At 49.4% G+C, this 55,131-nt stretch overlaps 3 protein-coding genes across 15 annotated transcripts; 1 reads left to right on the forward strand and 2 right to left on the reverse strand.

The window, feature by feature from the left end:
* Positions 1-221: 221 nt before the first annotated feature.
* Positions 222-18,748, reverse strand: WDR31 (WD repeat domain 31). Of its 9 annotated transcripts, none has more exons than XM_077912979.1 (12): positions 18,617-18,702; positions 17,084-17,271; positions 14,895-14,999; positions 10,964-11,107; positions 10,505-10,637; positions 8,476-8,550; positions 7,553-7,697; positions 7,138-7,238; positions 5,675-5,742; positions 4,522-4,663; positions 1,969-2,131; positions 222-421 (listed from the first exon to the last, which is right to left on the reverse strand). In XM_077912979.1, the coding sequence occupies exons 4-12, from the start codon at positions 11,074-11,076 to the stop codon at positions 261-263; spliced, it is 1,101 nt and encodes a 366-aa protein (XP_077769105.1). In that variant the 5' UTR covers positions 11,077-11,107; positions 14,895-14,999; positions 17,084-17,271; positions 18,617-18,702; the 3' UTR covers positions 222-260. The 9 variants fall into 9 exon arrangements, with proteins under 9 accessions (XP_077769105.1, XP_077769102.1, XP_077769110.1 ...); XM_077912976.1 differs by having other exon boundaries at positions 10,964-11,104; positions 18,617-18,701; XM_077912984.1 differs by lacking the exon at positions 17,084-17,271 and having other exon boundaries at positions 10,505-10,634; positions 10,964-11,104; positions 18,617-18,748.
* Positions 18,749-28,881: 10,133 nt separating this feature from the next.
* On the forward strand, positions 28,882-46,202 carry BSPRY (B-box and SPRY domain containing). Of its 2 annotated transcripts, none has more exons than XM_077912991.1 (6): positions 28,882-29,067; positions 33,021-33,119; positions 38,746-38,976; positions 40,116-40,141; positions 43,682-43,806; positions 45,018-46,202. In XM_077912991.1, the coding sequence occupies exons 1-6, from the start codon at positions 28,897-28,899 to the stop codon at positions 45,542-45,544; spliced, it is 1,179 nt and encodes a 392-aa protein (XP_077769117.1). In that variant the 5' UTR covers positions 28,882-28,896; the 3' UTR covers positions 45,545-46,202. The 2 variants fall into 2 exon arrangements, with proteins under 2 accessions (XP_077769117.1, XP_077769118.1); XM_077912992.1 differs by having other exon boundaries at positions 40,119-40,141.
* A 2,311-nt stretch (positions 46,203-48,513) lies between these two features.
* HDHD3 (haloacid dehalogenase like hydrolase domain containing 3) lies at positions 48,514-51,140 on the reverse strand. 4 transcript variants are annotated; one of them, XM_077912993.1, is made up of 2 exons: positions 50,870-51,140; positions 48,514-49,539 (listed from the first exon to the last, which is right to left on the reverse strand). In XM_077912993.1, exon 2 carries the CDS (start codon positions 49,408-49,410, stop codon positions 48,655-48,657), a length of 756 nt encoding a protein of 251 aa, XP_077769119.1. In that variant the 5' UTR covers positions 49,411-49,539; positions 50,870-51,140; the 3' UTR covers positions 48,514-48,654. The 4 variants fall into 4 exon arrangements, with proteins under 4 accessions (XP_077769119.1, XP_077769123.1, XP_077769122.1 ...); XM_077912997.1 differs by lacking the exon at positions 50,870-51,140 and adding an exon at positions 49,896-49,914; XM_077912996.1 differs by lacking the exon at positions 50,870-51,140 and adding an exon at positions 49,631-49,649.
* Between the last annotated feature and the right edge of the window lie 3,991 nt (positions 51,141-55,131).

A 55,131-nucleotide genomic window follows, 5' to 3' on the forward strand; every position in this document is an offset into this window, starting at 1 on the left:
CGTTTGGAGCCACGAACTTTGTAAAGAGCGGTCCCAAAGGTTCCTGCAAACTGCTTGTGGTTTGCACCGAGATGGGGAACCTTACGCTTGGCCCACGTTTCTCAACTGCACCTGGCCTTCAAGCCCTGATGCACCTGCCAAGTGAACCTATGCAGAGGATCCAGGACCCACGTCGCCCTCCCCGCAAGATCACGGGGAAAAACAAAGCCACACAGAGGAAGGACGGGCCACGGTTTGCTATTGACCAGTGTCTCTGGGCCTCAGAAGGCCGCCACTTCCCGCAGTTGCAGCCCGGGGTCCCGCTCCACTCGGAGTAGGTGAATTCCTCTGCTGAAACTTGCACACAGCAAGGAGACGGTGTCGCCAACAGCCAGGGAGGTCAGAGGTCCTGATCCATCCAGGGACAGGGTGAACAGGCAGGCTGGGGGAGGAAGAGAGAACCGGCGGCTCAGGCCGAGCACGCGGCGTCGGGGCGTCGGGGCGCGCGAGGTCTCTGTGAGGAACCGCGTCAGTAAAGCGTGCCCTCCGCCTCGAACCCCGGCAGGAGCAGCACCCGTGCTCCAGAGGGCTGCGCACCGGGGGAAGGCAGACGTGGGCCAGCCGCAAGGCTTCAACTCCAGAGAACAGCACGTGGCCCAAACCAGGTGTGTATCACTGAGAGGCACATCCAGTCGGGGCCTGGCCTGGCGCCCTCCCTGACCGCCCGCCCAGAGTACAGAGCAGGGGCTGGGGCGGAGCAAACAGACAGGGGTGCTGTTCTCCAGCTGCTGGGGCCTTGCTCCCTTCAACACAGAGGAAACTGGGACCTGCAGGGCAGTCTGGGGGCCTCCAGCTGTCCCAGTGTCCCCTCTGCCCCCGTCTCGGAAGCTGCTCTTCTAAGATCTACAGGTGCACACCTGGTGGGCCGGGCAGCACTCTCAGACCTTGCTGTCCCTGGTCTCAGGTTTAGGAGCGTGGACTCTTGGGACAGGCGCTCTCCACCTCCCACCACTCTTGTGCCGGGCAGCTGGAGAGGTGGGGGATACAGCAGGGCTGTGCTCCCTACGGAAGTTCGGCTCGTGTGCCCCTGGACATGATCTCACGTCTTTTCCCTGAGAAAAGATAGGGCTACCCTATCCTCCCCTGCTGGGAGCTAAGTTTCTGGAAAGTAACCGTGGGAGGGATTTGCCATGCGATTCTCTAAGTTCACACTATTCCTGTGTCTGTCAGAACTCAGGGTCCAGGACAAAATAGCTTGGAGCCAGTGGAGTGCTGGTAAGGAAGCTTTCTGGAAGAAAAAAACCAACCACCTTTACTCATAGCACTCGCACCCTTTGTGGTGTAAATACTCCCACTATGACCTTATAAAAAATTCCTGAATATTTCACCATCAGCCGGTAGGAGTGGCTCTGGCATTCCACTTCACTGAGGGCTCCGCGGAGCTGTGTTCCCCAAGGCGTCTTTCTCTGGTGCTTTGACGTATCATGACCTTACTGTGATCTCAAACCTTAGCTGCAGCGTCAAACCGGGCAGTCTTGCAGAGACCATCCTTACACTACCTCACCCCCGCCACGAGCTGAGACTCTCATTTTATTTATTTATTTATTTTATTTTTTTGAGACTCTCATTTTAGACCTTAAAAATGAATTTGAAAATGGCAATCCTTCTACTCTTTGTCAGACGTTTTTGAGCATCACACATTTAAACCTGAGGAAGAACTTCAGATAGAAAGACTACCAAGAGCTAAATGTATTTGAGCTCTCCAGAACCAGTCTGAACAGCATGGCACCAGGGCTCCCGCAGTGATGGCTTATAGCCAGACGGTCAGCAGAATCCCGATATCATACTGTCATCATTTAACCACTACGGGCCTGGAGAGTGGCAGGACATGGGTGGCTTTGTACTTGCTGAGCAATGGAAAGAAAGAGTTTCAAGGAAGCTTTTAGGACTCCATGTAACTTTGAGAAGCACCACCAGCAGGCTGCTTACCTCCAGTATCTTGGTTCCAAATCTTCACTTTGCAGTCATGTGACGAGGTAGCAATTACAGGCATCAAGGCCAGTGCTCTTGGTAGAAAGACACAGGATGCGACAGTCTGGAAATGGCCCTTATATTCACATATTCTGTTCCGTGTCTGCCGTAGGTCCCACAACTGTAGAGTAATGACACCGGCTGGCTCAAACGTACCTACTCTCTAGCTTTATACATGCTACCCTCACTGACTTCCACCTCCCCGCCTTCTCATGACCCACCTCTTCCCTCCAGTTACCCACTTATGTAGCTACCCCTCATCTTCATCCATCCACCCACATACCGAATCATCAATCCAATGATTATTTTTTTGTTTTTTAAATTTATTTATTTGTTTTTAAAGATTTTACTTATTTATTCCTGATAGAGAGAGAGTGAGAGAGAGGCAGAGACACAGACAGAGGGAGAAGTAGGCTCCCAACAAAGAGCCCAAAGTGGGACTCAATCCCGACCCTAGGATCACGTCCTGAGCCAAAGGCAGACACTCAACCGCTGAGCCACCCAGGTGTCCCTGTTTTTCTAATTTAAATTCAATTAGCCAACATAAAGTCCTGACTTAGTTTCAGATGCAGTGTTCAATGATTTATCAGTTGTGTGTAACACCCAGTGCTCCTCCCATCATGTGCCCTCAATGCCCATCACCAAACTACCCCATCCTCCCTAATGATTATTTTAAACATCGACTATCTTAAACAACCCTGGTTAAGGATGTACTGGGAGGGTCGCTGCCTCCCTCATTAATGTCATGGTTAGGGAAATGAAAGCTCCAAGTCCTACAGGATGATGGGACAGTATGAGGTTGGCTACTTTTTTTTTTTTTTTTTTTAAGTTTTTCATTCAAGTAATCTTTACACCCAGGTGGGGCTCAAACTCATGACCCCAAGATCAAGAATCACATGCTTGGGGATCCCTGGGTGGCTCCGCGGTTTAGCACTTGCCTTCAGCCCAGGGTGTGATCCTGTAGACCTGGGATCGAGTTCCACATCAGGCTCCCTGCGTGGAGCCTGCTTCTCCCTCTGCCTGTGTTTCTGCCTCTCGTTCTCTCTGTGTCTCTCATGAGTAAATAAATAAAATCTTAAAAAAAAAAAAAAAAAAAGGAGAAAGAATCACATGTTCCTCTGACTGAGCTACCCAGGTGCCCCGAGGTCGCCTTTCTACACAACAGCTCAAGAGCTGCCTGACATTCAGCCTCCTCGCCTCTGTGGATCCTTGGAGACCCCACAGTTGGGAACACCTTCTCACAAGTACACAGAGGCACAGCCTTTCTAATTTCTTACCTACATGCTAAAACTTGGTAAATGATGATGAGACTCTCCAACAAAGGAGGTGAAAGTTCTACCCATCCCACTCTTGTTGATATGATCAGACCACCGCTAGAGAATGTTCCAGGAGGAAAGCAAACTGAATTGTGTCCAAAAAATAATGAAGTCCCTGGATACCATGTAATTCAAAAGAACAATGTTCAGAGAGGAGAGCGGTCCGGAAAATAAGGAAATCACAGGACACTGTCGGTTGTAGTTGCTAGAAATGCTTAGCTTGGTAAAGAGATGCTACATCAATAGCCTGGGATTCAACACCCCAACCTACCACTTATCAGAGGTGTGGTCTTGTGCAAGAGATTTCACTTGCCATGCCTCTATTTGCTCAGCTGTAAAATGGCAATTATAATAGAACCTAACGGACAAGGCTGTTGTAAGGATTTTTTTTTTTTTTTTTTTTTTTTTTTTTTTTATGATAGTCACAGAGAGAGAGAGAGAGAGAGGCAGAGACATAGGCAGAGGGAGAAGCAGGCTCCATGCACCGGGAGCCCGACGTGGGATTTGATCCCAGGTCTCCAGGATCGCGCCCTGGGCCAAAGGCAAGCGCCAAACCACTGCGCCACCCAGGGATCCCTGTTGTAAGGATTAAATGAGATACTCCATGTCATGTGCTCAGGCCAGCACCTAGTGTGTAAGGTTTGATACAATGGGAGCCGTAATTGTTCTATTTGGACTAGATGCCCTTTTTAACCTATATTCTACAATGAGGAATCCAAGGTACTTTGAAGGAGCCAATGCAATCTAACCCAAAATTAACTGTGAGGAAAGGTATACGGGTAAGGGTTGGGGTGGGCCATCGGCCAACACTGGCACTTCAAACTTCCCGGAAGAGCTTGAGCCTCCTTTACTGTGACCACATGTACAATGGAAATAATGTGGCTCTTCAAATAGTCCCTCCCCTTTCTCAGCTCTGCTGGGAGTAGGGATGTTAGCAAACTGGTTCTGTGTTTAGCACCTTCCTATCTTGACTCTCATCCCATCCCTCTTTTCCACTACCAATTCAGAAAGCCCCAAGGCTCATAGAAGTTACCTGAGAGATGCATCTGGAATGCAAAGAATCACGTACAGTATGCACTTGAAACAGGCCTGAGCCATTAGTAGGGCTTGCCTATGTAGCCCAGTATGGAGGTGAGGTCAGAGTAAATAATTTGCTCATCAGCCATCAGACCCCCAGACGTCCACAATCTCTTACCGTGGCTTCACAGCCTTCCCCTCCAAAGCCGTTGCTGCAGGAGATACACTTGTGTCCATCCTCACTGACCTCGCAATAGGTCTGAATATGCTGCTTTGCGGGAAATACATGAGCTACCTGCAGCCCCCGGCTGTCCCATAATCTGCAAGACATGACTGCAGGAAATGAGCCTGTGGTAAATGTGTCCGAAATACCCACTAACATAAGCCTCAGCTCTTTGCTGCTTCGGCTGGTCAGAGAGAATGTCATGATTTATCTAAAAACAGGAGTATGAACCAGATCAACCTTGGAGACTCAAAAGCTGCCAGGAAATAACCAAACTGAATGACGTCTGAGTTCCTTCTATTTTGAGATCCAGTTAATAAGAATTTAGACCAAGCATCCTAACTGTACAAGTTAATTTGTTAATTTGGCCCTTTGGGATACTGCTTTCGATGGACAAGAGGATATTTCTGTGCCTGTGACTTAAATTTTTTTTTTTTAAAAAGATAGTTATTATGATCCAGAGCAGAAGTCGCCATTCCAGAATCAGATACAAAAGACTTGCAGGCCTTGGCCTACCTGGGTCATGGGGTCCATGGGGGAATGTTTTGTTCAGCCTCTTGTCTCATTTTCATCTCTTACCTCATTCCCACTATTTCCTAAGTAGAATGAATGTCTTCTGAGATCCAGAGTTTCTCATTGTGCTTTCTACTCGAGAACGATTTACTTCATGACTCTCCTAATGGGGATTCCAACCCCATTTCCCCAGATAAGGCTTCATCTGAGGGCTGGGTGATTGAGAACACCTGGAGCCGAGCAGGGGCAGTAAGTGGAGCCAGGCAGCCCGAAGGGTGGGACAAGCCAGTGACAGGTCCTGAGGTTAATCTGAACATATTCACACAGGGGGTGAATATGGGGGTCAGACATCAGCTGCTTCAAAACCATTCAGGACAAGGGCTTTTTCCTGGCCTGACCCCCTGGCATTCGACTTCTACCCAGGTGGTCCAAGGGGCCAGGTCAGAGAGACCCCAGTCTCAGTGAGGGGCAAAAGGGCAGAAGGCCCTGGGAAGGCACAGCAGGGAGGAGAAGCAGAGGAGGGAAGGGAGTCATGTAAGCACGGGAACCACAAACCTTCACCAGAAACACCTTGACTGCTGCTCAGTAAGCCCACCTGATGGTTTTATCTTCAGAAGTCTGTAGTATATATGGTTCTTGAGGGACCCAGCACATGTGAGTGACCTGGAAAGAGCAAAATTTTCAAAACTTCTCCACACCAAGTCATTCTTCTGCTGTAATTCCTGTAGACTGTGCTAAATAGCATCTCTCCACCACTTCCCAAGGATGCTGACTAGCACATTTGACTTGGAGGGAGTCGGTGTTTTGTAGATACCCAGCAGTCGTGCTCTACTGACATCCCCTGGATCGGCAGCAGCAATGGTAGCAGGTGCCCATACGTGTGCTGCTGAGAGCTGCTGGCGAGTAGCAGCTAAGGGGAGCAGCCCCCTGTTCTGTGGTGGGACCACTGAAACCCTGCTCTAAGGCCTCACAGGGTTCAGAAGTGTTCTTTCTCCCCATCCCTGTAGCCCCCTGCTGGACAGGCATGAAACAGTTTTCAAAACAACCCGACGTGACAGGATTTTCTTCCAACAACCTCCACAAATACCGGGGGCACAGAGCAAGCGCACCTTGCCATGGAGGGTTGTCTTCAAAACTGGAGAAGAGGGATCCCTGGGTGGCTCAGCGGTTTAGCACCTGCCTTTGGCCCAGGGCGTGATCCTGGAAACCCGGGATCGAGTCCCACATCGGGCTCCCTGCATGGAGCCTGCTTCTCCCTCTGCCCGTGTCTCTGCCTCTCTGTGTCTCTCATGAATAAATAAATAAACTCTTTAAAAAATAAATAAAAATTAAAAAAAAAACTGGAGAAGATAACCATGCGTGATATTTAATGACCACTAAAGGAACATCTACCAATGTCAGGTCATAGGATTCCCCCCACTTTATAAATGAAGACACTGACAGTCTAAGTGCCTTTCTTGGAGTAACACAGCTAAAAAGTGACAGACCTTGGGGTGACTGGCGGCTCAGTCAGTAGAGCATGTAACTCTTGATCTCAGGGTTGTGAGATCAAGCCCCACAGTAGGGTAGAGATTACTTAAAAGTGATGGATCCATAGTTTGAACCCAGGTATGACTGACCTCAAAGGCTGTGAGGCTATATACCAGCCTGCTACCAGAAAACACTGGTCTTCATAAAGCAAATTATACTTAGAGCAAAAAGGTCATGCTTGTTTCTTTGCCCAGAAGCTGTGAGCTCTGGTGGACTGTGTCCTGGGCCGCTAACCCTGCTCCTGGCACAGCAGATATGGAATAGCTGCATTTTGAGGGAACAAATGAGGACACCACTTAAAATTCCAATGTGAACTAGTGGAGGTGTTCTCTGGAGCAGAAGACCTCAAAAGATCATCCAATCTGGAAACCCTGAAAGGCCAGGGTCTGACAGAGAGCTCAGGGTGAGCAGTAGCAAGGCCCCCAGCCTCTCCTGCCCGGAAGGTCTCCTCATCTCTCCCCCAGGCTGCGTGCCTCGCCCCCTGCTCCCTCCTGCTGTCCCACTCTCTACTGCGTGTGAGTTACTAACCAGGTTCCTGGAGACAGAAGCTCTCTCCGCACACTGTCCGGTCCCAACATCCCACAGAAGCAGAGTATTGTCCCGAGAGCCAGTGCACAGCTGTGATGAGTCTGGGGAAACAAGGGAAACATGGTCCATGAGACGGGCCTGGCACAGAGCTTTTCAGAAAGTATAACAGGGGACACCAGGGTGGCTCAGTTAGTTGCGTGTCTGACCCTTGGTTTCCACTCAGGTCATGATCTGAGGGTCATGAGATCGAGCCCTGTGTCAGGCTCCATGCTCAGTGGGAGCCTGCTTCTCTCTCTGCCTCTGCTCTTCCCCCTGCTTACACCCACTCAGTTTCTCTCTCTCAAAATAAATAAATAGGTCTTAAAAAAAAAAAAAAAAGTACGACAGCATTAGGAAGAGATCTGTTTGACTTTACCTGGACTCACAGCCAATCCAGTGACCACCATGGCGTGGCCAGAGAACTGCTGCCTTGGTTGTGAGGGGTCATGCAAGTCCCACATCATGACCATCCTGTCACGAGAGGCGCTGAAGAACTGGCTGGATTTGTGAATACAGGCTATCTGCTCAAGAGAAAAAAAAAGTTCCGGTGTGCTTGTTTGATTGGACTTTAAAATGGGCAACAGACCTGGGGCTGCAGGTGTCAGAGCCTGAGGCTCTCTCTACGTCGCCGTGGGAATGCACTGCATCTGGTGTGTCGCTACCACACTTTGCACCATGAGTTGTGGCTGTTGCCTGGTTTCACTATGACAGAGTCTGCAACTCAATTCTGCTTTTCAGTTCATTTAGGGTGATTTCAGGGAGGGGAGTTGTAGAGACTGGCATTCTCTATCCTTTTTGCTAGAGCTCAGTCTACCCTGCAATGCTTTTTTAATAAATTAATTTTTATTTAGCTGTTGTTGGCTTTTTAAAAATTTCCCCAAGAGGGGTTCCTGAGTATAGAGATTTTATCATTTATTTACTTATAATTTATTTATAATATATTTAAAATATAAAGAAATTGTATCATTTATTATTTTTCTACCTACAGTAAACACACAGGCAGCCTCCAAACATGTCCCTGTTGAATTAGGATAAGCAGGGAGAGTTGTTCTCTATTTACCACCTGAACTATTAAGGGCTTAGTGACCAAATAAAAATCATGTCTAATATGCCTGTAACAATAGAATAGCTAAGGGAATGGTTTGCTCTGCTTTTCCTCGAATAGGGCCTCATGGCATCAAATGAGGCCCTTGCGTTATTTTTAAGACTGAATATCCAATCACTCCTACATCTAGAGCCATTAATCCTCCTTTATTCAGTTCCAAGTTCCCTCCCTGATAATGATCATTTGATAATTACCTTAGTGATTTCTCGCTCATGTCCTTTGAACCTTTTCACCACATTTCCAGTCTTCCAGTTATAGGCCACAACTGTCTGCGGAGAGTCATTAGAGTCATTAGCATCTCTGTAATATTTTCAGTGAAGTGAATCTCTGAATATTTTAAGTAAATATTTTATTTAATTGAAACAAGCCTTTATTTCATTCTCTACCTAATTTCTCCCTCTCTGTCAAGGGACTTGTGTCAAGCGTTAGGGCTTTATTGTTGTATCCCTAGTCTTGTCTCCCTATGTGGACTTTCTTTTCTTTCCTCCTGACGGGTGCTCTGTCTCTCTGCAAGGCAATGGGCCACTGCTCTGAGCCTTGCTGATGGGTTCAGGAGGACACTCCTCAAAGGGAACTGACAGCCTGAGATTCTGGTCATGGATGCTGAATTAGAATTCTACGTGGGATAAGAGTTTTCCCCCTGCACTTTCTCTTTAATAAATGAGTCTTTAAAAAGAAAATTTACCATCTTAATCATTTTAAGGTGTACAGTTCAGTAGTGTTATGTATACTCACACGATTGTAAAACACATCACACTTTTTTCTAATTAAAAAAAAAATCCATAATCCCATCTGCCAGAGAGAATCATCATTAAAACTTTTTTTCTGTCCTTTTTCTAGGTATATACTTTAATATATTTTTTTAATATTTTATTTATTTATTCATGAGAGACACAGAGAGAGGCAGAGACACAGGCAGAGGGAGAAGCAGGTTCCATGCAAGGAGCCCGACGTGGGACTCAATCCCCAGTCCCCAGGATCAGACCCTGGGCTGAAGGCGGTGCTAAACCTCTAAGCCACCCGGGCGGCCCTATACTTTAACATTTTGTCATAAATCTCCTGAACAGGAGACTCCCTGTTTAGCATCCTCTGGCCCAGTCTCTGTAATTCGTTGCTAGAGAGAAAGGAGCATGTTAGCACTTAACCTGGTTAAATGCCAGTTTCTTAATCTGTAAAACAGAGAGGATAATCCTTCCCGACCTACCCCTCACAGGTGAAGATCATATAAATAAAATTCATACATCTAAGATGATATTAACTTTAAGACAAACTGCTGCCAATTAAATTATATCCATGCTTTATCAACAGTTTTTATTTTTATTTTAAAATTTATTTTAAGTAGGCTCCACACCAAATGTGGGGCTTGAACTCACAACCCTGAGATGGAGTCATACATTCTACTGACTGAGCCAGCCAGGTGCCCCTATCATTCAATTTTTAGATGCATACTAACTTCGGAGGTGCTCAAGTATCAAAACATGAACCTCTTTGAATCTGGGAAATACAGGGGTGTCTGGATGGCTCAGCTGGTTGAACTTTTCTGACTCTTGGTTTCCGCTCAGGTCATGATCTCATAGCTTGTGGGATTGAGCACCATGCTTAGCAGGGAGTCTGCTTGAAGATTCTCTTCCTCTGCCCCTCCCCCTGCGCTCTCTCTCTCTCTCTCAAATAAGTAAAATAAATGTATAAATTTTTAAAAATCCATGAAATATGAAAATGAGAGGTATTAAAAGAATCAACATTTTTGCTACCACCATCCTAGCTGTGAGTCCTGTGATGGAAGCAAACGTGACGGGAAGAAGCAATCAGATTCAGTGTCAGTGGGAGGAAAGACAGGAACACAGAAGGGCAGAATTATGATGCATGCCAGTTAGAGATTTGGGCAAAAGAGCAGGATAAAAGAGACTGGACTTTCTTTTTTTTTTTAATTTAATATTTATTTGAGAGAGAGAGAGAGAGAGAGCGCACAAGCAGTAGGGAGGACAGCAGGGGAGGGGGAAAGAATCTCAAGCAGGCTCCAAGTCCCCACTGATGCAGGGCTTGGTCTTATCACCCTGAGTTCACGACCTGAGCCAAAATCAAGAGTCGGACGCTCAACCGACAGAGCCTATGGTTTCACGCTACTCGACGCTGCTGCTAGAACCAGAGAATCAGCGCTTCCTTCTCAAATACCTTCCCTTGGCCACAGTAAGCTGGTTCCCTGGAAAGCACCACAAACCCCACCTTATCTCTTCCTCCAGAGACACACAGGTCTGAGTTCAGGGCAGCAACGACCGAAACCGTATCCACGTGGGCTGGGCTATACTCCAGACAGGCTTTAGTTTGAGTTCTCTCTTCTATAATTTCGTCGGGCCTGCTAAAGAGAGGATGGCAAATGAGAGGCCCACTGGTACAGAGTACGGGGGCGGGGGGGGCAAGGGGAAGATGAGATGGCCCACAGGAGAGGCCAGCCTGAGGAGAAATCTGGAAAAGAAGTGCAGAAGGGAGACCCACGGCCATTGCCAGAAATGGGATTATTAATGCCGAGTCTGCTCGGAATGCCTGAAGGATTGGAATCCAATAAAGGGGAAAACTGCCTGTTCGGGGAAGGTCATCAATAATCGCTCTGGGCCTTCTCTTTCTTTAGTGGAGAATTTTAATGCAACATGACAAAATTGGGATCCCAATGCAGGATTGCCATACCTGTATTTATAAGTGCTGTGTTTGAGTTTGCTTTGCAGCTTCCCCATCCCTGCACAGAAGCTACACAAAACCTTGTGAGGAGCTCGTTTCAGATGGCACCCGAGCAGCAGCATCCCTTGTAGCTACTGGAAGCTGTGTTCCCTGCTTAGTAAAAAGAATACATACTGTTCATTTTGTTAGTGTGGTTATGTAAAATGAAGCCTTATTTTTTTAAAAGACTAATTTATTGTACTTGTTTGCTTTTCCTCTTTCCCCTGCCTCCTCTTATGCCCTGGGAATGCACAACCCCCCTCCACCCATAAAGCATAATCAGATCAGGAAAAACAAAGACAAAACGAATTTTAAAAATACAAAGAGGTTTCTCAACAAGTTAAATGTGGAATTACCATATGTTCAAGAATTCCACTCCTGAGAAGACACCCAGAAGAATTGAAAGCAGGTGTTTGCACAAAAAAATTATACATGAATGTTTGTGGCTGCACTCTTCACAATTGCCAAGAGGGGGAAACACCCTAAATGGCCATCAGTGGATGAGTGGAAAAACAAAATGTGGTATGTCTATACAATGAATATTAGCCATAAAAATAAATAACATAATGAAGCATACTATAAGATGGATGAACCCCGAAAACATCAAACTAAGCAAAAGAAGCTAGACACAAAACGCCACGTATTCTATGAGACCATTGGTATGAAATACTCCCAGTCAGAATCTATATGGACAGAGAGCAGATTAGTGCTTGCCAAGGGCTGGGGTGATGAGGGAACAGAGTTTCCTTTTTGGATCATGAAAATGTTTTGTTGCTTTTTAAAAAATATTTTATTTATGTATTCATGAGAGACACAGAGAGAAGCGGAGACACAGGCAGAGGGAGAAGCAGGCTCCCTGCGGGGAGCCCGATGCAGGACTCGATCAGAGGACCCCAGGATCACGCCCTAGGATGAAGGCAGGCGCTAAACCATTGAGCCACCCAGGGATCCCCCTGGATCATGTAAATATTCTGGAACTAGACAGTGGTGATCGTTGTGTAACACTGTCCCTGTACTAAATAACAATACATTTTATACTATACGTAATTGTGCCACAATAAATACTAGGAATGTGTATTTGAAAATAAAAGATAATTTTCACCAGTGATGCTTCTTGAAAAGAACCTAAGTTATTCTAAAAGGTCATAGCTTGCTGGTTTGTTTTTAAATGATTTCATGTGACACTTCTTTAAACCAGTGTGCCAGGTTATTCTGTAGTAAGAATGAGATATGAGGGGCACCTGGCTGGCTCAGTCGGGAGAGTATGCAACTCTTGATCTCAGGGTCATGAGTTCAAACCCCAAGTTGGGCATGGAGCCTACTTTAAAAAGAAAAAAAAAAAGAATGAGATGTGAGAGTTGATGACACAACATGAGACAACACAGGTAATGACCTAGACTGGTCTGAGGGCCGGTGGGGATTCCTGAGGCCCTTTCAAGGAGTCCGTATGGTCCTCCTTCCTCCAACTACAACTCTGTGTGAGGTCTGATTTTCTTCTTACACTACAACCCCAACAACATATTGCCAATAGGCTGAATGCAGAAGCTGACATGAGAATCCAACTGCCTGGAATCCCTGGGTGGCTCAGTGGTTTAGTACCTGCCTTAGGCCCAGGGCGTGATCCTGGAGTCCCAGGATCGAGTCCCACATCAGGCTCCCTGCGTGGAGCCTGCTTCTCCCTCTGCCTGTGTCTCTGCCTTTCTCTCTGTCTTTCATGAATAAATAAATAAAATCTTTAAAAAGAGAGAATCCAACTGCCTTATGTTGAAACCAAATATGAACAAGAACTGCAAAAATGTAAAACAATACCAGTCTCTCCAACCAAATTTTTTGTGCATTTTGGAAAACACATTTTTCATAAAATTATTTTATGCTAACCTATATAATAAGTCTATTATTATTAACATGAATAAGTAAATATTTTTTAAATATCTGTGGGGTTTTTTTTTTTAAGATTTTATTTATTTATTCACGAGAGACAGAGAGAGAGAGGCAGAGACACAGGCAGAGTGAGAAGCAGGCTACATGCAGGGAGCCGGACGTGGGACTCGATCCTAGCTCTCCAGGATCAGGCCCCGGGCCAAGGCGGCGCCAAACTGCTGAGCCACCCAGGCTGCTCCCATAAAAATCTGTGTTAAATGTCAATAGGTGGCAGAGTAGAACCCAATCTATGACCTACATAAACAAAAGCTCTTTAAGATCCCCAATAATTTTTCTCAAAAGATTTATTTATTTTTAGAGAGAGACAGAGAGAGAGAGAGAGCAGGGGAGAGGCAGAGGGAGAAGATCTTTCAAGCAAACTCCCTACTGAGCATGGAGCCTGACACAGCGGCGCTGGATCCCACAGCTCATGAGATCATGACCTGAGCTGAAACCAAGAGTCGGAGGCTTGACTCACTGAGTCACCCAGGCACCCCCTCCCCAGTAAAAGGAAGTCTTGAGACCAAAAAGTTTATGAACCACTGGCCTAGAACTTAAATAATGCCAACAATGGATGACATATTACAAGAAATAGAATTACTAAGTGTTTTTTAGATGTACTTGCATTGTCCTCAACAACTGGCAAGGCTAGAACTAAGAGAGAATGAATTAGACATTCAAAGATGCTAATCCATATGTTCAGTCAGAAAACACCTCCTAAGCACCTGATTTGTGCAGCTCCTATTCTGGTGGCTGGTGAAATACGAAGAAAGTGACAGGAAGACATGGCCAGGAGGATATCTGCTGGGACTGAACGTATCTGACGAGGTAGGGGCTAATCTCAGCTACTCTGGGTCACTCATGTCCTCTGCAACTAGCTATTCTGAGAAGCCAGAGGATAGAGAGAAGTAAAGGGAGGGTGGGAGTACCGAGTTCCCATCTTTTGGAGACTCTGCTTAAAGTCTAGGAGTTGAGTATCTAAATTATTACGTGGGTGGGGGGGCACGCAGAGGGAGAGGGAGAGAGAGACCCCTAAGTAGGCTCCACACCCAGCATGGGGCCAGATGCTGCCATTGTGACCTGAGCCCAAATCAAGAGTCTGATGCTCAACCGACTGAGCCACCCGGGTGCCCATAAGAGATGAGTTTCTTTTTCTTTTTTCTTTTTTTTTTTTTAAGAGATGAGTTTCTTACAGGCATGACCAGCCCAGCTCTTGGAAGAATGGTCTACAGGAAGAACAGCAAGTTAAAATTCACCAAGTATTCTCGATCGTAACCATTAAAAAACCGTGTTCCAGAACTGCAGCCTACACTTTGAGAAGCTGCCAGAGTTGACCTCCGGACAAGATAGGTGACTGCAAGGAAGCACAGTGCGGTGGAAAGAACACCGTGTGTGGCACCAGGAGCCCTGGGCACCAGCCCCAAGGCTGCCTCATCCCGCTGTGTGTCCTTGGGCTCCTCCGTCCCCTGCTCTGCACCTCAGCTGCCCCATCTATAAACGAGGACAGCACATTAGATCATTTTTAGTAGACTGTGCTCCACAAGAGGAAGGACTTGGTCATGTTCATCGCTGTTCCTCTAGTGGCTCACACACTCTGGCAACATCATTTCTTGCTAAGAAGTGGGAACCAAAGGTCCCTTCCTGTTCAGACAGTCTAGGATTCTCTATACTAAGCACACGATATGCTGACAGAAAATACGCCAGGATAATTTTTAAAAATCTTGCGATGGTGTATCGCTTGTAGACAGGGAGAGGGTGAGGGGCTTCCCATCTGCCAGCATAGCCCATTTCAACCTTACCATCAATTTAAGGATAGAGGCTGTCCACAGATCTAGGTCACCAAACAGAGCAGGTGCTATAAACGGATTGGCCTTGCTTCAAACTGATGGGACTCTTAGCTCTACTGCAGGGAGCCGTATTTTCCATGTGAAGAGCACTCACAGGACATTCTAAGCAAAAGATAACTTTTAGAATTACTTACCCCCAAACCAATAGGATTTTCTTGGTGAGCTGCCGTGTTCAGTGCTTTGTAATGTTTATCCTTTGGGAAACAGTTCAGGCAGCCACTTCCTAATCTCTGTAATTACTGAAAAGATGCTTAAATTAATCTCTCTCTAAGCATATGCTTGCACTGAAAGGAGATTCACAAGGTAAATAAAGACCTTGTTTAATTAAAGAGATTGTTGAGTATAGCTTTCCCTCACAAAGAGATACGTTCCAAAATTCCAATATCTTATAACTGGCATATTTCCAACAATTAGGGAAGTGTACCATAATGTTAATTATACAACTATTTTTTATAATTTTTTAAAAGATTTTATTTATTTATTCGCAAGAGACACAGAGAGAGAGGAAGAGACACAGGCAGAGGGAGAAGCAGGCTCCATGCAGGGAGCCCGATGTGGGATTCGATCCTGGATCCCAGGATCATGCCCTGAGTGAAACGCAGACGTTCAACCTCTGAGCCACTCAGGCATCCCTATACAACTATTTTTAATTTGCATTTATTTAAGTAAACTCTACACCCAACGTGGGGCTTGAATTTACAACCCTGAGGTCAAGAGTCTTATGCTCTACTGACTGAGCCAGACAGGCACCCCCAAAGAAGGAGATATTTAAATATTTAAGTACATCATTAAACACTTATTTTTCTTATAGTACTTCTGTTCAAAAATTTCCAGAGCTGACTGCCACTGTTGCCATGAGAAAGGCAGTTTCTCCTGTTTAAAATAATACTTTAGTAAGAATGAATCATAGAATTTGAGATGGAAGAGCTTTTCAAAATCATCACAATATAAACCCTTTATCTAAAGATCTAAAGAATCAGGGCAGGAACATTATCTGCTCAAAACTCTAACTAGATAGCTCTCTTGACGTGGGGTTTTATTGCATTTTAACAGCTCTATTTTAAGAACTCGAATAAATAAACCCTACCAATTAACAGTGTAGCTTATTCTAAAAATGCAGAGCAACACAGAAGAGTCCGAGATAACATTTGATTCAGGGCATCAGCACGGGAATTGGACAGACTCAGATCTGACTTACAGTTCCCTGCGGTCTTGGGCAAACTGCTGAGCCTCTTGGAATCTGTTTCCTATATGTAAGATGGAATATCTTCACTGGGTTTCTGTAAAGATCAAAGATGGTAGGCGCCTGGGTGGCTCAGTTAGTTAAGCGTCTGCCTTCAGCTCAGGTCATGATCCTGGGGTCCTGGGATTGAACCCCACGTCAGGCTCTCTGCTAAAAAGGGAGTCTGCTGCTCCTGCTACCCTTCCCCCCACCCCATGATCTCTCTCTCAAATTAATTAATTAATTAAATCATAAAACAAACAAACAAAAAGATTAAAGACAGCACTATGATGTGCCAAGGACTATTTTAAATGCTTTATATTCTTTAACTCTTCTGATGTATTCCACAAGCCTCTGAGCTAGATGCTGTTACTATCTTCTTTTGAAGATGAGAAAAGTGGGGTGCAGAGATGTTAGACAACCTGCAACTTTACAGACAAGTTGCAAATAAGTGGCAGAGCTGAAACCTGAATGCAGGCAGTCTGACTCCAGAGCTCTTGTGCTGGGTCAGCACATTACACTGCATCTCTATAAAAGCTAGTGCGTAGAAAGCCCCCTCTTGATCCTGGCTACTGGCATGATGTGAACCTGGCTACTGGCATGATGGCTAGATTAACAAGAACAGCAACTGAAAGGAGCAATTTCTGCCAACTTACACCATTAATGCTACTGTTAATACACACATGTTAAACATATGTAACAAATATACAAAGAGAATATATATAAATGGGTATATGAGTCTGAAGGATATTAAACCTAAGCCAGTTATGTCTCTTGGCCAGAGTGATTGATCATATTAAGGCTAAGAATTCTTTAAGTTCTGTATTATATACCAAGGCAATTTAAAATCTCAACAGGGATCCCTGGGTGGTGCAGCGGTTTGGCGCCTGCCTTTGGCCCAGGGCGCGATCCTGGAGACCCGGGATCGAATCCCACATCGGGCTCCCAGTGCATGGAGCCTGCTTCTCCCTCTGCCTGTGTCTCTGCGCCTCTCTCTCTCTCTGTGTGACTATCAATAAATAAATAAAAAATTTAAAAAAATAAATAAAATAAAATTAAAAAATAAAAAAAAATAAAATCTCAACAGCAGAGTATACATACTTCAATAATGTCCGTGTAGTTGTGATTTATTATAAGTAGACTAATCAAAGAAGCAAAAACACTATTCAGTTATCTTCCACTGTTTATACTGTGAACATCCAATACACTTGAGAAGAGGGAAAGCATCGTGCTCATTTTTGTATCTGAGCTTTAAGCACGGCCTGGGAGAATGGATGCAAGGCAAATATCTGTGGAATGAATGAATGAATGGCATACTAAGGTGAAGAGTTGTTTAGCAAGCAGCCTTTTTTTTTTTTTTTTTTCTTTTTTAAGTCGGCTCCAGGGGCACCTGGGTGGCTCAGTCAGTTCAGTGTCTGACTTCTGGTTTTGGCTAAGATCATGATCTCAGAGTCCTGAGATCAGGACCAAATCCAGCCCCTGGGATTGGGCTCTGCGTGGGGTCCGCTTGTCTCTCTCCTTTGCTTCTCCACCCTCTTCGCTCACACTCTTTCTCTCAAATAAATAAATCTTTAACACATAAAAATTTAAAAAATAACGTAGGCTGCATGCCCAACGGCCAGCTTGAACTCAAGCTACCCTGAGCTCAGGAGTCACACGCTCTGCTGACTGAGCCAGCCAGGCGCCCTGCAAGAAGCTTTTAAGGACCCAACCACATAAGGGTCCTTCAAAATTGCCCAACAACAAATCATTCAGGGAACAGTTCCCGGGGCTCTGTCCCAAATTTCAGGTTCAGGAAAGGCTGGAGAGGACTAGGAAAAGCCATAAACCCAGTTATGGCTCTGGACATCCTTGTTGGTTCCAGATGAAACTAGGCTTAAATCTGAATCCCAGGACCCATTTCTGCCTCAATTTGGTTTCCGCGGACCTTAAGATACCAAGAGGTCACTCTAAACCTAAGGCAGACAATTCTCTTTTAAGTCTCCAGTGCAGCCTCCTCGTTACACTGCAGCAGATACCCAATTGTCATTTCCACGGAGAAAGTGCGACTCAGCAGAAGGTGGAGACTTGCTAAAGGTCACACGAGGCAGAGGCAGAGCCGGGGTACCTGCCCTGACTTCCCTGACTCCCGGTCCACTGCTCAGGTAAATGCTGATGTCCCATCTCCCTCCCTCTCCCCAGATCTCCTTGGGGGGCGGGGCGCGCACAGGGCATCAAACCCTAAACAAATACAAACAAAGCCGCCGTGGAACCACGGGAAGATGGCCTGATTCGACACCCTCGTGGTACAGAGGGGGAAACTGAGGCCCAGAGTCTCACAGGGAGCCAGCATTAGGCCAGAATTTCCACTAAGGTTGCCCCAAGTTTAGGGGACAACCTGTGTCCAGTGTTCCCTTCCAGTCTCTCAGGTCTACCCACGCGGACTGTCAAAGCTTATGGGGAGGGTGGGGGTGGGTGGGTAGGGGGGGCTGCGTGGTTCATCCCCCAAGATGGGGGGGGGGGGGCGCTGCGGCACCTCCCAGCCCAGGGCCGGCCCTCGAGCTCCCCGCTTTCAGCAGGCGGGCGGCTGCAGCCTGCGGGGCGCGAGGGCTCCCCCCGCCCCTCCCCGCCGCCCTCCTCGCGCTCCATACCCACCGGCGGGCTGGCGGGGCCGGGAGCCGAGGCCCGGGGGGCGCCGAGTGCGAGGCGTCCGCCGCCACCACGCGGCACAGCCTCCCGCGTCTCCGCCCCTAGCAACGCGGCGCGCGTCGCTAGGGCGGGGGTCCCCGCGAAAAGCCTCCGGGCGCTCGCTCTCCCCGGAACCGCAGTTCCGCTCGCCGGCCGCTGAGGCTCCAGGCCGGCGGGTCCATCGCCTGCGAGAGGGGCGGGGCCGCCGGAACGGTAGCCGAGGAATGAAAAATCCTCATTTATTTACTGTTTAAAGGTTTTATTTATTTATTCAAGAGAGACACAGGGAGAGAGAGAAGCAGAGGGAGAAGCAGGCTCCATGCAGGGAGCCCGACGTGGGACTCGATCCCAGGTCTCCAGGGTCACGCCCTGGGCTGAGGGCGGGCGCTTAACCGCTGGGCCACCCGGGCGTCCCTGAATTGTCATCTTTTAAATAAGGATTATAAATAAATAAATAAATAAATAAATAAATAAATAAATAAATAAATAAATAAATAAATAAATAAATATTGGCGCAGGGGGAGGTGGGGGTGTATTTCTGCAGAGCCTCCTGTGGTTCCGCCCGCGGTGCCTCCCTTGGGCCCTTCTGCAGGTCCCCCACACTCCTATGCCTTTCATTCTCTCTTGCACCGAGACCTCACAGCCCAGCACCGCAGCAAAGACCCCTCAGTATCCTTCGTGAGGTGCAGAGGGAAGACAGTGGCAGGAACTAACAGCAGCGGCAGGTGCATTGCTTCCAGACTCGAGTCGACCCATTTCTGTATTCCTAGGGCACGGGGTTTGGTGTAGAGTAAGGGCTTGTGGAATGTCGAATGAATGAATGAATGAATGCATGAGTGAATGAATGCATGAATGAATGGGATGCTAGCCAACATTTCTCTTGCACCTCCTAGGGCCCTGCTGTGGTGCTGATCTTCCAGCAGAACTGCCTTCAGTGAAGACTTGGGGAGCTTCCCAAAGTTAGGTGCCTGTGGGAACAGGTGTAGGGGTGGTAAGAGGAAATTCGCTTCGCAGTATATTAGGACTGGCCATTGGGTCTGTCTTCTTTTTTTTTTTTTTTAAAGATTTTATTTATGTATTCATGAGAGACACAGAGAGAGAGAGAGAGAGAGAGGCAGAGACACAGGCAGAGGGAGAAGCAGGCTCCACGCAGGGAGCCCGACGTGGGACCCAATCCGGGGACTCCAGGATCACGCCCTGAGCTAAAGACAGATGCTCAACCACTGCGCCATTTTTTCTTTTTTTTTAAGATTTTATTTATGTGTCTGTCTTCCAACTGGAAGAGGCAATACCCTCCACAGCATTCCTTTTTTTAAGGATTTTATTTACCTATTCATGAGAGAAAGAGAGAGACAGAGACATAGGCAGAAGGAGCAGCAGACTCCCTGTGGAGAGCCTGATGTGGGAATCAATCCCAGGACCTCAGGATGACAACCTGAGCCAAAGGCAGATGCTCTGCCACTGAACCACCCAGGTGCCCCACCTCCACAACATTCTTGATGAGGGTTCCTCTAGCCCCTGTAGACCTCCCTCCGTGATGATGCACTTATTCATGACTTTCTGAGTCAGTGTCCTGTTGTTCCCAACAGAAGCTGGGATCTACCCCCGTACCAACACTGATCTTAGTCCAGAGCTGAGGGCTCTCCCTGTAACCTTAATCTCTTTTGTCCACAACAACCTGGGAGCCTTCAACCAGCAAAGACTGACAGTTTTGCCCTGAGACACTGGTTAGGCTGAATGCAGCTACGGAGTTGATTTACCTAATCCCTGCCCTCAAGATTTCCCAGGTCTGAGGATGCAGGTCTTCTGGAAGATACTTTAGGTTTAAGGCACCCGAGACTCCCAAACTGGTATCTCTAGCCAGACGTTTCCCTACACCTGCATATCTACCTGCTTTCTATCCATCTCCACCTGGCTGTGACTCATATTGAAAACATCATCTCCCCCCCACTCCCAAACCTGTTCTTCCTCTTTTCCCTCTGAATGCTGGGCACTACCATTCACCAATCACCCACGTCAAGGATCTTGGAGTCATTTGTAACTTCACTCTCTCTTCCTAGTTCCAGAACAAACCCCAAGACTTCTTATTTCTGCCCCTGATATATCCTTTAAAAAAAAAAAAATCTGTCCACTTCCCTCGACCCACCACCTTGGTTCAGGCCAACATCATGCCAGAGTGTGAGAAATTACAAATGGCCACAAATTCTCTGTAGCTTCTCTCATCAGGGCTGGTCTAAAACTTATTTTGACCCAGAGAAAGTGGTGGAAGTGACATTGTGCTACTTCTGAGTTAAAGCCTCAACGAGCTTTGTAGTCTCTGCTTTCATCTTCTTGGAACACTGCCACCATAGGAAGAAGCCCAGTCTAGTCTAAGACACATGGCCCATCCATTAGCTAGCATTGCATGGCAGCCACACTAGTGAGAATGTCTTAGACCATCCAGTCCTAAATGAGCCATCAGATGACTATAAACACACGAGTAATCCTCCAAAGAAGAGCCCACATGAACCCAGCCCAATTTGCCAACCCACAGAATTGTGAGCAAATAAAGTTGTCATTTTAAAGCCACTAAATTTGGAGGTGGTTTGTGATAGACAACAGATAATCGATATTCAGGGTGAAGTCCAAATTCCTTCCCTAAGTCAGTAAGGCTTGGTCTGTATCTCTTTAGCCTCGTCTTCCACCTCTGGCACCCACACTGTGGGTTTCAATGGTCTAAACTACTTGCAGCTTCTTGGCTCACCCTGCTGTTGACTTTGAAACCTCATACACGGTGTTCCCTCTGCCCAGGGTGTCTCCCCTACATCCCCTCACCTGTCTGGCTGGCTATTTATCCTCAGCTTAGAGACCGTCTCCGTCTCTACCCTCAAGTCTTCTCTAACCATTCCTCTCTTTCTCCAGATCGAGTTAGCTACCCTTCCTTTGGGCTTCTAAGGCCCCCACACTTTCCCTAACACAGTGTGATTGTCCATTGACTAGTTTCTCTCACTTAATTCTGAGCTCCGTAAGGGCAGTGACAGAGTTTTATTTACACCTGTATTTATTGTTGCTAATACAAGGTCTAGCACAGCACTGCATAGAACTTTCCGCTGCCTGCACTGTCCGATATGCTGGGCCCAAGTCACACGTGACTACTGAGCACCTGAAGGGTGACTAGTGTAGTTGAAGAACTGAATTTTAAATTGTATTGAGTTTTTATTTATTTTTTTAAAGATTTATTTATTTATTTATTCTGAGAGAGCGAGAGAGAGGCAGAGACACAGGCAGAGGGAGAAGCAGGCTCCATGCAGGAAGCCTGACGTGGGACTCGATCCCGGGTCTCCAGGATCACACCCTGGGCTGCAGGTGGCGCTAAACCGCTGCGCCACCGGGGCTGCCCTGTATTGAGTTTTTTAAAAAGATTTTATCTATGCATTTGAGAGAGAGAGACAGCACAAGTGAGGGGAAGGGCAGAGGAAGAGGGAGAAGCAGACTCCTCACTGAGCAGGGAACCCCATGAAGGGCTAGATCCCAGGACCCTGAGATCATGACCTGAGCCAAAGTCAGACACTTAACTGACTGAGCCACTCAGGTGCCCCTAAATTGTATTTAATTTTAAGGCAACTTAAGTAACCACCTGTGGCTAGAGACCATGGTATTGGACAGCACAGGCCTAGCACATGGTAGGTGCTCATTGAATATATCTTCTCAAGATTTTTTTTTTTAAAGTAATCTCTACACCCAGTATGGAGCTCCAACTCACAACCCCAAGATCAAGAGTTGCATGCTCTACCAACTAAGCCAGCCAGGTGCCCCACAAGGAATATTTTTGAATAAAGACCAAAAGAGGATGGTAGTCATGGACAATCAAGACACAAGTAGAATGCTACGGATGTAATCAGCATAACTTCACGTACCCCTCTGACCCCCTCACTTTTCATTCCCGCAGCCTAACATTACCAATACTTCCCACCCTGCCTTGTATGATCTTAATCCTTGGCTCTTTACTGCCTGAGGTGGTTGCTGGTTATTCTCTCCTGGACCTGCCCAGTTTGATATTGTCCCTCTTGTGAGAAGGGCTGGTCCTAAAAGCCCCCTGGAGACTAATCTCATGCGGTCCAGACTGGTCAGGCCCAAGCAGAGAGGACTCTCTCCTTGGGGGCCTGGACTTCATCACATGGGAACCCTGCCATCTAAGTTTGTCTGCACTGGACAGTTGCCAAGCGCCTCCTAAAGGTGACAGTTGAAGCTGTTTCTGCTATAAAAAGTCACACAAAAGGGTGCTGCATTGTAGGGCTCTCTGCCCAGCGGGGAGCCTGCTTCTCCCTCGGCCTCTTCTTTCTGCTCATCCTCTCGCTTTCTCTTTCTCTGGAATAAATAAAGATTAAAAAAAACAAAAACAGAAACAAAAAATGTCACACAGAAAAGAAGCCACAGGGTTGATAATCTTCTTGCTACTCCTTATAAGAAACCGTGCAAGCCCTGGTCAGATGACTTCCAGGCCTGACACCATAGCAGGGTCTGAAGAGGAAGGAAGCACGGGGACAGGGTGAGGTGGGATCAGGGATAGGTCAGGGCCTCCTGCCAGACTGGGCTGGGTCTGCGGTTGAAGAGCAGGCCTGATGGGGAGTACAGTCCTTTCCAACAGACTTTCCCAAACATTCACTACAAAAAAAGGTTAAAAAGTGGGGGGGGGGGCACCTAGGTGTCTCAGTGGTTGAGTGTCTGCCTTTGGCTCAGGTCATGATCCCAGGGTCCTGGCATCGGGCTCCCTGCAGGTGTTTCTCCCTCTGCCTGTGTCTCTGTCTCTCTCTCTGTGTGTCTCTCACAAATAAATTTTAAAAACTGTTCTGTGGGGGTGCCTGGGTGGCTCAGTGGTTGAGCGTCTGCCTTCGGCCCAGGGCGTGATCCCAAGGTCTTGGGATCGAGTCCCACATTGGGCTCCCTGCAGGGAGCCTGCTTCTCCCTCTGCCTGTGTCTCTGCCTCTCTCTGTGCGTCTCTCATGAATAAATAATAAAATCTTTTTTAAAAAAAGTAACTGTTCTGTGGGGCGACTGACTGATGGGTGGAGGCTGGGTGGTGAAGGAATTCACTCAAGGGAAAGCAAAGGAGATGGAAGTTTTTTGAATACACTGCAAAGGAGCCGCAGGCAGGACAGCAGAGGACAGACTGTGTGCCAGGAGGCAGTGGGGGGCCTTCCTTACGGGGGAGTGAGGAGGTTTGGGGAATGTATGAAATTTTCATTCTTTGGTACCTGGGCCCTGTTGTAAGTGGCCCATTGGTCAGCGAGGGCCTGTGGGTCTTTGGAGGCGGTCGCTTAGTGAGCCTGTCTGCCCTCAGCCGGTGGCCACTGTGGGACCCTCCTGTCTTACTCAGGTTTACACTGCTCAGGCCTGCTGCCTAAAAGCCACCTCTGCACGTTCCTACCATGTCGTACCGCTGGGGTTAACGGATCTTCTATCACGTGTGCGGATCTGCAGATATATTTGTAGCACCTTTTCAGAATATGAATTGTGCGTGGTTCTTTGGTGAGGCGGGGAGCAGAGTTCACGGCAGAAAAAGAAATTTTGCCCTTGCCTGTCCCTCTGTTTGGAAAACTCCTTCCCACTGGGGATCCCTGGATGGCTCAGCCTTCGGCCCAGGGTGTGATCCTGGAGTCCCAGGATCGAGTCCCGCATCGAGCTCCCTGCGTGGAGCCTGCTTCTCCCTCTGCCTGTGTCTCTGCCTCTCTCTCTCTCTCTATGTCTCTCATGAATAAATAGATAAAATCTTAAAAAAAAAGGAAAGCTCCTTCCCCCGACCTTCTCAGGGTCCGCTGGCTATCTGGTTGGAGTGCTCCCCCTCCCAGAGACCTCCTCCAACCTTCTTTCTAGATCAGCACCTCTCTCAAGCCCTCTACCTGTATGCTTGAGTGTTTCATACAGCTCTTCTCATTTACCGACATTATATTGCATGTCTGTTTATTTTGTTCCCTCGAGACAGTAGACTTTGTTCTTTCTTTTTTTTTTTAAGATTTTATTTATTGGAGAGAGGGGGAGAGGGAGAGACGGAGCATGATGGGGGAGGGGAAGGGCAGAGGGGGAGGGAGAAGACTTCCTGTTGAGCAGGGAGCCCAATGACAACATGGGGCTCCATCCCAGGACCCCAAGATCATGACCTGAGCCAAAAGCAGATGCCTAACTGACTGAGCCACCCTGGCTCCCCTAGATTTTCTTCTTCATGGCTGTATTCTCAGCGTCTTATACCCCAGCACATAGGTAGGTGCCCCATAAATCTGTTGAATGACTCAAAGTAACAAAAGTGTCCATTCTGCTCTGCCCCCAGCTCGGGGTGTCCTGCCTAGACAAGGCCTAAAGTTCAAGTAGAACCCTCCCCACTCCCACCAAGGCTCCAGGGGTCACTTTAGAGCAGCAGCTTTCAAACTTTTTGACCCTCTCTATTTTTTTTAAAGATTTTATTTATTTATTCATGAGAGACACAGAGAGAGGCAGAGACATAGGCAGAGGGAGAAGCAGGCTCCACGCAGGGAGCCCGATGCAGGACCAGATCTCAGGACCCTGGGATTATGACCTGAGCCAAAGGCTCAACCACTGAGCCACCCAGGGATCCCCCTACCCTGACTCTCAATAAGAAACACAATCCCCAGTGCTCACACATGTACATGTTTATGTAACTGTAACAAACACAAAAAAACCTGTACTAGGAGCAAGATTTTCTTTTCTTTTCTTTTTTTTTTAAATGCTGGTCTCCACTCCTTGAATAGATTTCATCACCTGCTCAACGGTCACCATTGCCTTAGACCGGTGTTTCCAGGGGCGGTCAGGGAGCGCATTTGTACTCTAGCCTCGGGGCAGCTGCTACAGAGGCAGATTCCCGGCTCCACCTCAGATTTAGTGATGGAGAATCTTATCTCACCCGAGAGTGTGAATGCTTAACAACCCCTTTCCCCCAGAGGTCCTGACCCGGGTGATTCTGAAGCTGATAAAGCCTGAGAAGCCATCACTTGGGGTTCTGAGTGTCCTGAGGCCTCTGGTGGAGACTTGTGTCAGGCACCCGTACATTTAAGGGAAGGGGCTGAGTCTTCCAGCCCAGCTTCCCCTCCAGGCCAGCCCAGCCCCTGAATGGGTGGAACAGATGATCCCCACTTTATAAGAGTAAATTCCATTCCCACCTAAGCCCCTTGCAATTCCTAGGTACCTGCCCGGAAGTACTTCTGGTGATTTTGCTACTGACTCCAGCCCTCCCGGGCCCACTGCTCCCAGGCCACACCCGGTGAAGGGGCCCCACTTTCCCCAAGGACCTTAACCCCTACTTCCCCCCTCTGCCCTCCACGGTCTCTTTTCCTTCCCATAAAATCGCTTCTGTTTTCTTTGTTCTTACCATAAGGTTTAATTACCCTCCCCGCCCCAAGCCCTTAGAACAAAAAAATTCTAACCACAATCTCCAGTTATGGTGGGCCATTTCCAGCCCCACCTCCCGGAAGAGGGTCAACTGCCATTATGAAGCCTTCACCTTTCCACTAGAAACGACTTTTGACGCCAAGAACACTGCGCTTTCCTCGCCAAAGAACCTCACACAGTTTACATCCTGAACCCCTGCTGCAAGTGTGTGTACACATCCTCACATATACAATAAAAGATTTCGAAGCCCCTAGTGTATACCATACACCCAAGCTCAGCACGTTGCAGACAAGCTCTCATTTAAGTCTTGAAGCAGCCCTGAGGTAGGAAACAATTCTCACCCCCATTTTAGAGATGAGGAAACTGAGGGACTAAATGATGTGACCCAGGTCCCAAAGTTTTAGGTGGTGGAGCTCTGGGGCTGTCAGCTGCCCTCGCCCTCAGGGGCTGAAGCTGAAGGGGCTATCAGAAAGGAGTCTATCTTTCCCTTTGCGCAGTTGTCACTTAGAGGGACCTCAGGATAGAGGTACCTCAGCCCCTAAAGTGCTGCAGGACGTAATGATGCTTCTCTTCAGGGTTTAGGTTTCACAAGTGTCGAGGCTGATGATTTAGAATAACCTCTGACACCCAAGGCCTGGCCTCGCCTTCCTTTGGCTGAATTTTCTCCTCAGGCCTCTGCTGTGACCTCCTAAAAGGGAGTTTGGGTGCTGGGGAACAGCACGTTCCTTGTACGCCCAGGCTGGCTGGACTGGAGCCCCAGCAGGAGACTTAATCTGGCCTTAGACTGACTGATGAGGTCCTAAGAAAATAAAGCTCCGAGGCAGCTCCAGCACATGCCAGCAGGGGCTTATTCTGGGGTGGGTTTTTTTTTGTTTGTTTTTTTTTTAAGATTTTATTTATTTATTCATGAGAGACACAGAGAGAGAGGGAGAGACAGGAGAGGGAGAAGCAGGCCCCATGCAGGGAGCCTGACATGGGACTCAATCCCGGGACCCCAGGATCACACCCTAGGCCGAAGGCAGGTGCTAAACTGCTGAGCCACCCAGGTATCCCCTGAGGGTGGGTTTTTCATCCACGTTTTTTTTTGCATATTCTCTTTTCTTCAATAAACATGCTTTCATTTTTTCAACACTAGTTATAAAAAGAGTTTCAAATGAGGAAAAATTTGGTTGTAAATACTTTGGGGAAGTCAGTGTAATACAATTGTTCCCCACTGGACCTTAATATGCAGTTTAAAAAGGTTAATCATGGGGGATCCCTGGGTGGCTCAGTGGTTGAGCACCTGCCTTCCGTCCAGGGTGTGATCCTGGGGTCCCGGGATCAAGTCCCGCATCGGGCTCCCTGCATGGAGCCTGCTTCTCCCTCTGCCTGTGTCTCTGCCTCTCTTTCTCTGTGTCTCTCATGAATAAATAAATCTTTAAAAATAAAATAAAATAAAAAGGTTAATCACGTTAGCCACAAATCAAACCGCCTGAACTCCAATCTCATTGCTACCAATTAGTAACTGTGGCTCCTTGCAAGTTACTTAACCTCCATAAAAATGGGAATCATAGGAGTCCTTTCCTTATATTAGTAAGAGACACTTAGCAATCCCAGCCCCTGTGTGTGCCCAGGATCCTGTTTAATCATTTAATCCTCAGCACAAGGGTGTGGGGGCAGGTACCCCTTATCCTGGCTTTACAGCTGAGGCCATTGAGGATGCTCTGCCCCTGGACAGATAAATGGGATTTGACCCAGGCAGCCTGACACCAGAACCTAGCCTCAAGCTACTGGGCTAAAGCTGCCTCTCAAAAAGGGTTGTGGTACATGATAAATCGCTTTATTTATTTTTTTGAAAGGTTTTACTTTTTCATGAGAGACACAGAGAGAGGCAGAGACATAGGCAGAGGGAGAGGGAGAAACCAGATTCTAGGGCCCAGGGAACTCGACGGGAGCCAAAGGCCGACCCTCAACCACTGAGCCACCCAGGCGCCCCCGTGATAAAACGCTTTAACGCGCTCAGAAGTCTGGCACTTAGCAAGGGCCCGGTGAGGTTTCCTACGGTCGCTTTAATATTTAATATTTGGAGTTTCGTGTCCATCATAAAACTAACACGCATACAAGCCGACTTAATTCGGCAGAAAATCACAAAGACCGCTGAGGGGCTGGGGTCGCCGGGCGGGGGGGGCGGCTTTGGGGCGGCTGGGAGGTCGCGGGGTCCGGAGCGGCGAGGTTGGGGGGGCGCCCTGCAAGGCCAGGGGGTGCAGAGCAGACCGGGAGAGGTCTCGAGGCGGGGTTCGGGGTCGTGAGGCGGGGGGGGGGGGGGGGTGCGGAGGGGGGCCGCGGGGAGGGGTTGGGGGGAGCGGGGCCGAGGGGGTGTTGGAGCGGGGGCGGAGGAGGGCCTCGGGGAGGAGTTGGGGGCGCGGGGCAGGGGGCGGTGTGGAGCGGGGGGGGGGGGGCCGCGGGGAGGGGTTGGGGGCGCGGGGCAGGGGAGGTGTGGAGCGGGGGGCGTCGCGGGGAGGGGTTGGGGGGCGCGGGGCGGGGGGGGTGTGGAGCGGGGGGGCCGCGGGGAGGGGTTGGGGGCGCGGGGCAGGGGGGTGTGGAGCGGGGGGGCCGCGGGGAGGGGTTGGGGGGCGCGGGGCAGGGGGGTGTGGAGCGGGGGGGCCGCGGGGAGGGGTTGGGGGCGCGGGGCCAGGGGGCGCGGAGCGGGGCGGGGTTGGGGGCGCGGCCGGGGCTCTGGGCGGGCGGGCGGGCAGGAAGCCGGGCGGCGGGCGCGCGGGACCGCGGGTCGGGGCCGGGGCGGGGGCCCGGGCCGGGGGCGGGGTCGGGGAGGCCCCGCCCCGCGGTCACCTGCGGCAGGTGGAGCGCGCGGCGCCGGGCGCTCGGCCATGTCTGCGGGGAGCGCGGGGCCGGGGCCGCTGTGCCCGGAGCACGGCCAGGCCCTGGGCTGGTTCTGCTGCTCCGAGCGACGGCCCGTGTGCGCCGGGTGCGCGGGGCTGGGCGGCCGCTGCCGGGGCCACCGCATCCGCCGGGCGGAGGAGCGCGCGGAAGAGCTGCGGGTGAGCGGGCGGGGTCGCCGGAAGGCGGGGGGTCCGGGGGGGGCCCGGGGGGGGCCGAGGGGGGGTCCGGGGGGGGACCCCGGGGGCCGCGCCGAGAGGGAGGCGGCGGGCCGGGGCGGCCGGGGCGGGAGCGCAGGCTCGGCGGTGGCCGCGGCTCGGAACGAGGCGGTTAAGGGTGTGGCCCGTGGTGGAGTCGCGGAGACGTGAGTTCGAATCCCGCCTCCTCCCCACCTCCCTGGGAGCGGCCTGAGTCTAAGCCTCAGTGTGTGGTGTGAGGGAAATAGCGCGAGTTTATTGGGGTCGCTGTGCCAGAGACCTAAGCTAATGGGTGGGATGCTCCTTAGTCCCGCACACAGGGCGGGTCCGGCTGCCCGTGCGCCCTCCGCCGCCGGTCGGGGGGTGAGAGCCGGGCGGCCTTGGTGGCGGGGGACAGCGTGTGCCCCGCGTCCCGCCCTGGTGGAAGCTGACCTGAGCTCAAAGCGGGCCTCCTCCCTCCACGGCCTGGGCTCGAGGCCCCTCCCCTCGTCCACCCTTCAGGCTTCCTGGTGAGCTCATTTCTTTTCCCTTTCTGCGTTGGCCTAGACTGGACCCCAAGCGGGTTCCACCTGGGTAAACGGCGGGGGCGGGGCGGATCTCGGGAGGCTCCTGCTGGACTCTTCACCTAGAGCTTCTCCCCACCTGCACTCCAGGTTAGCTCCAAGCTGCTCACCTTCTTCACTGCTCACCCCAGGTCTGCTGAGACTGGGGAGTCAGAGTCACGCTGGGTCTCCCTCCTTCCACCCTAGTGGCCCCTGGGGGTTTCCTTGCAATTTGATTAAGCCCCATAGCTTGGGGAAACCCAGGTGCTCTGCCCACCTGTGAGGCCCGAGGGTTCGGCCTGGAGACTCAGACCAACGGGTAGTAAACGCACCTGACTGGCCAGGAGGGGTTCACTTACTCAGTGACACCTGAAAGCTCCTGGTTGGCTCTCCCTGTCACCACTATCCATCATCAATAGTGAGCATGAAAATAAACTTGGATAATGTGGTGTAATAAACTTGCATAATGGGTGGAAGCTTTGCCAGCACCAAAGCACTCCAGTATCTATCGTCTCATTCCATCCAGACATCTGAAGTTACATCCTACCTACGTTTTGAGCAAACTAAGGCCTGAACCGGGCAGTAACTCCTCCAAGGTTTCTAATATTCAGGAGCTGGACCAAGGGAGTCATCGATTTGGCCAGAGAAAACTACCTTTTTGCTTCAGTGGAGGGAGGAAGTGGTGCTAATGGGCATGAGAATTCAATAAAAACCTTAAAAAAAAAAATGCCATCAGAGCAGAATCTTAGTGGAGGGGGGTGAAGGCTGGGGCAGGGTGGCAGGCATGGGGCTTGATTTGGAACACAGTCTGCCCAGGGTGCCTTCTCTGGCCCCTCCTGATGCCCTAAGCACATTCATCTCCTTTGCCTGCAGGGAAGGGTTTCTTGCCTTCTCTCCCCCCAATTTTGAGTATATTATGGCATTTACACACTCCTTCTGCTCTCTGTCCAGCCAGCAAAGAGATTTTGCCCCAGGGCAAGATGGTTACTTAACTGGGCACTAACAACACCCATTCAACCAAGTCCTTCATACCTTCTGGGTTCTCGTCCTGTAGCTTTGCGGAAGCTAGCTTAGTTTCCTTAGTCCTATGGTGTGTGGAGATCACAGCTTCCTCCCAGCCAGCTCAATTCTTTCACTTAGCATTTGGACCAGCGAAGTGCCAGACTAATTCCTGACTGTGGGGTGGGAAGGATTTGCAAGGGTTGCCTAGAAGAGGAGCCGAGTTGCCTTTTGGCAGATGGAGCTGGTGCAAAGCTCAGAGAGGAAGGAGTGGAAGAGCGCTGGTTGGGAAGGAGTCCAAGTCCCTGGAGAAATGGAGTGGAAAAGCAGGGGCCTGACAAGTCACTCCTCTGTGGGCTTCAGCTTCATTTCTAAAACTCGCCCCTGCTCTCCTGTGGGATGCTCACAGCTTTGGCAGATGTGAACAACTGAATCTCTTGTGATCAAGGAAGTAGATGTTCCTTCATTCAACAAATATTTATTCAGGACCTCTATGTGTAGGAGGAACTTTCTTCTAGGTAGTGGCCCATAGCGAATAAGCCAAAGTCCACGGTGCCTGTGTTCCAGTGGTGGGGGAATGATACAAAAAAAGTAAATGAACCCATAGTATGCAGGCAGAGAGTGATAAATGCAAGGGAGTAAAATGAGCAGAGTAGGGAATGGGGTGTGCGGTGGTCAGGAAGGGCTGAAGTGCTTCAGGAAGCACTTCTGAAGAGGTGACCCTGAATAGAGTAGGGGAGGGAACTTGTATATATGTAGATTTACATATATATATATATATATATATATATACACACATACATACATATATATCTGAGAATACTGTTCGACCCAGAAGAAGCAACAGGTGCAAAGACGCTATTGTCAGGACAAGTTTGGTGTGTTTTTTTTTTTTTTTTTTAATTTTTATTTATTTATGATAGTCACAGAGAGAGAGAGGCGCAGAGACACAGGCAGAGGGAGAAGCAGGCTCCATGCACCGGGAGCCCGATGTGGGATTCGATCCCAGGTCTCCAGGATCGCGCCCTGGGCCAAAGGCAGGCGCCAAACCCCTGAGCCACCCAGGGATCCCAAGTTTGGTGTGTTTACGGAACACAAGGAGGCCATTGTGGAGAGTGCTAGGAGGTGACATTGGAGCAACAGAGTCCTATCAGACAGGAAAGCCACTGGACAGTTTTGAGCCCGGCCATGACCTGACCTAATTTCCTTACATAAGGGGGCAGTGGCTAACTGTGGGGGCTGAGCCCAGTTAGGAGGCTCCAGTTGGGCTCCTATGAGAGAGATAGTGACCATCTGAGTAGAATAGCGAGAGTGGAGGTGACCAGAGGTGGCCAGAGGGGAGAGAGAGAGACTTTGGAGTCAGGGCTGATAGGACTCACTGAGAGATTATAGATACATGCCAGTTTGGAAAGTAACTCCTGGGGTTTTTGTTGGGGTAAGGAGGTTGATGATTGCTGGTGCTGTTTAATGAGTGGGGATAACTTCAGGAAAGGCAATTTGAGAAGCCGTGTTCTTCTGCTCAGGTGTGGAGAGCCAGGGAGCTGGGTCAGAAGGAATGCTGAGAGCTTACACAGGAAAGTGATTACGATGATGGGCCTCAGATTTCAGGATAAGGAGGGAAATGAGGCCACAAAGTGGGTGATGGACACTGAAAGGTGTTAAGACTAATGTATTGGTGGCTTCAACTAGGCTAAAGAATGGCTGGACTGGAGGGGCGCCTGGGTGGCTCAGTCGGTTAAGCTTCCTACTCTTGGTTTCGCCTCAGGTCGTGATCTCAGGGTTGTGGGATTGAACCCTGTGTTGGGCGTGCTCAGCGTGGAATCTGCTTGGGAGTCTCCCTCCCTCTCCCATTCATGCTTTCTCTCTCAAATATTTTTTTAAAAAAGAGACTTGTTGGGACCCCTGGGTGGCTCAGTGGTTGAACATCTGCCTTTGGCTCAGGACGTGATCCTGGGGTCTGGGATCTCTGCAGGGAGCCTGCTTAACCCTCTGCCTATGTCTCTGCTTCTCTCTCTCTCTCTGTGTGTGTGTGTGTGTGTGTGTGTGTGTGTGTGTATTTCTCATGAGTAAATAAAATCTTTTTAAGAATTAAAAAAAAAGACTTGTTGGACTGGAAAATCTAGAGTAAGTAATCTGGAAGGATGGAAGTGGTGGGCATGGTGTGGAAGCCTTGAAATGAAGATTTTGGAGGTGGTATGGTTTTCAGTAATAACAAGGTCTCAGATGTGACTGTGGGTGCAAGTGGCTGAGGTGGGTGCAAGGGAAGTGGCTGACGTAGATGCAAGGGAATGGGGGTATTGCAAATCCACTCATTGGGATTAGAGTGAATGGATCCACATGGATCAAGATGCCATGGATGTCATTTGTATTTTGCAGAACAAGATTGTGGACCAGTGTGAGAGGCTGCAGTTACAGAGTGCCAGCATCACCAAGTATGTGGCTGAGGTCCTGCCAGGGAAGAACCAGAGAGCAGTGGTAGGTGGTTCTCCTTCCCCTCTGCTCTGGACCCCTCCTAGGATAAGACTCCAGCCTTAGCATGGGCCCGTCTAGGATCCCTTCCCAACCTCGCAGACTCACTGTGCCACTAGCAAAGCTGGATGCCCAAGGAAGGTTTCCTATCTCTCCGAGCCATGGGTTTACCATCCAGGCAGAGAGGACTCTTCCCAGTACCACACTGGGGCAAATACTGGGAAAATGACTTTCTTGGAGAACAGGATCAGGAAGGGTAGCATTCTTCCACCATCTAAGTATTTTGTGGTCAGCCCCCACATTCTAAAGTAACCTATGGGGCAGCCCTGGTGGCGCAGCGGTTTAGCGCCGCCTGCAGCCTGGGGTGTGATCCTGGAGACCCGGGGTCAAGTCCCATGTCGGGCTTCCTGCATGGAGCCTGCTCTCCCTCTGCCTGTGTCTCTGCCTCTCTCTCGCTCTCTCTGAATAAATAAATATTTAAAAAATAAATAAATAAGGTAACCTATGGACTTTTACATGGAGTGTCCTTTATGACCATCTTATGCAGTAGGTGGCGGTAACATACCTGTTTACATACAGGAAATGGGTCACCTAGAGGTTAATTGACCTGCCCACGGTCCACAGCCTCCTGCCAGAGGCAGTTCCAGGACCTGGATCTTCTGACTCCCAGGCCAGTGCTCCTACTGCTACTCCCCACTGCTGAGCCTTTATTCACTTGCCCCCATAGTCACTGCTACATTGTCACCTTTAAGTATGCCCCTCATGGGTAAGGGCTTTGAATTTCTTTCTGTACATCCCCTCCTTCGTTCCTCAACATGTGCAGTGGAGCAGGCTTGGCATGGTCTTAGTCAAGGTTCTTTTTTATTTATTTTATTTATTTATTTTTATTCATGAGAGACAGAGAAAAAGAGACACAGGCAGAGGGAGAAGCAGACTCCTCGCAGGGAGCCCGATGCGGGACTCGATCCCAGGACCCCAGGATCACGCCCCGAGCCAAAGGCAGGCACTCAACCACTGAGCCACCGAGGTGCCCCAGTCAAGATTCTTTTGATTGTGTAAAAGGAAACTCAGTTGAACTAGTTTGAGCAAAACAGGGCATTTCCTGGCGGGATACAGAAGCCTCTCAGAACCTAAAAGGGATGAGAACCAGGAAAGAAGAAGCTGCTAGGAGGCCAGGCAGCTATTCTGTGTCCAGTTCTGCTTCTCTTAGCATGATGGTTCTTCTCTCTCTCACCCATTTTCTTCATCCTTTTTATTTTCTTGTCTTGACCGCACTGGCCAGGACCTCAGTACAATGTTGAATAGAAGCTCATGTAGCAGATACTGACTTCAAGGGGTATACTCACAACATTTAACCATTTCTGTATTTATTTAACAAATCTATGGAGCACCCACCACCTGCCCAAGTACCATTGTTTTATATACTAGAGATTCCACAGTAAACAAAACATATGAAAATTCCTGTTTTCTTGAAACTTATGTGGTAGTCAGGGGGTAGGACAATAACAATTAAATACATGCTATGTCAAAAGGTGAGAAGTGCTATGGAGATGTTTAACACAGAAAGGAGGACCTTCCTTGTTGAGAACGGGGGTTGCAATTTCATATGCTCTGATCAGAAATGACCTAATTAAGTATTGATATTTGCACAACATTTACAGAAGGTGAGGGAATGTGGGGGAAGAGTTCTAGGAAGAGGGAATGGCAAGTGCAAAGGCCCTAAAGTGGAAGCATACCTGACACGTTGGAGGAGCAGCAAGGAGGCCTATGAGGCTGAAGCAGAGTAAACAGGTGAGAAAGCAATAGGAAGTGAAGTCAGAGAGGCAGGGGGGCGGGGAAGCTAGATAGCATCATCACTGGACGCATGGGGACTTTGCCTTTTGTTTGGGTGAGGTGGGAAGTCTCTAGAAATTTCTGAGCAGACTAAGATGATATGACCTAAGATTAAAAAGAACACCGGTTACTGTTTGAGAAGTGACCATAGGTCACAAAGGCAAAAGCAGGGAGACCAATTAGGAAGCTGGCATAATAATCCAGGTGAAAGACAAGAGTGGTTTGGACATGAGTGATGCTGAAAGTGTCTGGATTCTATGTCTATTATGAAGGGAGAGACACTAGGATATGCGGATGGACTGGATGTAGGCAAGAGAGAAAGGTAGGAGTGGGGAGGAATAACTCTTAACCATTTTTCTTTCTTAAATATTTTGATTTGAGAGCTGGAAGGATGAGGCAGCCATTTACCAAGGTGGGGAAGGACCACGTGTGGAGTGATGGTTGGCAGGGAGGGAGATTAGGAATTCAGTTGTGGACATGTTAAATTTGAGATGCATGTTAGACATCCAAGGGAAGATATTGAGTAGGTCCCGAATGTGTGTAAGTTGGGAGAAGACCAGGCTAGAGACATAAATTTCACGAGACTATAAATGAGTGGTAAAAATTGGAAGCCACAGGAAGAGATGAGATCACTAAGTGAATAAGTAAAGATTAGGAAAATGCAGGGATCCAAGGACCAAGCTCTAGGGCACCTCAACAGTTAATCGTTAAGAAGATAGAGGAGAGAGTGGTATCTGGCTGGCTCAGTTGGAGGAGCATGTGACTCTTGATCTCAGGGCCATGAGTTGGAACCCCATGTTGGGTTTAGCGATTACATAAATAAAATTAGGGAGAAGAAGAAGATGGGGGAAGAGTAGGAAGAGAAGGAAGAGGAAAATGAAGATAGAATCAGGAAAGTCAACCAAGAAGGAGCAATGAATGAGATAGGAGTCAAACTAAGAGTGTGGTGTCCACACAATAGGTTTCCAGGAGGTGGGATGTCACGTGTTGGAGAGGGGTCAAGTAAGGTCAGAAACAAGAGTGGGCCATTGGATTTAGTAACAGGTTCATCACTGGAGTTCGTGACAAGAGGTGTTTTGTAGAGTGGTAGAGTAGAAGCCTGATGGGAGCGGGTTTCAGAGAGAACAGAATTGTAATTTGGGCACAGACAACACTTGAGGAGCTTTGCTGTAAGAAGGGGGCTGAGAAATGGGATGATAGTGGAGAGGGATATGGGATCAAGATGGTATTTTATTTTGAAGATGGGAGAAATTACTCTGCTGATAGGGATTGTCTGGTAGAGATGGAGAAATTAATGGTGCAGGAGAAAGGGGGAGAGACAGGTCCAGCAGCGGGGGATGGGATCTAGTAAACAAATGGAGACTTAGCCATAGGTAAGAGCATGAGCGTTCACAGGAACGGGGAAGGCTGTATGGTTTTACTTTTAAAATTATCATTGTTTTTTTTTTTCCACTAATTTCTAACTTAACTTCATTGTAGTCTGCCTATCAGTTGTTAAAAATTTGTTGAGACTTGCTCTATGCCCTAAAACATGGTCACTTTGGTAAATGTTTCACATTCAAATCTTCTCTATAGTTACTATTTTTTTATCTGCCAGATTTACTGACTGCTGGCAAGGGGCATTTATAGTTTTATATCATGCTGTGGATTTGTCTGTTTTTCTGTATAATTCTGTCTTTACTGGGCTCTTAGGTTTAGAGGAGTAGAAAATTCTAAAATAAACCACAAGCCACTTTCAGGGCAATAGAGTCTCAGCTCTCGATCACACTGGTTTTTAGTTTCTTTTCTACTTTTGGACCCCAGGGGATTTCCTTTACTTAGCTGCCAGAGCAGCTTCACTTTTAAAAGGATGCTTTGGGCTATTTTTCCAGCACTTCTGGGTTTTGTCTTAGGACAGCATTTAGTTTTTTCTGGCATATCTTTGGGAAGGGAATTTTTTTTTTTTTCTCTCTGCTATTTTCTGGGAATGAGTCAAGAAATGTGTTGAAATTGGGGATCCCTGGGTGGCGCAGCAGTTTAGCGCCTGCCTTTGGCCCAGGGCGCGATCCTGGAGACCCGGGATCGAATCCCACATCGGGCTCCCAGTGCATGGAGCCTGCTTCTCCCTCTGCCTGTGTCTCTGCCTCTCTCTCTCTCACTGTGTGCCTATCATTAATAAGTAAAATAAAATTAAAAAAAAATTAAAAAAAAAAGAATTGTGTTAAAATTGATTACAGTCTTCTAGCGAGAGACTGACTATGTGATGCATCTTGGGCCAGGGTCTGTTCTTGGTCCTGATGGCATACACGGTACACACGTGGCTCCCCCTGTGGGCAAGGCAGCAAGGGGTGATAGAACAATAGCTAATGCTGCTGAACACTTAACGTGCTAGGCTTTGTTCTGTTTACTTTGTATGTATTAACTCATTTAATCTTCCACAGTAACCTCACGAGATAGGTACTTTATTATCCTCATTTAACATATTAGAAAACTGGGGCACTGGCGTGGCTCAGTTAAGCGTCTCCCTTCAGCTCAGGTCATGATCCCAAAGTCCTGGGATTGAACCCCACGTCAGGCCCCTTGCTCAGCAGGGAGTCTGCTCTCCCTCTCGCTCTGCCTGCCTCTCTCCCTGCTTGTGCTCTCTCTCTCTCTCTTATAGATAAATAAATCTAAAAACAAAACAAAACAAAAACAGATTAGAACACTGAGGCATAGGGAAGATCAGTAATGTGCTCAACATCCTGCAGATAGTAAGTGGATTGGCTAAGAGTTAAACCTAGGCACTGTCTCTAAAGCCTCATTCCCTAACTAGTGTGTTATGCTGGCTCAGGGAAAACTGAAGATGGAGCCAGAACTCCTAGGTTCACTTAGGCCATTCACTCTCTTCCTCTGCACTGGGCAAATTGTGGGTCTCAGTTGTTCCTGTGAAGCAGGAGTCATTATCCCCATGCACGATGCAGAACAGGTCTGCACGGCAGGACATAGAGAAAACTGCCGGCTATCCATGACTTTCTGGCATGAAGGAGACTGTTCTACTTCTTCTCACTTGTCTGGCAAGAGTGCAGGTGTTTCATGCAACCTTTGGGGATGATTGATTGTCCGGTGGCATTGGTGGAAAGGGAATAGTATTGAACTGAGAGTCAAGAGAACTGGGTTCTAGTCCCAGCTCTGTCACTGACTTGGCCTGTGAGTGCTACCAAGAGATTTCGGACTTAGTCAGAAGAGACTTTTCCCTCAGTCATTCAGCAAATATTTGAGTACCTACTGTGTGTCAGACCCTTGCTAATTACTAGGAGATCCATATTAGCTTCATCAGAGAATTGATTTAATTCCTCCTGGCATGAATAAGAATCCTACCACAGAAGCCATTGGAATGGAAAGATTTAGGGAAAAATGAGATTTTTTTCACTCAGACAGAGTCAAAATATCAACTGGGCTACTACTGTTGGTGTGGATCCTGTTGATGGGGATGCCCTCGTGGGCTCTTTTGCTCTACAATTCTATAGTTCTCTGACCTCGGTCCCTTGGCCTTGGAATTCTCCACTGTGAAATGATTGATTCTAGTTGATCTCTAGACCATGCCCCGCTCTTCCATTCTGTGATCCTACCTCTATGGGATATGACCTAGATGTCTGGATCTCATATTTCTTTACCCTAAACCATATTTGGGAACTCTAAGGGCAAGCACTGTTTCTTCCATTACTGTGCCCATGGCAGACATTACCAATCAATCCCAGCACTCTTTCCCACGGAGCCTGAATCCTCTTAATCTTGACTGGGGCTTTGCTAGAACCCGATTCCTTGTGTTATCCCTCATCAGAGCACAGCCAGCGCAGCACGGGAACTGGTCATCCAGAGGCTAGGTGTGGTGAGGAGTCTGTGTGAGAGTGAGGAGCAGCGTTTGCTGGAACAGGTGCATGGTGAAGAGGAGCGGGCCCACCAGAGTATCCTGACACAGCGAGTACACTGGACTGAGGCGCTGCAGAAGCTTGACACCATTCGGACCAGCCTGGTGGACATGCTCACCCATCTGGATGACCTCCAGCTGATTGTAAGTCGGGCAGGGGTGAGGACACACCCAGTGGACCCAGATACACCCAAAATCTAAAACACTGAGAATGATTCTTGGTAAGAGTTGGGTGGATATGGATAATCTGGAGCAGGAATGAAGCAAGGAAATAAAATCATATGTAATTTTTTTTTATCAGAATCCTGATAAGTATTCTTTTAATAGTGAGCAAATATTTACTGAGTGTCTACTATGTGCTGTTGTGCCATGGGGTGGAGTTACAGGGCATAGCTGTTAATATCTTATGAAGGAGATGAATACATAATCTAATAATGGAAGGTTACATCCTCTGGTCGAGGACATCACTGGGGAGCTAGAGACCCCACAATCCAGGCTTGTGGGTGGCAGTGGTCAGGGTGGGCGTCCTGGATGAAGTAACTTCGAAGCTGGTGCCTGAAAGATAAAGAGGAACAGCTCATTAAATGAAGTGGAGAGGCAGAGAGAGGGTGCAGAAGCGTGCAGACGGAGGACACTGACCAGGGGTCCTTATTCTTACCACCCAGAAACCACCATGGGTAATATTTTGGTACATATCCCTGCAGAGTACTTTATATAGAGCTACAGATACGTGCAGTTTAACGGGACAGTCTGATGTTGGAGTAAATATGCCAAGCAGAGAAATCAGAATGTGGAACAACCCAGCTGTTCCCCTGTAGTTCAAGTAGGGCAGTTCCCTTCGCTGCCCTAAATTATGCATTCAATTAGTCACAGTTTCCACGGACAGAGCACATTGTGTCCCAAACACTGGGACGGTCACAAGAGAAGATTCAGGAAGAGTCCCAGCCATCCAGGAGCTGGCAGCTTTGGGGTGGGGGCAGTGAAGTGTTGGTAGATGTGTACTTGTCCTAAAGTGCAGTTTAAGGAAACAGAGGATGCCCCAGGGCACAGGAGACAGTGATTCATGCCAAATGCGTGGTGGGGACTGTGTGTGAAGAAGAACCCAGATAGTAGCTTCATTTTGGAATTTTTTTTTTTTTCATTTTGGATCTTAAAGCAGGAATAGGATGCTTTATTTTAGAGTCTGTCCACGTAGCACCCTCCATGCCAGTTGAAAATATCCAAGTCTTGACCACCTGCTGAGTTCCTGGTACCAAGCCTGACTCTGTTTTCTTTTCTCACAGCAGAAGGAGCAGGAGATTTTTGAAAGGTGAGTATGGCCCCGTCATTTCCCTGGGCAGTCATGGAAACCATTGCCCGCCGGCGTGTAACTAGTCCGTTGCCTTGAGGCCTTGCTGCTCCCGGGAGGAAGCCCAAGGCATGCGGCTGAGTGGCTACCCTGGAGCCATGCTCCCTGGACTGGGTCTTCCCGCACCAGACTTGGAGAACTGCTTAAATGGTGCGGAAGGGGAGTGAAATCAACACTTAGCAACCAGAGGCTGGCCAAGGGCTTTCTAGAATGTTATCCTGTTGGAGTGTTTTATATCCCCCATCTAAGGATGAAAATACTGAGGCTCAGGGGCACCTGGGTGGCTCAGCTGGTTAAGCATCTGCCTCCCGCTCAGGTCATGATCTTAGGGTCATGGGATCGAGCCCCTGCATCAGGGCTCTCCCACTCCCCCTGCCTGTGCTCTCTCTCATTCTGTCAAATAAATAAACAAAATCTATGAAAGAAAGAAAACACTGAGGCTCAAAGAGGGGTGGGGACTTGCCTATGCCCCAGAGTTGGGGCATGGACCCACACCCGACACCTGTCCCACCACTGTCTCCTCTGCCTCAGTTCCCCCTTTCTCGGATGAAAGAATCTTGGAAACTTAAGTCTAGTTACCACTCAAAATTTGCATTTTAATGAAGCAATAATAAAAGCATTTAACCAGGCTCTCCCTGGGTCCTGAAGGGCTGAGAGCCAAGAGCCCTAGGAAGTGGCCAAGAGGATGTGATTTGCCAGGCAAAGAAATTACATTCTTATATCTTCTGTGAGAGATTTCAGAGCTGTACCTGAGGAGCACAACCCATTCTTCTTACCTATTTTTTATATTTAAATTTCAACAGTAATACACGTGTATGAGAGAAAGAGAAAAAAATGCCACCTATATAAAACCATTTAAAATTTAGAATGTCTTGGGGTGCCTGGCTGGCTCATTTAGTAGAGCATGTGTAACTTGATATCAGGATTGTGAATTTGAGCCCCACATTGGGCATAGAGATTACTTTTTTTTTTTTTTTTTTAGTTTCTCCATCACACCTTCCTAACACTATTCTTGGAGGTGATCAGTTTTAACAGTCAGATGTGTATCCTGTGGACTTTCCTCTGTAAAGTCCTAGGAGAGTACATCTGGGCTTGTCTACCTCTAAAGATACGTTTTTTTTGTTTTGTTTTTTTTTTTTTTTAACACAGTTGGGATTGTTTTAAAACTTGCTGTTCTATAACTTTTCAAGGTCTCTTGGAATCTCTCCCTGTCAGTATGTATAGATTTACCTCACTCTCCGGCAAGTCTGTAAAGGCTCCCCCAGTATGGATGCCCCCAACTTTATTTTCCAGTCTCCTTTCCTCTTTCTCTTTTACCTTCTTCATCTTTCTCTAAAACCATCCTGTCTTCAATTTCAAGCTGCTCAGATTTTTGAAGGAAAAAAGTTGATCTTTAATTTTTTTTTTCTTTGTAACATTTCAAATATAGGGAAAAGTTGTGAAATAGTATAAGGTGCTTTGCCTGAAAATCCTAACTGGTAGTAATTTGCCACATCTGCTCTCTTTCTTGGTTTGTTTGTCTCTTCCTTTCTGTCTAACAAGTGAATATATGGCACTTATTTTTTACTGACCTCTTTGAGACCAAGTTGCAGAAAGTGAGACCTTGTATGTCTAAATGCTTCAGCATCTTTCTCTCAAGAACAAAGACCATCTCTTCCATAACTACAGTGTCACTATTAAGCTCTGGAAATTTAATGCTGGTATAATACTATTATCTAATATACAGTCTATATTCAAATGTTGCTAATTGTGCCCCAAACATTCTTTTTTTTTTTTTTTTAAGATTTTATTTATTTATTAATGAGAGGCACAGAGAGAGGCAGAGAGATAAGCAGGCCCCATGCAGGATCCCGACGCAGGACTCGATCCCGGAACTCTGGGATCACGTCCCGAGCCGAAGGCAGATGCTCAACCACTGAGCCACCCAGATGTCCCTGCCCCAAACATTTTTTAACAGGGTTTGCTGTGTTTTGTGTTTCCTGATTCATCTGGTCTTTTAATCTGGAATTGTTCCTTAGCCTTTTAAAACAACCATAACAACAAAATACTTTTGAAGAGTATAGGCCAGTTTTAGAGACTATCCCTCAGTTTGGATTTATCTGCTGTGCCCACATCCACGGCCGGGCTCAGCTCTGGCTGCCACGGCAACAGGTCCTGCTGCCCGGAGTGGACATTCTGATCCCAGCCAGGGCCCGCTTACCCCAGCCCCATTGCACTGCCACTCCTTTGGGATCACGAGTTTTCCCCTTGGAACCATGAGGCACTGGACCAGCTGGCTGTCTAGACTCTAGTGTCTATGTCTGGCCTCCGATTTGCCTTGGGTTGGCTCAGCGCTGCTGACATGGGCTCCTCTTTCCTCCCCACCTGATGGCTGGGGCTCCTCCAGCCCCACCTTCGGTGCTTGGAGAAGATGGAACAGACCCTCTCTTGTCCTGAGCACAAAGAGCCTTTGTTAGCAGAGCCTGTTTTCAGCTTTTCTAGGGCTCTGTTCACCTTGCTCTTCCCAAGCCAGGATACTGACAGTCTTGCAAAGGAGCTCGCAACCATGAGCTGTGCCCCACTCTCTGCTCCTTCATTATGGGCAGAGCCAGGAGATTTGGGGAAGAGAATGTGCTCTCAGAACTGCTGCCTAGATCTCAAAGCCATCTTCAGGGTCAGAGGTGGTGGGAGAGCTCTTTCTCAGAAACTAGTTCAGAGGCCCACTAGTTCCTTAGCGAACCCTTACTTTGCCCTACACCCTCTTGATTATTTTCATGTTAGGTCAAGGGCAAACTTATGTTGAATAGTGCCTGGACTCCAGACTGGATTTGTTCTGTTTTTGCATGGAGGCAGCACTTGAACCCAGCTCCTCTTTTTTGCTGAGTGCTTTCTCTGAATTTCTCTTTTTTCCTGTCAAATGGGATAACAGCTATGTCCCAGGTTAGAGCAAAGATGACATGAGATTCTATACAGAAAACTGGGAGCCCCATAACCTACATTCTTAATAAATAGTAATTCTCCCCTCCTGGGCATGCTCTATTCCCATATTCCCTCCAGCCAAACCCAGTGCCCCTGTGGAGAGGTAACTATTGGGAGCAAAGCACTAGAACTAATTTATGGTTGGGGGTGATAACCGATAGTCCCTTCTTGTGGGATCCCTCAAGGGTGTTGCATTTTAAGAGCAGGGGAGTGGCTGTACCTTCTGACCAAAGCAATAGGTTTTGCTGTAGTAAGTTTTGTTTGTTTTTAAAGATGTTATTTATTCATGAGAGACACAGAGAGGCAGAGACACAGGCAGAGGAAGAAGTAGGCTCCACGCAGGGAGCCTGATGTGGGACTCCATCTCAGGACCCTGGGACCCTGGGACCCCACCCTGAGTGAAAGCCGGACGCTCAACCTCTGAGCCACCCAGGTGTCCCATCTTAGTGGGGTTTTGGTTGCATCTGATGTTTGACCCAGATCCATGTCCAGAACCTTCCTGAATTTCTGTTTTATTTTGTTTTTGTTTTTTTTTTCCACAAGGACCGAGGAGGCAGAGGGCATTCTGGATCCTCAGGAGTCGGACAAGTTAAACTTTAATGAGAAGTGCATTCGGAGCCCACTACTTACCCAACTCTGGCTGACAGCAGTTCTCGGGTCCCTCTCAGGTTAGGAGCTGTTAGAGCCTAGCACCAGTTGGGACAACTGGGCTGTTGGCTGGCTGGCTGGGGTTTGCTGCTGGGGTCACACTGGGAACCAGAGCATCTGGCATGGTAGCTTAAGCAATGAGTGATGCTAGATGTGGGCTTGTCAATGAGGCCAAGGTTCTGGACAGGCTTGGGGTGGCTGGGTCAGATCCTTCTCATTTCCAGACCAACCTGCTCTGTTGGGTCTAAGAAAAATCTGGTTCCCGTAAGTCACATCTCTGTGAGTCACAGCTTAGTATTATATCTTGGAAACCTAGTTTCTCTTTAAGAAGATATAATTGATGGCCAACTGGAGAGTATCTGGAGCGAGAATTGAGCTGCCTGGATTTGCCTCACTTACTTAACATTGACTCAGGCGACTCTAGTGTCTAGAGATTTACCTCTAGACTGGCATCCAGTCTAGTGCTGCACGCTAAGGCCACAGAGGTGAATGGGACACGGTCTTTGCCCTGCAGGAATTCCCACTTAGTGCAGAAGTTCTCCAAGCCAGATCCCCCAAGCTACGTGGAAGCTTCTGTCTTCCTAGTTGTGACGCTTTTGCACAATTCACAGAGAGGTTAATGGATTGAAGTTTTCCTCAATTTTAACTCTCCTCCCTTGCGTGTTAGCCTTAAATTTTTAGTACAAGCTATAGCTTGTCTGCTCTAGATTCTATTATCGGAGAGTGCCAGCAGTCCCGTTTAGTTCCTTGTTGGAAAGGATGCATCTGATGCTTCCTAGCTCCCAGGGACCATGCTTCTAGGACATATCTGATCTGGAGGCCACAGATAGGCCCAACTGGAGTACACTCTGATCAGTGCTGGATGCTGGATCTTCATTTTGCCCCGCCACCAATTAGGTGTGTGACTTTGGGCAACTTGCTTGTCCTCTCTGGGCCTTATTTCTAGATGGGGGTCTTGGACTAATGATAACTATTGTTACCATGACCACAATTTATCGAGCGTTTTAATGGTAGGCACTTGATATGTATCATCTCATTTGGTCCTCATGTTCGCCCTATAAGCCCTGTTAATCCCCATTTTACAGATGAGGATACCGAGGCTCAGAGACAGTAAGTGGCTTGTCTGAGGTCACACTGCCAGTGAGTGGGGAGGAAGCCCTTTGCTGCTGAACAGGACCAGGTTAGGGCTGAGGGTGGGCCGTTGGGCAACTCTGAGAATTCCTTCTGGCAGGCATGGAGGACGTGCGTATCGACGAGAGGACTGTCAGCCCCTTGCTGCAGCTGTCAGATGATCGAAGGACCCTGACCTTCAATGCCAAGAAGTCCAAGGCCTGTGCCGATGTCCCCGAGCGCTTTGACCACTGGCCCAATGCCCTCGCTGCCACCTCTTTCCAGGCTGGGCTGCACACCTGGCTGGTGCACGTCCAGAACAGTTGTGCCTATAAAGTGGGCGTGGCCCTGGGCCAGCTGCCCCGCAAGGGCTCTGGCAGCGACTCCCGGCTGGGCCACAACACCTTCTCGTGGGTCTTCTCCCGCTATGACCAGGAGTTCTGTTTCTCGCACGACGGGCAGCACGAGCCGCTGGGGCTGCTGCGTTGCCCCTCGCAGCTGGGCGTGCTCCTGGACTTGCAGGCGCAGGAGCTGCTCTTCTACGAGCCCGCCTCGGGCACGGTGCTCCACACCCACCACGCGCCCTTCCCGGGGCCCCTCTTCCCCGTCTTCGCCGTGGCCGACCAGACCATTTCCATCGTCCGCTGACCTGGGGCCACAGGGAGCCCGGGGCTACCCCCCGCGCCTCCAGGCCACGTTCCTCTCCAGCGTCTTTTCCCCCAAATGTTGCCTCTGCCCAGTGGGCAGCTTTTAGGAGGGGTGGGGACCCGCTTCGGGCCTGCGTCCGGGCTCGGCGTCCGTGGGGAGCCTGCCGCTCCCTGGGCCTCAGCCTCCCAAACCCGCCGCGCATCTGCCCCTCTGAGGGTGTCTTGTTTACCAGTCACGGCTGGCATCCAGCGCGGTGCCTGGTGCCTACTGATTGTGCAATAAATATTTCGCAAGCGCGTGGATGGATGGAAGTGTGCCCGGGTGTGTGTGGGAGGCTCTTCTCGAGAACCTTAAAGGGATTCAGGAGTCCTGCTAGGCCGCTGTTGGCCACAGGACTCTGGCCTAGGGGGCTCGGAAGACTGAGGGCATCCTGTCCACAGGGAACCGGACTGCAACACCTGCCTCGGGGTGGGTGGCTGGGCTCAGCTGTGCACCCCTCCGTGGGAACAGGGACAACCCCCCCCCACCTGCAACTCGTGGCCCCCCTGACATATTGTGGGGACCCGGAGGGAGGGCTTCAAGCCCGAGAGGACAGAGGCAGTAAGAGGGTCAGGTTTGGGGAACAGGTATGTTATTAAAGGTTTTCAAAGACTGAGAAGTTTCTTCCATGTTCTTTGTGGCTAATTGGGCAAATCTCCCCAAGTGCCAGCTCATGTCTGAAGAGGTACCCTTGCTAGGACGTAGAGGCCTTCCTCACCCCCCTCAGCATGCCGAGCTCAGCACACACAGCTAAGAGAGCCCTGCCTGCTGGAACCAAGGACAATCCCTTCCTGCTCCAGGTCCCATCAGAACAGTGGTCCTCCCATTTCTGTTATTTAGGAACACAGTTCAAAGGCAATCTTACCTATAACCTCAGGCCCCGGGCTCAAAGATGGTGGCCAAAGCCGTCCCCACTCATATGCTTATTTACTTGAAACACCGGGTTGGGGACGCCTGGGTGGCTCAGCGGTTGAGCGTCTGCCTTCGGCTCAGGGTGTGATCCTGGGGTCCGGGGATGGAGTCCTGCACCAGACTTCCTGCAGGGAGCCTGCTTCTCCCTCTGCCTGTGTCTCTGCCTCTCTCTGTGTGACTCTCGTGAATAAATAAAATATATTTTTAAAAAAACTAAGAAAAAGAAACACTGGGTTGATCAAATCCAGTCCACAGATCGAATGGCAGCCTTTTTGGTTGAGGTGACTTCTAGGGCCTTATGCAGCTCTGAGACCACAGCTCACAGCCCAAATCCTCACTGTCTGATACTCGGGAATTAATGTCATAATATCACCCGGCCTTGGCACCAAGCCCAAGGAAGACAGACCGGGGAGAGGCTTGGCCAAGGTGAGAAGAGCCTCCCTCGCCTCATATGGGCACCATCTCTGCCCAGAAACCTGAATCAAAGCCAACCTTTTCTACATGGCACCTGAAGCACCCCCTCCCCTCCCCACGCCATGCTCCCCAACTCCCAGTCCAACTCCCACTCTTTAACTCCCATGGCAGCCCTCATAGTTCATGGGCCTCTTGCCAGGAATGCATGTCTTATTCCTCTACCCACCTAAATGTCACCACAGTTCAGGGCCACTCCAGAGCCATCCGTGACTGTTGACACCAGAACCGAACACCCATCTATGTGCTTTTTGCCAGAGGAATCCATCCCCTATGCCTGGCAGTGGGCAAGGAATCAAAATGTCTGGTAAATACCAAGCAGGTGTGAGAAGACAGGAGTGGGAAAGAGGAGAGGCAGGGAGGGACGTGGATTTTTTTTTTTTTTTAAGATTTATTTATTCAGAAGACACAGGCAGACACAGGCAGTGGGAGAAGTAGGCTCCATGCAGGGAGCCCGAAGCGGGACTCGATCCCAGGACCCTGGGATCACGCCCTGAGCCGAAGTCAGCTGCTCATCCCCTGAGCCACCCAGGCATCCTGGGACATGGAATTTTTAAAAACCCAGGCTACTTCACTCTCCAGTGATTCCCACCACGTTTGTTACCCTCCTGCCACCGCAAGCTCTGGTCCCTGTGCTACCTCCATGCTAACACCTCTGACCGGGGTGCCTTTCAAAACTGGCCTCCTTTTAGAACACCTCCCTTGTTTTCCCAGGATCACCACTGCACTATGTCCCAAGGGACACAGCTCTCTCCCTGCCACTTCGTGGTCAAGCCAAAGGCTTTGGAGTCAGGCAACCTCAATAGGAACCCTGGCTCTCTCATGTACTAGCTGTGACCTCAGTCAGGCTGCTTAACTTCTGAGTCTCTCATTGGTAAAGTGGCGGTCCCACTACCTCCGCCCATTAGGTAGCTTTGAGGGTTATATGGGCATACGAGGGACTAAGGCATGGCAAGCATGAATGCACAGTTCCTTCTCATGATGTAATTATGGTGCTCCTTGCCTAAAATCCTGTTTATACTGTATAGTCCTAGAGGACATGTCCCTACAGCACAGCTTAGCACCCTAATTTTCCAAACTAAGCTCATCCGATCTCCTGCTTCCCAGAGAGAGTTGAGAGGCTTCAGAGCCTGACTGAGGGGCTCTACAACCTGTTTCAACCCTAGCAGTTTCTTGCTTTTGCTGTTTTGCATGTTGGGGTTCCAGTAAGATCTCCAACAAAAGGGCCCTGTGCTAAAACAAAGTTTGAAGTCGGGTCATCTGGGTGGCTCAGCTGGTTAAGCGTCTGTCTGCCTTCAGCTCAAGCCATGATCCTGGTTTCCTGGGTTAGGGCCCTGAGTCAGGCTCCCTGCTCAGCAGGCAGTTGGCTTCTCCCTCTCCCCTGGCTCATGCTCGCTCTCTCACACTGTCTCAAATAAAATCTTCAAAAAAAAGTAATAAAGTTTGAAAGTGCCTGGGTTTGAAGCTAGTTGGGCCCTCAGTGATTCTTGTAGGTGAGGGGGGTGGGAAAGACACAGGTGTGAACAAACCACCTCAGAGACATGGCACAAGTCTCAAAGCCCTGCTTTTTACTGTTTTATAGTCACAATGCATTTGGACGCTGCAGAGAGAGGGGGCAAAGGCCAGATCTCAGGAAGGAAGGGGCTCTCTTATCTCCAGCATTTGCTGGGGCCCTTCCCTCATCAGACTCAAAGTTCCAGAGCTGAGCCCTCTAGGCGGTCAAGGGCAGGCAGGAGATGGGACAGTGAGGGGAGGAGGCGTTCTTGGGGTACAGAACACTTGACTGCAGAGTCCAAAGGCTCTGGGCCAAACACCAGGAAGCTGTGCATACCTACACCCTGTGCCCCCTTATAATCACAGAGATAACTGTCCCCAATATGGGCTGCTCCTGCCGGTTCCACTTGAGCAAGCCGCAAGGCCTCATGGAAAATACGGGGGTCAGGCTTGGGCCAGCCAGCAGCCTCAGAGGTCAGAACAAAGTCAAAGTGTTCCCGCAGACCAAGACCCGTCAGGATGTCCTCTAGTCGCCGGTCGAAATTAGAGACCACTGCCAGCCTCAGACCTCGCTTCCGGCACCCTCTCAGGGTGGCCGCGGCCCCCTCCAACACCTGCCATGTGCAGGGCTTACTGAAGTCTTCATACAGCTGGTCAGCGATGGGGGCCACAGCCTGGGCATCTCGAACACCCGCTAGGTAGAAGGTCTGTAAGACCACATCCAGCCACCACCGGCGGGAGGTGAGGCCTTGGCTCAGGCCGTAGTTCGGGAAGCTGTGGCTCTGAGTCCTGTATGCCTGCCTGAAGGCTTGTCCCAGAGTGGCGGCCTCCACCTCCAGCCCGTGGGCCCGAGCCTTGGCGGCATATTCCTCTCCCACGGGGTGGCGGAGCCTGAGCAGTGTGTCTTTCACGTCCCACGTCAGCAGTCGTATTGGTAGCCAACGCCCCATAGGCCTGTAGGATGGAGGCAAGTCCACCCCAAGTCTGCCGGAGGTTAAAGAGAAACTGAGCTGGACAAGACCCCCTCCACAACCTGAAGGTCTTCTCTTTCCAGGCCTCGTGGGTCACAGCAGAAGATCCTGGAAGGAGACGGCAGTGAGGTTGAAGTTTAGGCCTTGGACTCAAAGATAGATTAGGTTTAAAATCTGGCACTGCCCACTTACTACTTACTACTGTGTGACCCTCGGAGTGAAACTCTCTGAATCTCTGTCTCCTAATGGAAGAGGAGCACAGCGTCCCAACCTCACAAGATTGTTACAGCAAATGAGATCATCCATTCATTCCACAAATTACTGGGCCCCTCCTGTGTGCTAGATGCTAGGGAATAGGAAAGATTTCCAGCCCTCCTGGCATTTACAGGCATTAAAGAAGAGGAGACACAGATATTAGACAAAGAACTATACAAACACTGAAGTATAACAAAGTCAGCATGTACCATAAGGATATAAACCCAGGAATCCCATCTAATTTGTGCTGAACTTCCTAAGTAAGTCAAGTTTCAGTGGGGATCTGAAGAATGACTATGTGGGAAATGGTGGTGGTTAGATGTTGTTGGCACTGGAAACAGCAAGTGCAATGGCCCAGAGGTAGGTCAATGGCAAGTTGGCTGCTTTGGGTAAACCAGGGCCCTGTAGGTCAAGGTAAGGAAACAATTATGATGGCTATTACTATTGTTAGCAATGCCAAAGACACAGGGTCCTTGCAGGCCACGTCACAGACCTCTGGTTCATCAGGGAAGACGGAGCCAGGGGGTGCAGATACCTGCCTAAGGTGAGTCAGTCACCAGAAGCCAGCACCAGAACCCAAACTTCCAGACTGGTCAGTGCTCCCTTCCACTGCATCATGCTCAGGCGAATTTGGACTTTAAAACCATCTAATTTCGGTGAATTGGAACAGCACAGGGCCAAAGGCAGACAGAGCGGCCAGGTCCTGTCTCTAAGCCTCTCTGAGCCCCATTTTCATCTTTACTGGAGGTAACAAGGTCTGCCTAGGTGCAGAGCCAATGAAAGGACTGCTACTGACTCAATGCACAGGAAACAAGTCCTGAGCCTGTTGTCCAGCTTCTTGCCCCCCACGGTTGATTCCAGACTATCCAAGGCTGTCTAGCTGAAACCCAGAGTGCAGAGGACAGCCAAGGTGTTGCTGAGAAGTGGCTGGTGAATCTGGGGGCAAGCCGCAGGGGAAGCCTGTCAAGGAGCCATCCAAAGACCCTCCCCCCTTCCTGGTGGGCAGAGCGAGGCCCAGTGAGGGGCGGGAACTCGCCCAAAGCCACGCAAGGGAGTCAACTGCCTGGCACAGCTAAAATACAGCAGGGAGCTCTGGCTCCCGACCCACAGCGATCTCCATGTCTGGAAGCCTGGGCTGAGGCCTCTGGGCTGCAGGCCGGAATTTCTCGGGCCGCCTCCTCACCTGCAGGGCTCGATGGCGACAAGGTCCAGGTAGCCGGCGTTAGAGCGAAACCTGTGCAGCTGCCGTCTGCAGCGTCACGTGGCTGTGGGCGTCACGTGGCTGTGGCCGGCCTCCGGGGGCCCCTTCCCAGCTCCAGGGGGCTCCGACCGCCCGGCGCCGACCCCTGGGTCCGGACCCAGCTGACCTGCAGCCCAGCGGCTCAGAGGAAGCCGCGGGAGCCGCACACCCGCTCCGGAGAGGCGCGCAGGCGCTCAGCCGCCCGCGGAGCCGGCGCCCCGCCCTCACCCTAGCCCCGCCCCTCCCGGGGGCCCCGCCCCTCCCGGGGGCCACGCCCTCCCCTAGCCACGCCCTCCCCTAGCCACGCCCCTCTGCGCCCCCGCCCCCATCATAGCCCCGCCCCTCCCCGGAGCCTCGCCCTCATCCTAGCCCCGCTCCCGGCACCCCGCCCCTCCCTGAGCCCCGCCCCCATCATAGTCCCGCCCCTCCCGGTGCCCCGCCCTCATCCTAGCCCCGCTCCCCGCCCTCCCCTAGCCACGCCCCTCTGCGCCACGCCCCCATCCTAGCCCCGCCCCCTCCCGAGCCCCGCCCTCATCCGAGCCCCGCCCCTGACCCCCAGCCCTCGGGTCTCCCCTGCCCTCGGGTCTCCCCCACCCGCAGCTCCCCTGCGCGGAGTCCTCTCCGTTCCCGCCTGCCGCGCCCTCTCCTCCCTCCCCGCGGCGCCCTAGGTCACCCGCCTTCCCGGCCCTTTCCGCCTCCCTCTCGGCCCGTTCGTGAACCCCACACCCGCACCCTCACCCTGGGTCACCTTGTCCACTCTTCGAGCTGCACCCCTCACCCTGGGTCACCTTGCACGCTCTCCTCGAGCTCCTCCCACTGCCCTCCCTCCCCCTCTCCTCCCCAGGCCCCTCCGCCTTGCTCGGATCCGCACACCCCCAGGAGGTCCCCAGGCTGAGTTGAGAAGAGGGGGACCTGGGTCCCGGCCTGGCCTGCTGGGTGCCGTGTGCCCTGGGGCAAGGCCTGCCCCCCTCTGGTTTGGCCTCCAGCCAGTCGGCTCTAGGAATGGCTTTCCTTTGGAAACTTGTCTAATCCAAGACATTTTGCTGAGTAGAGTTCTCGGCAGTAACCTAGCTGGGTTTTTTGTTTTCTTCTGATATAAAAGTAATCACCCCAAAAATGTTTAAAAATACAAAGTGTACAAAGTAAAAGGCGAAAGCCTGATCTCACTGCTCACTGAGGGGCAGACACAGGGCAAGTAAATACACAAGATTTCAGATAGTGATGAGCGCTAGAAAGGCAGGCAAAGGGCGGCGGCGTGAGCGGCGCGGGGTGGGGGTTCCGAAGGGCGGCCAGGTGAAGATTAAGGGGCGTGTCCTGCAGGTGAGCCCCCGGCCCCAGCAAAGGTGCGCGGTGGGGGGGTGGGGTGGGAACCAAGGGCAAAGCCCCGCCGAGGACCTTCGGCCCCCCAGTCGCTGCCCAGGGCTTGCTGCAACGGCACTTGTGCTCGTTATGCTCTCATTTTCCTGGGACCATCACAAATATGCATATATTTTCTTTCTTCCTTCTCCCCCTCCCCGCCCCCTTCTTTTTAAACAAAACCTCCTCCTGTAGTCTTAAAACCGGCCTGTTCATTTCATTCAGGGCCCCCTCATCCTCGTGGGGCCCAGTCCTGGGAGAAAATACCAAGGGCAGAGTCACAGAGCTTAGGCCATCAAGGGAGAGCTTGACTCCAAAACTCATTGTCACAAGCGGATTCCTACAAGTGGGAGTGGAAAGGGTGAGTGGGAGGTCAGAGGTCCAGCTGCATTTCACAGAAGCCCAGAAGGGTTGACTTTGTTCCAGGTTCCAGGGTCGCCTGAAAGCCATCTCCTTAGGTTCTGGTCCCATCTCCGTCACCTGACTCTGTGAACCCTTCATTGAATTCTCTTCTTTGCTGGGCCTCAGTCTCCAATATCCAAAATGGGGGGATTGGACAAAATAACTTTCAACTGAGGTCCAGATCAGCTTGTAAATCAATTTCCAAGGTAATTAACTTTGTCCATGGAACCTCAGTTCCTCCATATATAAATAGAGCATGCTTACTTCAAGATGAAATGACAGCACATGAAAAAGCTCTTTGAGAAGTAGATGACTTTTTTTTTTAATTCATTTATTCATGAGAGACACAGAGAGAGAGAGAGAGGCAGAGACACAGGCAGAGGGAGAAGCAGGCTCCATGCAGGGAGCCCGATGTGGGACTGGGACTTGATTCCAGGACTCCAGGATCACACCTGGGCCGAAGGCAGGCGCTAAACTGCCTAGCCACCCAGGGATCCCCAGATGATTCTTTTTTCAAAAAAATTATCTTTAGGGGCACCTGGCTGGTTCAGTGGGTAGAGCATAGGACTCTTGATCACTGGGTCATGAAGTCAAGCTCCACACTGGGCATAGAGACTACTTAAAAAATAGCAGTAATAAAACAAAAAGGGATGCCTGGGTGACTCAGTGGTTAAACGTTTGTCTTTGCTCAGGGAGTGATCCCAGGGATCCAGGGATCAAGTCTGGCATCTGGCTCCCTGCAGGGAGCCTGCTTCTCCCTCTGCCTGTGTCTCTGCTTCTCTTTCTGTGTCTCTCATGAATAAATAAATAAATAATCTTTTAAAAAATAAAAAATTATAATTTTTATATAATTTTTAATAATTCTGTGTTTATAGTTGACACACAGTATTACATTAGTTTCATAGTTTCAGGTGTACAACATACTGATTCAACCTCTGTATACATTTTTTAAAAGAATTTCTTTATTTATTTGTTTGTTTGTTTGTTTATATTAGAGAGAGAAGCTCTGTATACATTATGCTATGCCAAGTGCAGCCACCATCCGTCCGCATACACACTATTACAACAGCATTGACTGTATTCCCGGTGCTGTACTTTTCATCCCCATGACTTATTCATTCCATAACTGGAAGCCTGTATCTCCCACTCCCCTTCATCTATTTTGCCCATCTGTCCCCTAGAAGATGATTCCTTTCAGATAATTGCATCTCCTGAGTAAGGCTTCTGTTTGGTCACATAACTATTTCAAGCCCGGGCACCTGTTGCACACGGCAGGTAAATCCATTATCATCTACGTGAGTGTGCCCTCTGGACTTGCAACCCTGACTTTACTGTTTGCCCTTTAGGTTCTGTCTTTCCGTTTCCCTGAATAACTTTTCAGCAGAGATAAAGGAGACTTGCATGTCACAGGAAAGCCAATGACAGGTCCCCACTATTCTGCAATAAGCTTCTTTCTGATTTCCCATTTCAAAAATGGATATACCCTTGGGGCACCTGGCTGGCTCAGTTGGTAGAGCAAGTGACTGTGGATCTCAGGGTCATGAATTCAAGCTGCTCACTGGGTGTAGAGCTCACTTAAAAAAAAAAAAAAAAAAAAAAAAAAAAAAGGTACACTCCGGAAGCCTGGGTGGTTCAGTGGGAGAGCATCTGCCTTCAGCCCAGGGCGTGATCCCGGGGTCCTGGGATTGAGTCCAAATCAGGCTCCCTGCAGGGAGCCTGCTTCTCCCTCTGTCAGTGTCTCTGTGGCTGTCTCTGTGTCTCTCATGAATAAATAATTTTTTTAATGATATACTCAGTAGTTATAGTTTCCTCCCCAAGTCAAATGACAGAAATCCTCCTTGGAGGTTTTCATTCCTTGATCTAGCCTGGGTAGACTCCGACCTCATGACCACTCCTGGAGACTCCTGGCATGTCATTATACTGAACACTGCCTTTGGTCCATTTCTCTTTGAGGAACGCCCACACAGGCCTGATCCCAGGATCCTGAGATCATGACCCAAACAGAAATCAAGAGCCAGATGCTCAACTGACTAAGCCACCAAGGCATCTCATATTGTGAGTGTGTGTGTTTTTAAAAATATTTACTAGTTTGAGAGAGAGAAACATGAGTAGGAGAGGGAGAGAGAATCCTAACCAGACTCTATGCTGAGCATGGAGCTGATGCCAGGCTCAATCCCACAACCCTAAGATCATGACCTGAGCTAAATCCAAGAGACACCCATCTGAATGCACCACCCAGGTGCCCCTTGTGTGTGTGTATGTGTTTTAAGTAAGCTCTACATCCAACATGGCACTTGAACTCATGACCCTGCAATCAAGAGTTGCATGCTCTGCTGACTTAACCAGACAGGCACCCCACCACATTTTACTGTTGATGGGCATTTGGGTTATCCAGTTTGGGGTTACTGCAAATATTAGAAAATGTTGACAGGAGCATTCTTGAGTAT

The sequence above is a fragment of the Canis aureus genome, chromosome 10 (genome assembly GCF_053574225.1).
Source record: "Canis aureus isolate CA01 chromosome 10, VMU_Caureus_v.1.0, whole genome shotgun sequence".
Lineage (NCBI taxonomy): Eukaryota > Metazoa > Chordata > Mammalia > Carnivora > Canidae > Canis > Canis aureus.

Bases quoted from the DNA above. Each gene is read 5' to 3' on its own strand.
- HDHD3 (XM_077912993.1), bottom strand. From the start codon at position 49,410: ATGGGGCGTTGGCTACCAATACGACTGCTGACGTGGGACGTGAAAGAC.
- WDR31 (XM_077912975.1), bottom strand. From the start codon at position 11,076: ATGCTGCTGCTCGGGTGCCATCTGAAACGAGCTCCTCACAAGGTTTTG. The intron at 5,743-7,137 runs GTTAGTAACTCA...TGCTCTTTCCAG, and splicing joins CTTCTGTCTCCAGGAACCTG to GTCACTCACATGTGCTGGGT. The intron at 422-1,968 runs GTAAGCAGCCTG...TTCCTCCCCCAG, and splicing joins TTGGAACCAAGATACTGGAG to CCTGCCTGTTCACCCTGTCC.
- BSPRY (XM_077912991.1), top strand. From the start codon at position 28,897: ATGTCTGCGGGGAGCGCGGGGCCGGGGCCGCTGTGCCCGGAGCACGGC. The intron at 33,120-38,745 runs GTAGGTGGTTCT...ATCCCTCATCAG, and splicing joins GGAAGAACCAGAGAGCAGTG to AGCACAGCCAGCGCAGCACG. The intron at 43,807-45,017 runs GTTAGGAGCTGT...TCCTTCTGGCAG, and splicing joins AGTTCTCGGGTCCCTCTCAG to GCATGGAGGACGTGCGTATC.